This window comes from Cetorhinus maximus, chromosome 20 (genome assembly GCF_964194155.1).
Source record: "Cetorhinus maximus chromosome 20, sCetMax3.hap1.1, whole genome shotgun sequence".
In the NCBI taxonomy this organism is placed as follows: domain Eukaryota; kingdom Metazoa; phylum Chordata; class Chondrichthyes; order Lamniformes; family Cetorhinidae; genus Cetorhinus; species Cetorhinus maximus.
The window spans coordinates 6768055-6840143 of NC_135898.1; the positions used below are offsets into that span (position 1 = coordinate 6768055).

The 72089-nt window shown below is 43.1% G+C and overlaps 1 protein-coding gene and 1 pseudogene across 3 annotated transcripts; both read left to right on the forward strand.

Annotated features, from left to right (window-relative positions):
• Positions 1 to 2947: 2947 nt before the first annotated feature.
• Positions 2948 to 3231, forward strand: LOC144694630 (large ribosomal subunit protein eL37-like; annotated as a pseudogene).
• Positions 3232 to 6509: 3278 nt separating this feature from the next.
• rhobtb2a (Rho related BTB domain containing 2a) lies at positions 6510 to 59877 on the forward strand. 3 transcript variants are annotated; one of them, XM_078565408.1, is made up of 10 exons: positions 6510 to 6649; positions 21577 to 21778; positions 26021 to 26124; positions 27119 to 27304; positions 28957 to 29948; positions 35645 to 35763; positions 41965 to 42115; positions 46748 to 46836; positions 54207 to 54312; positions 58878 to 59877. In XM_078565408.1, exons 2-10 carry the CDS (start codon positions 21587 to 21589, stop codon positions 59069 to 59071), a joined length of 2133 nt encoding a protein of 710 aa, XP_078421534.1. In that variant the 5' UTR covers positions 6510 to 6649; positions 21577 to 21586; the 3' UTR covers positions 59072 to 59877. The 3 variants fall into 3 exon arrangements, with proteins under 3 accessions (XP_078421534.1, XP_078421536.1, XP_078421535.1); XM_078565409.1 differs by lacking the exon at positions 6510 to 6649 and adding an exon at positions 6954 to 7026; XM_078565410.1 differs by lacking the exon at positions 54207 to 54312 and having other exon boundaries at positions 58878 to 59070.
• The last annotated feature ends 12212 nt before the right edge of the window (positions 59878 to 72089 follow it).

Genomic DNA, 72089 nt, shown 5'->3' on the forward strand with positions numbered 1-72089 from the left:
CCAAAGCAACCTCACATCAGCGCAGCAGCTGCCTGTCGTCTCTGCGGACTCCTCTCAGTTTGCTCCGGATGAGGGTGGCAGCTCCTCCGCCCCTCTGCCAATGATCGTTACATCCGGTGAGGCCGCGGCGACTGGGGTGATGCCAGCTGTGCAACTGGCAGATCCCTCCCAGGCGGGGCCAGTCAATTGGACCCTGGACACTGGGGAAGCCAGCAAAGGCTGCGAAGCTTCTGGCTCGCTGTGTCTGGCTTGCCTGGTCCCAATGGAAGTGGATGATGGTCAATGCACTCCTGAATAGAGCGTCTCTAACCCGCTTGACATAAGTGTAGACAGCTGATTGGGAGACACCGCAAAGATCACCCACTGACCCCTGTAAGGAGCCAGAGGCATAGAAGTTGAGGGCAGCTGCGACCTTTAGAGCCGCTGGCACCCACACAGTTTGCGGAGATCTCAGGCCCAATCATCTGACAGATATAGTTGACTATCTCCCTTGAGAGACAGAGCCTCCTTCAGCACTGCGCCTCAGGCATATTGAGGTAGCTGCTTCGCCGCCTGTATACCCTGGCAGCAGGATAGTGGCATCTTCTGTGGCGCCTTCCTTCTTGGACTCCCTGTTGGCCCTGCACCACTTGTACCTCCGCCTTGCCTCCCAAAGGTGGCTCCCCTGGAGGCTGAATGTGCACTCCTGGCCTCTCCCTCTTCTAGCCCTCCCTTCCTCCTCAGAGGAGGTGCCTCCAGTGGAGAGTTCAGCTCCCATTCCCAGGCTAGGGGAAGGCTTCCTGAAACCCGCAGGCCCAAAAAAGATTCCTCACTGCATAATGCTGACCTAAAGGTTGTGAGTCCAGTCCAAGCAGCTGGTCTGCGTTTTGAAGTCTTGCAGATCACACAGGCAAGTATCAGTAACTCTAAAACATCAATATTTGACAGAGCACACTCGCGACCCCACTGAGCCCTCTTATCCCGCCCGCGGATGAGGTTTATACAAATGTGTTCTACCCGCCTGCCCATTGCGCCCGTGCGCCAACCCGAAGATTGCACGGGTGCCAAAAACTCACGGTCAATTGGCACCTCAAGGGCCTTAAGTGGCCTGTTAATTAATGGCGGGCGAGATAATCGCGCGCCCGCCCAATGTCAAATCGTGAAGGTGCGCAGTGACATTGGGACATTCACCCAACATCACCGCGTGTCATTTTACACTGACACGCCCCTGCACACCAATGGGAAAATTCTACCCCAGGTGGTAAGTTGTAAAATTCACCCCAGTGTAGTTTAGGGAATTCATAAATAGCACAAAAATAAGGCCTGTTTGTTTGGTTAGGACACAGACAGACATACCTTCAGCCATTTTAAAAAGGTCATTGTCCAGTTTTTAATTTTTTTAGAAATTAGCCGTGAGTCTATATATATACATATATATTAATATAAATAAAAATGTAGAGTGTGAGGTCTTAGCCCCCTGACAGAATAAACTGTTCATGAGCATGAACATTTAATTGAAGTAGTTCTGAGATGGTCTGCTGTTGTTAGGGAACTTTAAAGGTTTGCTTTGCCTAACAGTAGTGTCAGGAAGATATAATAATTTTCATCATGTTATTTGGAATTTATTGTAAAGTAGAATAATAGTCGGGTCTGTGTCTATATAAATATGTATGTTTATATGTTTGGGACTTAATTGAATTATAGGCAACTGGCCTGACGGCTCTGATGTAAGAAGAGAAGCTGGGTTTGAAATGCTAAATAGGTAAACACGGGTGAATGTGAGGTGTAATGGGAACATTTGCATTTTTAAATAAACCAGAGTAGCTTGAATTCAAAAGAGGGGGTGAAATGTTTCACTTAGCCAGGAGAAGTTAAAAACAGTGTGTATATTTTTCCCAAAGAATACTCGTAAAATTGGTACTATGATAGATTTTTATTATTAGAGGGTAAAGTCCAAAGACACCATGAAACAATGGGAATTTGCATTCAAAGGAGAAAATATGTATAAAGGAGAGAGAAGGCTGTGTGCAAGAGAGAGCATTTTTAAGATGTAACACAAATGTGAAAAGTCTCAAGCTGCTATCTACAAGGAACCAAAGCCGAGGGAAAACTCACATTGAATTTGACTGTCCAGGGTGTTTGCTTTGCCTGGGTCTGTTTAAATCTTTGTGTTTTACTGTTGTCTTAACGGAGGTGTGACGGGGAGTTAGATTAATTAGGGGAGCTAAGAGTTATCATAGTAGTAATTGGCAGACCTGTGTATGTGCTTAAAATTATTTATTTTATTAATGAATGTTTAATTTAGTTTTGTAAAAAACCCTCTAAGCTTCGGTGGCCTTCTTTTTACTGAATTCAAAGCCCGCATCTCAAAATAAATACAGACTATAAATAGTTGTGGCAGCTGCTTTAAGTTTCCTTCTGGGATTTGAGCAGCTTGACATTTACCATCTGCCTGCCATAACAGTAGGCTTCAACAGCTGCAAAGCTGAAACATTGTCATGCTACTCTCTTGGAGTGACCTCACACTATTTTACTAAATTCAATTTGCTTAACTGCACCTAATTCACAGAGTTCCATTCTTGCAAATCCAAGACTGGTTTGTGTCAGTGCAAAATGCGTGACATAACTGAATTATAAAAGTAATGAGGCAATAGGGTGGGTAATTCACACAGGTGGGCCATGATCAGCGAACATTTCATACACACGAGCAATAGCATCATGATTTAGTTGTTCAGCTTCCTTTGGTTTTGCTGATGTGGAACTTTGTTGTTTTATTTTAAGCTTTGTCCAGTTTGATTGGACCATGCTTTGGCTTATTGTTTCCACGATGCCCTTCAGGGGTACTTGTGGTGCTGACCCTGGGTCAATGAAGTGTTGCATTGATTGGCCCAATTAAGATGAGCGCAGGTGGAAGAATTCTGAAAGCAAGCCAACAATGAAGGTGACTATTTTGCTGCACTCAGTGAAAATGACAAAGGGAACATCATCAGTTGGTAAGTGGCGGAACAGGACGCACACTCTTTGCCGGCTAAAGCATTTCACCTGCAGAAATCGACCTGCGGTAAATGTGCCTACCCTGCCAAGAGAAAGAGGAAGCATAACTGGAGTGCTCAGGCCAAAAGGAGAAACACAACTGGTACAGGCCGCATGAGGCACCTGAAGGTGGTGTATCGCCAATTCAGGGATGGATTCCGTGAAGGGACCACCCGAAAGCCCAGGCGTTCCACAATGGCTTCCTCCAGCACTGCATAAACTACTAGTGTATCTATGCAACAAATAAAGCTATGGTTCGGAAAGTTAAAAAAAAGAGAAAATGATTGTTGAAGAGTTAGTTGTATCAGCTGTGGCTCAGTTGATCCTCTCACTTCTATATCAGAAAGTCATGGCTTCAAGTTCCAGTCCAGAGACTTGAGCGCAAAAATCTCAGCTGACATCCGGTGCAGTACTGAGGGAGTGCTGCAGTGTTGGTTTTCCAATCATTCAGATGAAATGTTAAACTGAGGTTGTTTCTTGTGGATGCAAAAGATCCCGTGGGACTATTTTGAAGATGAGCAGGGGAGCTCCCTCCCTGTTGTTCTTGCCAGTATTTATACCTTAATCAGCATTAGTCAAAAAAACAGATTACCTGGTAATTATCACATTGTTTTTTGTGGAAGTTTGCTGTCTGCAAATCGGATGCTGCATTTCCTACATTATAGCAGTGACTACACTGCAAAAAATACTTTTTTTTCTTCATTCATGGGATGTGGGCCTCGCTGGCTAGTCAAGCATTTATTGCCCATCCCTAATTACCATTGAGAAGGTGGTGAGCTGCCTTCCTGAACCGGTGCACCCACAGTGCTATTAGGAAGGGAGTTCCAGGATTTTGACCCAGCGACAGTGAAGGAACGGCTGATATATTTCCAAGTCACGATGGTGTGTGGCTTGGAGGGGAACTTGCAGGTGGTGGTGTTCCCATGTGTCTGCTGCCCTTGTCCATCAAGGGCCAATGGTTTGATTCTCTCTTGTTGGACATAGCCATTGCCTGGCACTTGTGTAGCACAAATGTTACTTGTCGCTTGGCAGCCCAAGCTTGGATCTTGCTGCATTTGGACATGGACTTCATTGGCTGCAAAGCACTTTGGGACAGACATCCTGATGTTGTGAAAGGTGCTAAATAAATGCAAGTCTTTTTTCTAAATTAAAAGGTCATCGAGGAATCTTTGAAACACTCAAATTGAGCTAGATTTATAATATTCTCATTTTTGTTTCCAAAATTTCTGTGCTGTCTCCCCTCCCTCTCTATTATACTCCTTGAGCCCTACAGCCCTCCCTATTTATGTAACCTCCTGCAGCACCTACAACCCTCCCTATCTCTGTAACCTCCTCCAGCCCCTACAACCCTCCCTATCTCTGTAACCTCCTCCAGCCTTTACTACCCTCCCTATCTCTGTAACCTCCTACAGCACCTACTACCCTCCCTATCTCTGTAACCTCCTACAGCCCCTACAACCCTCCCTATCCCTGTAACTTCCTCTGCCCCTACTACCCTCCCTATCTCTGTAACCTCCTACAGCCCCTCCAACCCTCCCTATCCCTATAACTTCCTCCGCCGCTACTACCCTCACTATCTCTGTAACTTCCTCCGCCCCTACTACCCTCACTATCTTTGTAACCTCATCTGGCCCCTACTACCTTCCCTATCTCTGTAACCTCCTACAACACCTACAACCCTCCATATCTCAGTCATCTCCTCCACCCCGAACCCTCTCTGTCTCCGTAATCTCACCTCGCACCCAACAGTGCTCCCGAGATCTCTGCACTCCTGCAATTCTGGCCTCTCGCAGACCACCGATTTCCATCACTCCACCACTGGTGGCCGTGCCTTCAGCGGTCTGGGGCCCTGAGCTCTGAAATTCCCTTGCAATCTCTCCCTGACTCTTTCTCCTGTAAAGCCCTCCTTGAACCCGAGCTCTTTGACCAAGCCTGATACCTGTATTGCTCGGTGTTCCTGTTATACTATGTTGAAGGTACTATGTAAATGCAAGGAATTGTTACAATTCATAACAGTGTGAGATAGTCTCGGACCAGGACCTGACCTCGGAGCTGAATCGTCACTATTTCACTGATGATCTCAGGTTAGCCATGGGGTTACATTCGACACTGTTTCATTTTCGGTTTTATCTTTTGCAATAGAGTTTAGAAATATTATTTTTTTAAAAAATATAGTTAACCTCCACACAAAGGAATTGGAGTGTATGAGACACACAGACAATCGCTTCACCAATCACACAAAACTTGCACATTCATTCTCCTGTGTCCTCGAAATTTGAAATGTACCACGGTGACAGGTCATTTTTAAACATCCAGTGTCTACACAGGATGGTCATCTAAGTTACTCGGGAAGTTTTTGAATAACATCGATTTATATAGCCAGACAAATGAGAGGTTAGAGAAAAAAAAAACTACATCCGACTAGATCGAAACCCCACGGCCTTCAATCGTCAATGGACAGCTCGTCACCTTGCAAGGTGCAAAATTCCAAAGTACGAATTGTGTGACTTGGTGTCACACTTCAGAGATGATTCTTACTGTCTATTTGTACGCGAGTGGTGTCACCGCTGGGTATGATGCCCGGGCTAAACGGGGATGGTGGAAAATGTTATTCGGGTGAAGAAAAAGCAAGAGTTGGATTTGAAGCACCACGGGGAATTTTATTTATTTATTTATTTTTTTTAAAAAACGTTTTCTCCACTCTTGGAAGGTATGACGGAGGCAGGTTTCTCTCTTTTAATTTCACACAGCAGCGATGCAAAATCAACAGTGGGTCCGGCTCATTCGCAAGTGCTCGAAATGTGTCTGCTCCTCATTAAACAGCAACTCAAGTGCCCAAAAGTATTGCAGGCGCCCGGGGTGGGGGAAAGAAGACAGAAGCTATATTTTTATAAATATCCAGAGGCCCTGCTTGCTCCCATTGTCTATTTTTGCGAACAGGGGAGGGGGCGATTGGTCAGAATTGAATGAAACACCCGGAGCATGAGTTTTCACTGTAGGAGTATGTGTTCCAGGACTGTTTGCATCCCCGCACTTGTGCCTTGGGACACTAATTTTTGTGTCAGAGCTGGGGGGGGTTCCTACCCTTCCGGTGCTGGCTGGTGTCGGATGATGGACGTTAACGCGGGCCAATCGGGAGACAGAAAGCCTTTGTGACGAAGCTGTGGGCGGGGTCGCGTCGGAGCCAATGGGCACGGTGAAAGGAGGCGGGGACAGTCCCTTCCAGCGCCTGGCACTCAGTTCGCTGCAGAATCTTTTTATTTTTATGAATGAAGCAATATCTGCAGCGTGAGCCGATTTTAGCGGATGGTTTTAATGGAGGGGGGGATAAAAAAAGGTCTGGTTTAATATATTTAATATATCTCCGCCTGCTTTAATACTTCCATTCACTAGCCATACGCAGGGCGCTGTATTTTCTGCGGAAACATGATTTCTTCAGTGATTTGTTGCGCGATGGTTTTTATGTTTTAGTTTACAGCAGTGAAGCCATTCATTTTGCTACAATGCGGAATGATTTATTTCTAATTGACACACTCTTCAAATGGATACAATGACTGAGATACCTGCGATTGACTGAGGGAGGGAGAGGCGAGGCGAATCTACTTCCTCATTGAAGGAAGATTTACCATTCAAAAGGGTGAGTTGCCAATTTTATTGTTTTTTTTTCTTTCTTTCCCCCACTCACCCACCCCGGATATGTGCGCGTATATATCTGATATATTTGTATTTCTCCGCTTCTATTTTGGGAAAGGTGCATTTTTTTTTCCCCTTTCTGTCAAGGGTCTGTCCTGGCCCATCAGTGGCTAAATTGAGCCGGTTGTCTTGGTAACAGGAAATCTGGCTATGGACTTCTGCTCTGAGTACAGACCAGAGTATTTCTGTGCACAAAGGCTTGAGGGCTTGGCTAACGGGTCTCTCAGTAACTGGGCGATGGATGGAGCCTTGCCCGCACAGCCCCAGAGGGAGACAACATTTCGGTTGCTTCTGTTTTCCTGCCCGAGCCGAACATCTCGTGTGAGTTTTAAGTCTTGTCTTGTCCCCTACATCTGTCCAGCGCTACGGGAAGGAAGGATTAATAATTTTTTTTTTTTTTAATTTAAAAAAAAGAGATTAAAAGATTCACCGTGAATCACTTATTCTTTTCCTGCCCTGGACGAATATTTCTGGTACCAGTCTTAATCTCTTGTGGGTCACTCGCTTTGTACAATTTGTGCGAAGAATTAATGCAACTCTTTAAAAATAGATTCAACCTTTATTTTTTTTTTGCATGTGTGCGAAAGGAATGTACGTACAGATTTGATCATGAATTATGCATTTCAGAGATGCTGTCGAACCATGTGATGGATAAGTACAATCATGTTATCCTAATAGTGACAAGAGCGGACAAAGTTCATCAGGGCGACAATAATTTTTTAAATTCTTTCATGGGGTGTGTGTCACCTGCAAGGCCAGCCATCCCATCCCGAATTGCCCTTGAACTGAGTGGCTCGCTCAATCATGTCAGAGGGTAGTTAAGAGTCAGCCACATTGATGTGACTCTGGAGTCATATATCGGCCAGACCAGGCAAGGATGGCAGATTTCCCTCCCAGATGTTTTTTTTTAAATAAAAATTCATGATGCTTTGATGGCAAAACTTCTGATATTAACTCTCGATTAAATTTAAATTCCACCAGCTGCTCGGGTGGGATGTGAACCCCCCACCACCCTCTGGGGCATTGACTTGGGCTTTTGGATGACGAGTCCAGTGGTGTTCCCACGAGACCACCAGCTCCCCCTATTTGGTTCCATACTTGTCAATGCACTCGTGTCCACTGGTTATTTGCAATTTAATGTATTTTTTTTTACATGCATTTAAACTTTAAAAACTATGCCAAAGTGGGTAAATATTTCCATTGTAAAGCCACGAGAGCCAGACACAAAGCAAAACAGTTGACGTAACTCAGTTTCTTTATTACTGTTTGTAGATTTCAAACATTAGTCAGAACAGTTTTAGTAAATGACTCAACATGTAATTATTCACATGCTAGAACACAAAACATCCATTGTAAAATTTAACAAATCAGTAATCCTCGCAGATTAGGCTTTGTACACAAGTTCTAGTGCACAGTACAGGTTAGGGTGACACCAATTTGACTTCATTTGAGACTTGGGAAGGTAAGGGTTATGGAACCAGAGTCGGTGGATTGAGCTAAAATGCAGGTCAGCCATGATCTGACTGAATGGTGGAACAGGTTGGAGGGCATGATTGGCCTTCTCCTATCCCTGTGTCTCTACAAACTACTGTAGAAGATGCAAGTTTTAATCTTACAGTAAGCTTTTGCTTACCCCCACCTCACTTTTTATTGCCTTGCCCAAGTGGTCTGTGTGTGTGTGTGTCTATGTGTGTGTGTGGGGCGGGGTGGGGGGTGGGGGAGGGGGGGGGGGTGGTGGTTTGATACCTGAGTATTGGGAGGCAACAAATTATCGAGAGTATCATAGATGAGCCTGATCCTGTTATTCCACAGTATCCACACACAGTTTTACTTCACCAGCTTTTAGTTGTTCTTCGAGTGTGGGTGACATTGGTAAGGCAGTATTTAGTACCCATCTGCATAGTGTGGGACTGGAGTGACATGAAAGTAAGGATGGCAGGATTCCATCCCTCAAGGGCATCTTGTGCATGTATTCCGCATAGTAATTTACTGCTGTGATTTTCTTTAGACAAAATTATTGCTAAACAGGCTTTCTTGGGATGGATTGAGGGAAAGTGCCCACTGTTGTCTACTCAGCCATCCTAAGGTTAAGGAAATAAAAGAAGTTGGATTTAAATAGCACCTTTCATGACTAAAGCACTTTACAGCCAATGAAGCACTTTAGAAGCGTAGTTACCTTTGAAATATTGCAAAATTTGGTCATCAATTTGAGCACAGCAAAGCCCCACAAAAAGCAATGGGATACATGATCAGATAACCTGTTTTAGTGATGTTGAGGGACAAAAATGGGCTAGGACACTAGGAAAAAACTGCTCAGGCTGCTGTGATGCTGTTAGTAATATGTGATGGAAACTCAGTATTTACAACAAGAAAGCAAGATAATTCAAATGAGTTTTTAATTATTATAACATGCACAAAGTTTATTTTAACGATTAAGTTAATTTAGTGAATACACAACCCTGCATAGAGTACAGCAGGTGGATGAGGGAGTTTCCAGCTTTGATTAAAGTAAAAGCAAAATACTGTGGATACTGGAGATCTGAAATACAAACAGAAAATGCTGGAAAAACTCAGCAGGTCTGGCAGCATCTGTGGAGAGAGAAACATGGTGAACGTTTCGAGTCTGTATGACTCTTCTTCGAAACATAAACTTCAGCTTTGATCCCTGGTCTGTTTGATTTTTAATTCTCCTTAATAATCTTGGAGGCAAGATTGAATAAGTTTGAAGTTATTTGAGACTTGTATATGTTAGACCTGCTCCTGATAGATCAAAGCCGAAATAAACTATTTTGGAACTGCTACATCGATAGGAATGTGTTATTTTCTATAAGGGAGATGCTACAATTTCATTTGTGTGACTACTGCTGCTAAGTTGCTTCTGCCCACTTGCTCTTATCAAGATTGTGATAGACAGATTTTTAATTAGTAAGGGAATCAAGTGTTATGGGGAAAAGGCAGGGAAGTGGAGTTGAGGATTATCAGCTCAGCCATGATCTCATTGAATGGCAGAGCAGACTCGATGGGCTGAATGGCCTACTTCTGCTCCTATGTCCTTTGGCCCCATAACAGTCAATGAAGATTGCACAATGATTTCAACCTGAGGGCTTTAGTGTCAGGTCAACAATTACCCTCATTTGCTCTCAATGTAGGGGGTCATTTTAACCTCACATTCTACTCCATGTGAGCTGCTGCTGCCCATGTCTTAACTTGCACTAAGTCCCATTCACCTATTGCCCCTGTGCTCACTGACCAACATCAGCTGCCGGTCATGCAACCTCTTGATTTTAAAACTCTCGTCCTTGTTTTCAAATCCCTCTGTGGCCTCGCCCTCTCGCTATCTTTGTAATCTCCTCCAGACCCACAAATCTCTGAGATATCTGCATTCATCCAATTCTGGTCTCTCGAGCATCCCTGCTTTTAATCACTCCACCATAGATGGCTGTGCCTTCAGCTGCCTAAGCCTAACCTCTGGAATTCTCTCCTTAAATCTCTTTGGCTCTATCCCTTGCTTTCCAACTTTAAGACACTCCATAAAACCTAACTCTTTGACCAAGCTTTAGGTCATCTGAGCTAATATGTCCTTAAGAGGCTTGGTGTAATATTTTCTTATGTAGCGGCCCTGTGAAGAGTCTTGAGATGTAATATGATGTTAAAGTTGCTGTTGTTAACTCCCCAATTGAGAAATGTGCGGGATTGGGAGAAACACTACTTTTACACCCTGCCCAATGACTTTACATTTCTGATGGGCAGATTGGCTTAAAACCGCCCCCTGAGTATCTCCGTTACATTGAGGAAATTCTTAAAACAGTTGCCCACACTTTCACAATTCTGGTTTATCAATCATGAAAATATCTTGCAACTGGGAAAAGTAACTAACTTTTGCCTTAAAATGTGTTAACATGCCTCACACGTGCGATCAACAGCTCTCTCGTAATTCACAGTTTATATATAGTGTTTCAATAAGAATATTGGATTGTGGACCAAGAGCACAGGTGAACTATGAGCAGCTCTCTGCAGATGTTCCATGACAGCTTGCAACAAGCCGCTGAGTGAGACTGCCACTAAATGATATGGATACCTGATTTTTTTGTTTTGTGCCCTTTCTGTATCGGCTCAAGTGTCTTTGTCGCCTGTCATGCTACCAAATAATGGGATGGCACAATAGACCAAAAATAGCTTCACAGCCAGTGACAGGTCCCTCATCAGATGTTCTATTATAAATTAGACATGTAATTCAACATTTGAAGTTGAGAACAAATATGCAAAGCAAAATATTGTTTGGGGCAGATGGCCTGATCTGCAAACCGAATGACTTTTGAAGACCGCTCTTTTATAACAGAGTGCCGCACTTGTTACTTTTCAAAATACTGTTGTACACTAATTCACTGTGCTGTTTATTGGAGCTTTATTTAGTGTCACCTAACAACTTATGGAAAGAAATGAGAAAAAGCCTTAGATTTACCTAGCACCTTTCATGACCACCAGACTTGCCAGAGCGCTTTACAGTTTATGAAGTGTAGGAAACACAGTAGCCAATTTGCATAGAGCAAGCTCGCACAAATGGCAATATGATAATGATAATTTTGTGATGGTGATAGAGGACACCAGGCGTAACACCCTTTCTATTGTCAAGGGATCTTTTATTCTCATCTGAGAGGAACTCGGTTTAACCTCTAATCCTAAAGAAAGCACCTCAGACAGTACTCCCGCACGAGAGTATCAGTCTTGATTTTTTTTATATATGCTCTCAAGTCCTGGAGTGGGACTTGAACCTACTGACTGACACATGAGAGTGCTACGCACTGAACCTCAGATTTGTGAAGTTATACATGATCAATACTTGTGTTGATATCTGGGACAGAAATCAAAATTGTGCCCTGCCAATATTTTGTGTACTTTTCAAATCCAATGTGGCTAAAGTCAACCTGCTTGCTCCCACTTTCCGACCAAGCCACAGTTGTCATGGACTTGATGTGTGGGATTCAAGACATTTCGGTAGAAATGCTAAAGAGATGAATTCAGGGACTGACAGCTGGGATTGCTGATTGGCACCACAGGGTGCTAGTTCTACACCCACAGACATGAGGCTGTAATATACTTAGCTTCTGTACACCCATTCTGGAAACGTTGAGTACTGCTCACAAAGCTACCTTAACCTGCTGTATTTTTGGTGCAACTAGGAGAGATATTTATGAACAAACTGCACTACAGCTAGCTACCTCTTTAAACTGCATAGATTTTCCTCTCTCTCACCCATAAAACCCCATTATCCAATAATATGCCACAAAAATGATGCCAATCACAACTTGGAAGCAGAAAAGTCTCTAACCGGCAAAGGACAGGGAGACCCTCTGGTCCTTTCAGCCTCCTCCACCCATCTGAAATACCATGTGCATCAGAATAAATACCCGACACCCCACCCACAAGCCATGTGATTTCCTTGACTGAAATTAGATAGACCACTTTTTCAAGTGTGTGTGGAACGCTACTCCCTATTAGATATACTTTTACATGGTCGACTGACAAAAGCAAAATTTATTCCTGGCCTTTTGGAATTCAAAAAAAATAAACCAGGAATGTTGGCAGAGTGAACAGGAATCAGTGCTAACTATTGCTGCTTAGACTGGCTTCTAAATTAGGAAATAAGTCTTCATGTTCGAAGCACAATATCATCTAACGTTAGTAATAATTATCTGGATCAATTCGAAAGTCTCTCTTTCTGAATATCCATCCTCATTGAATTGTCCTATAAAAGTATATCATCCATTAATCTGGTCAGTGAAAATCAGGAGATTTAAAGAAAAATATGAAGTTTTTTAAAAGTAGAGTATTTAGCAAAGGTCAGCTGATTGAGACATCTTTCAGTGCTCTTTTAACCAAGTTTTGAACAGCAACTTCTGAAATTGCACTGTGTGATTATTCCCAGACAAACACTAAGACATACTCACCTCAGATTCTTTCCTCCAATACTTCAGCTGAGGTGTTAATTTGCCAAAACTCAGCACCTCGATTAAAATATGAAACAGGAGTATTTGAGAGGAACCTGTTCGCCCACAGGATAATTTCAAGGACTTTTGACCCAATAGATCTGTACTGGTGTTTATACTCTGTACAAGCCTCCTTCCACTTCATACAGCTAATTCTGTATCTTAATGATTGTGTTCCACTGTGCCTGTACTTCGTACTATTTCATTCTTAAGAGATTGCATTTATTTCAGCTGCAGAAAGCTTTTCCCAAAGCTGAACTCTCTGAATTTGATTTCCTCGATGTATTTGAATATTGCCTTGCACTCTGTGACGTGCAGCATTGTGCTTCAGAATGCAATTAATATTTACAACATGTTATTCTCACAAAAGCTTTAATCTGTATGCGTTGGTTTCCTTTTCTTACTCATCATCCATGACGGTAAAAAAAAATAGCTGCCATAAGTACAGAAACAAAATACTGCAGATGGTGAAAAATAAGCCAAAAGCAGAAAATGCTAGAAATACACAGGCCATGCAGCATCTGTGGAGAGAGGAAAACAGAGGTAAGAGTTTGGGGTTGGTGATCTTTTGTAAGAAGTGGACCCTGTTAGAAATGTAATAGTACTTAAACAAGTCCAGAGGCAGGGAGAGGGGAGGAAAGAACAAAAGGGGAGGTGGTCAGGTGGAAGGCAGGAGTGATTCATTGAGAAAAGGGATCTGGGTGCAATTTGTTAAAGGGTAGCCGTGAGACAAAAAAAAACATCAAAATGTTGTGTTTCGAGGACCTGTAAATGACAACAGGAGAACCATTACCAGCACCTGCTTTTTGAGAAATGGGAACAGTGCTTATGATCTGACGTTGTTGAACTTGCTTTTGAGTTTGGAAGGCTGTTTGGAAGTGTCTTAATGGAAAGATGAGGTTCTGTACCTCGAGCTTCTTTGCAAAAGTGTTGGAGGCGGAGGACAGAATGGTCTGGGTGGGAGCGGGGCAGAGAATTAAAATGACAAGCTCTGTGTCAAGCTTGTGAACTGAATGGATGTGTTAAGGAAAGCAATTACCCAATCTGAGCTTTGTCTCCCTAATGTAAGGGAGAAGGTTCAACTTGGCACTGTATGACTTTTTGGACTCAATATTGAGTTCAACTGCAAGTCCAAAAGTAATAGATTGGCTGTGAACTAGTTTGGGACATGATCAAGTGCTATATAAATGCAATGATTAAAGCAAAATACTGCGGGTGCTGCAAATCTGAAATAAAAACAGAAAATGCAGGAGAAGCTCAGCAGGTCTGGAGCACCTGTGGAGAGAGAAACATAATTAACGGTTCGAGTCCGTATGACTCTTCTTCAGAGCTAAAAGGCTAAAATGCAACTTCTTTTGGCACAACAGAAAGAACTTGCTTTTGTATAGTGCCTTTCATCACCTCAAGATGTCCCACAGCCCCACACAGCACTTTAGAAGCACAGTCACTGCTGCAAACGAGGACATGCAGCGGCTGATCGGAGCACAGCATTCCACGAACAGCAGTGTGAAAATAACCAGATAATATGCTTTAGTAATGTTGTTTGAGAGACGATTATTGGCCAGGACATAATACCATCCGATTTCACGTGAAAAGTCTTGCAACATTATCCTGCCTGCTTTAAAGATTAAAAAATGCATGGTGTCGAAACTAAAATGAAGTCATTGATAGGATGAATAATGCATAGGAGCACTAAGACACATCAAATATGCAATACTTAAAAACAATACAGATGCAACAATCTTTTCACAGTTACACAAGTATGTAAGCATAGAAAAATGATGACAGCCTCATTTCAACAGGGAGTGGGAATCGAACCGGGGTGGGGGTGGAACAGGAGGCGGGGTGATAAGTGGCTTGCCTCATCCCTGCCCTGAGCTTGGCAGTGTGACCACCTGGCACCTGGGCAGCATTAACTGTTACAATGCTTTCTTGGCCGCCCTCCCATCTAGGAAACTTGAGCTCGTCTAAAACTCTGCTCTCTCGAATCCTCTTCGCCTTTCCATCCATCCCTCCTTCTTTAAGATGTTCGTTAAAAGCTACTTTGACCAAGCTTTTGGTCGCCTGTCCTTTTGTGGCTTGGTGTTGGATAATGCAGCTGTGAAGAACTTTGGGAAGTTCTGCTACGCGAAATGCATTCTATAAATTCAAGCTGTCGCAAGTTTCCAGTCAGCTGCCGATTTTGGTAAGGGAAGGCTTTCACTTTCATTCTCACTATTTTGAATGTACAATGGTGCTCAGACAGTTTCCATGTTTTGCACAACTCTATCGGAATTCATAGAAAACTGAGGCAAAGCCACTGGAAATCCTACTGCGCAGTTCACTGGAAGTGAGGAACTTTGTTAGTTCAGGGTCATACATCAACTGCAAAGATGGACAGTAAAATAAATGACAGCTTTCAGCTCATGAGCAGCAAAGTCCATTAACAGGAAACCCGCAAACCTAATTCCCACGGAAGCAAAATAGTACTTTTTTTTAAAAAAAGCAATGAGCATCTTAAGGGGTAGGAATGAGACATCTGTGCCATCACGATACAAGTAGCATTGCATGGGCCATCTATCGTACTCTCTGCTTAATAGTCAGTCATCCGAAATGCTACAACTGAATATTGGGCGGGAGGTATGCCTGGTGACACATTCAATACTGTCTATCTAGCGCTATGCCTATAAAGGCTATATTTTTTTTGATTAAGTAATGCCTTTCCTGAGTTAGCTGACCTCAGTCCATTTCACAGTAGGGGTGGTACAGTTTTAGTTCCATACTCCTGGTCAAGAGATGGTAAAAATCTGCCAGGCTTTTAACCCTGATTGCTATCCAGTGACTGCTGCTGGTTAGTGTCAATGTTGCTTGAGCAAAGGATCAGGGGAATGGCCCCATAAGTTGTCCAACCATGCTGTATTTGGGCTCCTGCTTGGGATTGCAGACACGCTCAGGTGAGTGTGGAATTGTTGCCATTAAAAGAGGGAAAAAAGAGAATTGATAGGGTGGGGGACTGTGGAGAAATGGACTGCTGCAAATAGTAAGTATAACTTTAATCTGCAAGTGTAAACAGCTGATTGTGTGCATATCAGAGCTTAGGGAAGCGATTTGAAATGCTTTCAAATTGGCAGGTGGTTCCAGATGGTGATAACATATTCAGTCGCCCTTGGTTCTATTTGCAAGACTCGTTTGGCTGACAGTTAGTTGCATTAGATGATGACAGCGATATTATGCCCTGCTGTATTGAATCAAAGACATTAATGTACAGATGGCCCAGCTCTTGCTCATCCTTGATTTCTTTTCAAGTGCGCACTCCTGTCGATAATTAGAGTGACAGATATGATCATATTTAATTGGTTATGCCACTGGACCAGTAACAAATCAAGGGTGAGCAGTAAGGAAAGTCTTACTTTTACTTTCCTCAAAATGAAAAATACTACAACCAGTTTCCGGGGTCTGAAAGATGAATAAAACAAGTTTCATGAGATCGTAGTGAATGGAAACTGTCTCCCGCTACCCAAATAACTTCTCTATGAGGTGATGTTGGCCACTCGGAATTCGTCCAACTCCCTTTTAAATGATAACAGCAAATCTACATTCACAGCACAAGTTGACAACTTGTTCCATCAACATTTTGGGTTGCCACTGACCAGAAACTGAACTGGTACCAGCCATATAAATACTGTGGCTGCAAGAACAGGTCAGAGGCTGGGAATCCTGCGATGAGTAACTCACCTCCTGACTCCCCAAAGCCTGTCCACCATCTACAAGGCACAAGTCAGGAGTGTGATGGAATACTCTCTACTTGCCTGGATGAGTGCAGCTCCCACAACACTCAAGAAGCTCGACACCATCCAGGACAAGGCAACCTGCTTGATTGACACCCCTTCCACCACTTCAAACATTCACTCTTCTCAGCACAGTGGCAGGAGTGTGTACCTTTTACAAGAGGCACCGCAGCAACTTGCCAGGACTCGTTCAACAGCACCTGCTAAACCCATGACCCCAACCACCTAGAAGGACAAGGACAGCAGACACATGCAAACACCAGCTCCTGCAAGTCCCCCTCTGAGTCACTCACCAACCTGACTTGGAACTATGTAGCTGTTTCTTTGCTGGATTAAATACCTGGAACTCCCTCCCTAACCGGGAGGTGTACTAACATCAGAAGGACTGCAGCAGTTTCAGAAGGCGGCTCACCACCATCTTCTCCAGTCCAATTAAAGCTGGGTAACCAATGCCGGCTTTGCCAGAGACGCTGACACCCTGTGAACAATTTTGTTTTTAAAGTCAACCACTCTTCTGGAAAACAAGTCACCCCAACACCTGCCTTAGTTTTGTACTTAAGCAATTGATAGTCATATCCCCTTGTCCTCCCTGACTTATCTAGCAGCATTACAATGGGAGTTCCAGCCCGAGTTATGCACACAAGTCCCCAAGAGTTTGACTCAAACCCATGTTTTTCTACTTCATCAGCCAGAGTGCAATTAACTGAACTAAGGCTAATTCCGAAATCACAGCTCATTGGTGGTGAGGGTGATTCCAATTTTCCTTCCCTTCCTTTGAGGAATGTACAGTATGGCTTCTGCTTGACACTTTGTTAAAGTGAGAAGGATATATTGGCCTTGGAGCAAGAGTAGCATAGGTTTACCAGAATGACACCTGGACTCCATGGAGGAGAGAACACACAAACTCAGGGGTTGTATTCCCTGCAATTTAATAAGTTAATGAATGATTTGATCAAGGGTTTCAAGATATTAAAGGGAACAGACTGGGTAAATGAAGAGAAACTATTTCCATTGGATGGAGAATCGAAGGCCAGAGGGGCTGAACCTAAAAGTTAGAGCCAAATCTTCCTGGAGTGATATTAGGCAGCACCTCTACACACAAAGGGTTATAGAAGTTTGGAACTCAATTACACAAATGGGAATTGATGCTAGATTAATTGTACATTTGAATCTTAGATTGATAGATTTTCCTTATCCTAAAGTCTTAAAGGAATTGGGACAAAAGTGGGTATAGTTCAGATAGATAATGCCTGATCTGTGACTTAATTTTGGAAGAGACATAAGGGGCTAAATGGTCTCCTCCTGTTCTATCTCTCTATGGCCTGAGTTTTTCAGATGGCAGGTCTCCCTTCCCACCAAACGAAGAATTGGCAGGGAAAACATCCCTGCCTACTCTAAGTGCCCCGCAGCCATTTCATGCTTGCTTGAGTGTTAAGTGGCTGCAGGCGAGATTTCTGGCCCTAACTCGGGAGGAAGTCCTGCCTTAGAGAGCTGCTGGTCAATCTGATTGGCCGGCAGCTCTTCAGTCCCTGCAGTGATGAGCTGCAGTGAACTGAAGAGGAAGTGCACCAACATGCCTGAGCCTAAGTCCCGGGGACAGAGGGCAAGGTTGGTTTAAGGGGTCCCTAGTGGGGGGTAGGGAAAGGCCCGGTGGTGGCGGGGGAGGGAGGGAGGCCCAGTGGCCACTGGACCTTAAGGGGCTGTGACTGCAGTCAGAAGGGGGGCTCCTGATGGAGGATCCCCCCTCCCCATCCGAGATCTGGGCCTGTTCTTTGTCGGGCTTCCCCCACGCCAGGTAAATCCTCCCGCCAGCATAAAAATCGAGGCGGGGCAGGAAACAGCCCTTAAGTGGCCAGTAAGTCCTTGCCCACCCCATTGTAAAAGCGCTGTGTAGTGGGGGCAGGAACCTGGAGGGAATCCCACTCCTTCAATTGTATGCTTCCCTGCCCCCGCCCCACCCACCTAAAAACATTCTGACCCACGTTCCCCTTCCAGATAGTGGTCTTGTGGTGCAGTGGGCTGTATTCCTGCCTCTGCACCAGAAGCGCCCGGGTTCTGGACCCATCCCAGGAAATGACGGTCAAGGAAGGTGCATTCAGAACGTGGCCAAACAGGTCGATTATTAACCGGTAAATCCTTCCAACATGCACCAATGGCAGACGGTGAGAGCGGGTGAGATTTCTGGTCAGCCACTGGTCAGTGATGGAATGAAAGTTGGAGGTTCAGCCATCACTATCCATAGCTGCAGGCTACAGCATGTACAAGTGCATGTTGCCACAGCAACGTGGACTCGATTGTCTCTCACAAACACCAATCTGGATAACATTGCACAGTTCAATTGATGTGAAAAACTCCAAGTGCCGAACCACAAACCACTGCAACCTTGTACGCTGCATGCAACACCAGTTTATTGTGCCATGGCAGTGCCCTTCATAATGTCATCTGATACTGGTTAATGTAATAACTAAAAACCTGAGAGCCTCATCTGCCACTAATGCAACTGAAATTAGATCTGATACGAGCGATGTGCTGAACAATTTAAACAGTACTCCAGTTTTCCGAGTCCTCACTGTGTCTATAAATAGATCATAGCCCAGTTTGGACTTCAGCATTTTTGTCTTGCATTCAGTGCATGAAAACTAGATGGCTGATAAAAATCTGCTGATTGTGTCAGGAATCTGAAAAGAGAGAAGCCAGTGCTTCTAATCCACCTTTTAAGCTATTTCGTTCTTTCTGTGGATACCCAATGATACAATCCTTCCCATCCTGGAGGGGTAGCTACGAGAGTGCTATCTCTGGGCCACAGCTAATTCTATGGATGTCACAATGTAATTCCAGATTGTATTCAATAATGCCTGCACCAATCATGAGCCCAGCTACCAAAACTGGCCAATAAGTTCATCATTCATCAATGGTAAATATGATAAGCCAATGGGTAAGGGTTTGCACCATGGCTCAGTGAGTTTATCCAATGACGAACTGAGTCATGTAGACCCTAAGAGGTCCCAGTTTCAATCCTTGCCCAACATTGGGTTAGCTGGCGCTGTTACGAAAGTATAATCATTTTTGATATATTTTAATGATTTGTTGTAGTGGGTGTGAGTGTAGATGGTTCTGTCTGTGTGATTTAATTACATTTGGAGTCAGGCAGACTGCAAGCTTGAAATTATCAAAAGAAGCTAGGTGTAGAAATGTACTTGAAATGCTAATGAGTAAACATGGATGCATGTAAGGTGTGAAGGGAATTTGCATTTTTTAGGTAAGCAAAGAGATTGTTTGGATTTCAAAAGGATGTTAGTATGTTTACAGCTAGCCAGATAAGTAAGACTAAGGAGTGTGTTTATTTTTCCCAAAGGTTACTGACAATATTGGCAATATCAAAGTTTTTAATATTATGGGAAAGTTACAGTTCCAAAGGCATATGGAACAATGGAATTTACATATTAAAGAGAGGGAAATGTATATAAAGGAGAGTGAAAGGCTACGTGGGGGCCATGAAAGATCTAACAGGAGTGTGTGAAACAGCCTTGAAGAAGCCTCCAGGCATTTGTGCATCTGTTGTGTCCAGTAACTGAAGTTGGAGAAAACCATTTGGAATTCCACTGTCAAGTGGGTACTGTGTTAACTTTCTGGTTCTGTTTTAAATCTAAAATCTATTTTGGACTATTGCCTTAAAAGGGGTGTGTAACAGTCAGGTTAATTAGGAATTTTAAATTTGTTATCACAGTCAGTAATTGTAGTCTTATGTATGTACTTTACATCTTTTCTTTTTGTTAATACATTTTTTAATTTAATTTTTAAAATCTCTAAAGGTCTTAGTGGACTCATTGCTTCTGAATTCAGTGCACACATCTTCTCGTAATAAATACAAATTGCAAAACTATTGTGATAGAGTGGCCAAGTTTCCCTTCTGGATTTGGTCTGCCTGGCAGACATCATCTGCCACATCATAATAAATAGATTGGCAGCAGAACATGTAGAATTTGCCCAAACCTGCCTTATCCAGGAGTATGAGAAAAATCATTTCGGCTTCTCCTGCTCCTGATCTTGATCCATCAGCTGGAAGTGTGCATTTGAACATGATTGGGGTTGTCTGTCAACATAATCAAGGCCTGTATTTGATTGATAGAGTATGATGTTCAGTGCACCATATTCTGTGCTGGGTCGTCCCACTTCTGCAATTCACTGTCTACAACCTTTCATCCAATAAATTGAATAGGTGGAAAATTGCAGCTGTGTCTTCAGTCAGACAAAAGGGAGAACTGGTGAGGAAAAAAAAACATTGGATTATGAGAAATATTCACTTATATACACAAAATAGTTGAACTCCTGATGAATGTTTGTGCTATTTATAAATGCCAGCTGGCATCTAAGATTATATTACAGTCTGGAACTCTTAGCTTTCCAAAATTTCATACAGATTGAACAAACAGTGTGGAGTGTAAGTAAGAAGTTAAATTTTCATTGTAGCTTGAATATTGTACCAATGTATCTGCTGTGTGTGCTGATAGTCATGAGAGGGGAAAAACTCCTTGCAACATTACTGCAATATTACCAGAGTGCAATGTGTGTAAGATTACAGGGAAAATCTATATATAGTGTGGTCTAAATAAAAGATCATTCATGCTCTGAGTTTAAAATTTGAGTGGCGACTGAACTGTATTTGAGCTTTGAGAAAGCTTCATCTGCAAGACAATTCAATTCAGTTCCCTTTCTGACATCAAGTTTATTTTATAAACAAAGACTTGCAAATATAGACATATAGCACCCTTCACAACCTGAGGACATCATTGCCTGCAAAGTGCTTTGAGAAGTACTTCAGAAGGCATTCACTGTTGTAATGTAGAAAACATCATGATTCCCTTTTATTATCAGAGCACTAATAGTGTCACAACTTGCTGCAAATTTGTGTACAGCTCAAGAAGCTTATGTGGGGAAAATAGAGGAGTTGGATTAATTTTTTCATTGCTCCAGCAAAGAACTGGCACAGACATGATGTGCTGAATGGCCTTCTATGCTGTAAACTTAGTTCTCTGGTGGGAAGAAACAAAACGTAGTTTTAACTCTTTCAATTTGTGCATCTTTTTTAATTTGATCATTCTCTTTGTCATGTCTAGCCCATGGTTGATGGATACAAATATGGACTACGAAAGACCAAACGTAGAAACCATCAAGTGTGTGGTCGTGGGTGACAACGCAGTAGGAAAGACCAGGCTTATCTGTGCGAGAGCATGCAATGCCACCCTAACACAATACCAGCTACTGGCCACTCATGTACCAACAGTCTGGGCCATTGACCAATACCGTGTGTGCCAAGAGGTAAGTAGAACATGGGGTTTGTGCGTGTGCATGCGTGCGTGTTTGCATCTCTTTAAATTTTTACCAAGAAATTGGGAGGAAGATCCCAACTAATGCAGGCACAGTTTTTTGCATAAAAAAATTTAACTATTGACAGATCCTGAAGGAACACACCACATCTTTCATTTCAGCACTTTATGACATTCCAAGATTAATAGAGTTCAACAATTTCTGTTTCTGCAGAAAGCAGGTGCTGGCAAGAATTCTGCTCTTGCAATTTCCAGCTCCCCTAGACCCATCTTGCATTTTTTTACTTGTCCTTTTACCACCCTCTCTTTTTTTTCTCTTGGACCATCATTCCTTTTAACATTTAATCACTCTTGTCTTCAACTCTTAGCAAAGGCCTTTTGACATTTCCCCCTTTGCCCTACTTTCTCTCCCTCTGAACTTGCTTAAAACCTGGTACATCTGCAGCATTTTTCATGACTGTCAATAGGTCAACGATCTGAAATGTTAACTGTTTCTGCACAGATGCTGCCTGACCTGCAGACTATTTCCAGCATTTTCTGCTCATGGTGCAATAGTCAATGTGTTCTGCTGTATCTGGCACAGGCATGATGGGCTGAATGGCTTCCTTCTGTCCTATATCATTGATTGGACAGGCTGGGCATGTATCCATTGGAGTTTAGAAGAGTGAGAAGTGATCTTATTGAAACATATAAGATCCCAAGGGGACTTGATGAATGCTGAAAGGATGTTTCCCCTTGTGGGACAGGCGAGAACTAGGGGACACAATTTAAAAATAAGAGGTATCCCATTTAAAACAGAGGTGAGGAGAAATCTTTTCTCTAGAAGGGTCTTGAGACTGTGGAACTCTCTCCCCACCCCCCCACAGAGAGCAGCGGAGGCAGGGTCATTGAATGTTTTTAAGGTTGAATTCGATAGATTCTTGATTGACAAGGGAGTCAAAGGGTATTGGGGTTAGGAAGGAAAGTGGAGTTGAGGACACAATCAGATCAGCCACGGTCTTATTGAATGACAGAGTAGGGCTTGAGAGGCTGAATGGCCTATGCCTGCTCTTAATTTGTAGTTTGTATGCATGTTCATACGCTTGCTGATATTTAAGGGAGTTAGATGCTAAATATAGATGCATTATACTCCAGATTGCCAGTTGGTGAAAGAGAGATCCAGAGCCAGACTATACTTCAGGTAGATTTATTACAGAGTGAAATATTACAGGCATATATCTCCTGATTCCACCCAACTCTTGTGTCAGTAAATGTGTTTTTATACGTGCTCAAGTGACCATCCAAGCAATTCCTTCTACCTTTTATGTACAGTTCAAACAATCGACAGGCATGATCCTCCACAAATGCTTATAAGATGGGAAAAAAGGCCAGGATATTTAATTCTAAAATAATTTAGAGTATTATTAAGACCCAAAATGAAATAATAAGTGGGATTTATGCTTACATTTTGCGTAGTTCTGCTATTTTATTTTATTGGTTCTTTGAATGTGGCTTAGGCTTTTCCTAATTGTCCGAAGGCAGTCAGAGTTGACCATGTAGGCAAGGCCAGAGTAGGTAGGACTGGCAGGTTCCTGTTCCATGAAGGATATCGGTGAACCAATTGGGTTGTTACAAAAAATGCAGCTCGGATTCAGTTGTCTTGGCCCCAAGGCCTGGAATTTCCTCCCTGTATCTCTTCGCTTCGCAACCTCGCTTTCCTCCTTTAGGATGCTCCTTAAAAACCTCCTGTTGGATCAAGCTTTCGGTCATCTCACCTTGTGTTTTCTTACATGGCTCAGTGTCTTATTTTGTTTTCTAATGCTCTGTGAAGCACCGTGGGATGTTTATTATCACAAAAATCACAGAATTGTTACAGTGCAGGAGGCCATTCAGCCCATCATGTCTGCACCGGCTCTCCGAATGAGCAACTCACCTAGTGCCATTCTCCTGCCTTCTCCCTGTAACCCTGCACATCCTTCCTTTTCCAATAACAGTCCAATTCCCTATTGAACCCTTCATTTGAACCTGCCTCCACCACGCTCTCAGGCAGTGCATTCCTGACCTTAACCACTCACTGTGTAAAGAAAGGTTTCTCCTCTTATCATTTTTGCTCCTTTTACTAATTAACCACATTTAAAGATGCTATAGAAGTGACTCTTGTGAATCGTTATTTTTAAGGTGCTAATGCATAAGTGAGTGTAAAACGAAAGCAAAAAACTACAGATGCTTGAAATCTAAAATAAAAAATGGAACATGCTGGAAATACTCAGCAGATCAGACAGGCTCTATAGAGAGAGAGAGAGAGAGAGAGTGTGTGTTAGCGTTTCAGGTTGGTGAACCTTCGCCAGATTTGGTCAATTAAGTTTGGCCACGGTGCGATTTGAACTCGGGACCTCTCGGTTGCAAGTCCAGTACCATAATTGCAAAGCTCCTGTGGTGTCAATTTGATTTTGCAAATGGTAAAATAATTCACTTCAACTCATTATCAGTCACATGGGTAGATTTTGTTCAGGCTTTATTTATAACCATAATAACAAAACTGAAAAGCATTGAGCATGAGAAATTACTTTCTCACTCGGACATGAAAGAGAATTTATGTTTTTGACATTAAGGCGAATGGTCTGGAAAATGCAACTGAAGAGAAAATATTAGTTCAAGTATGTGTGTCAGTAGCGCTCTTGCCTGAGTCAGAAGGTAGTACCTTCAAGCTCTACTCCAGAGAACGAAGCACACAATCTAGCCTGACATACAGGTGCTGAGGGACTGCTGCACTGTTGGACATGCCATCTTTCAGGTGAAATGCTGAAACCCCATCTGCCCTCTCTGGTGGACATAAAAGGCCCTGTGGCCCTATTTCACAGAAGAAGAGGGGAGCTTTCCCTTTGTCCTGGCCAATGTTTATTTCTCAGCTGTTGTAGTGTGCCTTTAAGTGGGTATGTCCATAATCTGTATCCAGCATCAGACAGGACATGATGTCATTTGCCGCTTGACACAGTAGTTGGAATCTGTTAGTTGACTAAGCAAGGCGCAGTAGTAAGAACTCTCCGGCAATGTTAATGCACTGCTGTAATCTTTGAATAAAGAACTCCCAGTATAGTTTACCAGTCCAGTCGAGTAATTGGTGAGTTTGTGTTTGAAGAGTAGAAGGAAACACAACATCACAGTTTGTCCAGTCAATGTCGCATTGCTGTGTGTGGGAGCTTGCTGTGCCCAGATTGACTGCTGCTTTTCCTGTGCACTCCACCTAAATGGATTGTTTGCTGTGTGTCCATCATCTCTTGCAGGTGGAAGGATGCCAACTACTACACTTTTAAAGTACATTATTGGCTGTAAAGCCCTTTGTGATGTTCCGAGGTCATTAAAGGTGCTGTTTAAATGCAAGCTTTTTTCATGAACATCTGGTTCAGCCTATTTAAAAATGACACATTGGCCGCCAAGCATGAACACTGGGCGATAGCCAATTGGTTTTAGAAGATGAAGGTTTTAATTCTGATATTAATTTTTGGATATTCAGTATTCTCCTCAGCTGCAAGTTAAAAAGGGTATCATTGGTATCCTTACCTTAACCCCAAGCTTGTCTCTATAAAGGCACAGTGTGTTATTTGTTCAGGGATGTGGACAATATTGACAAACCAGTATTCATTGACTGTCCCTTGTTCTCCCGCGATTGTTAAGAGCCAAACATGTGAAATTTCGTGGCATCAATCCTTAATATACCTTTTTAGCAGTTTGAAGCTCTGTTCCCTTGTTGTACCCTTGCAGTTTAACTTAGTTATGTTCAAGGTGCACCTTTTCCGTTTCCTTAACTGTCTTCCACATGTCTGTAACATAGCTCCTACCCTTACCTGACACCTCAGACCTTTAACATGAGAAATTAACCTTATTGCTCTTCTCTGCACCATTCCTACTGCTCCAATGTGCTCCTTGTGTCTGAGCAACCAGAACTGGATGTAGTATTCAAGGTGCAATTTGATCATTATTCACTTGTAGACACAGTTTTTTTCTCCACTGTACTGGCAATGTAGTTCAATATGAGCGCCACTCAACATTGGTCTAACATGTTGAATGCCAAATCGACGAAAACACCGAGCTCTCTTTAAGCCTTAATGACTGCAACACACTTGATAGATCACATTTGCAGCTTATCTTCTCTTCATTTGCTGTAGTAATTATAGAGCAGGGTTGCGGGATACACTTTTCAGCTAATAGACTTAAGTTGCGTAAAATGACTTCATCAGTTGTTTTTTTTCCATAGGTTCTGGAGCGTTCACGCGATGTAGTCGATGACGTCAGTGTATCTTTGCGGCTCTGGGATACATTCGGTGATCACCACAAGGACAGGCGGTTTGCCTATGGCAGGTATAGCAATGTAAAAGTTGAACAGGTCATTCTTGGGTCTGTTTGAATGGGGAAATCCCCATTCCGCAGATCTCCAGCTGAAGAAACCGAGAGAGGGGAAAAAAAATCGTGTAACAATCAGTGGCATGAGAAATCTGAGGTCTTTGTAGACCTGATATCTTTGCAAAGATATGCCTCATGATATCCTGTGAAGCTTATTTTCAGAGTGAACCATTGTGAAATGAGGCTTAGAAGACTGCACATGCTTTTTAACCAATTCAGTATTTCTTGAACTAAAATGAGAGAGTGTGATTGTTGAAAATGTGGGTAATTGCAGCCCTCAGCTGATGAAGGATATTGTCGGAATAATGCAGCATCTCTAAGTATCATTCAGCTGCACCGCTAACCATTACCTCTGGAAAGGACACTGCTGCATTATTCTGAAAGTGTGGCCAATCTAATTAGCTGAGAGAAAGCTTCCATCAGGGCCAAAGAAGGAGCAGTTTCCCTTTGCAACAATTTTATTCATTGTATTTTATTCCAGGGGTTTTCATTGTACCCAACCTTCAATGATTCCAATGACACGGAAGCTGAGTTGCTGCCATAAGATTTTATCCATGTGCAATCGATATTCAACTCTGTTATATACATAGCTGGATGTTGTAGTAATTAGCTCTTACAGGCCTCAGTGTAAAAAAAAGCACTCAGCAAATCATAGATACTTTTAAGGGGAGGCTGGATAAACACGTAAGGGAGAAAGTAGAGAATATACTGATAGGGTGAGATGAAAGAGGGTGGGGAGGAGACGTGTGTGTGGAGCATAAATACCAGCATGGACCAGTTGGGCTGAATGGCCTGTTTCTGTGCTGCTGTACGTTCTGTGTACCACAATCCAGCTTCTGAAATTTCATATGCATCAATTAAAAAAGAATACAGAAACATTATATCGCTGTGCACAGAAGTCCCAATTTCATTTGAAATTGTAATGGGTTAATTTCTTGTCTCTCTTGCTCAGGTCTGATGTGGTTGTGCTTTGCTTCTCCATTGCTAACCCCAACTCACTGCACCATGTGAAGACCATGTGGTACCAAGAGATTAAACATTTCTGCCCACGGGCACCTGTCATTTTGGTTGGCTGTCAACTGGACTTGCGGTACACTGACTTGGAAGCAGTTAATCGTGCGCGAAGGCCTCTTGCAAGGTACCGTCCTTAATGTCTATGTTCAAGTCACGTGCATCAATGCGTTCTGTGGTTACCATGTAGGAAGAATTCAGGCTAAAAGTGAGAACTTTCCCCCAAGGTTCAACTGAGTTTGTCCAGTGAATTGATGAGCAATCAGAAAGTCTTGCTCAAATGTGAGTCAGCTCATCTCAGTCAGAATGGTCACCCCAGTCGTCCTCAGCTGGGTTAAGTAAGGTAAGTAAACCTAACCCAAGTTGGGTGAAGGCAGAATTGGGTGAGGTTTTGCATGCCCCACCCTATCCTTCTGCCACTAGAATAGCCTGACTGAACTCACTGTACTGGATCACAAGTGAAGAATGCATACTTAGGTGAGGTACCATTGGGTGGTTAACACCAGTACAACAGCAACCCATTGTGAGTCAATGAGGAGTAATCAATGAAGGGAAAAATGGGCAATAAAGCAAAGGTGTGCTGTGAGAGCCTTACTCGTTTATTATTGTTTAGATTTGGATTATGAGAATATAAATCGCAAATCTCCAGCTAGCTTCATTAATAGACATATGCCCCCTGTTCCCCCAGCCCACTGCCACCCTCCTGCAGAAGAGTGATTGTGTACAATTAACTCCCAACGAAATCAACCGATGTACTCTCAATGAACATTTCTTAAAAGCATTGGCTTAATGTTTGTTTAGAAAGTGATTGAGGATTACATGGATAAATACTGATAGCAGTGAGGGAATATTGAATGTTTCTAGCTACTGCCTAAGTCATTTGAGGCTTTTCTCAATGTCAGTACTCATCACCATGCAAAGCTCATCATTTTCCAGCTAAAAAAGCTGACAATGGCTCAATTATAGCTGTGGAAATGGGTCTTGGGCAGTAACTTATCAACCACCTGTCATTTGCCCCAGTGGCTATTCAGCTTCATTGAAGTCAGTGGAATTGAATATCGTTTGCGGAGAGGGGTGTTGGGGATGAGGCGGGGTGTTAATATTGGGTAGCCGATTAAATGCTGCCTGTTTGCACCACTACCCAATCCTTACCCCATAGACTTCTCACTGACCAGCACCAATTCCGTGTTGTGATTACGTCCCCGAATCTCATGTGAATTTTTTTCTCTCCCTTCCATTCAAACTGATTAATACTCTAGCCGCCAATCCAATGAAGAACTGGCTGAGCAAGTTGGACAGACTTTATTGTCTTTCATTTGCGAGTGATATATTCCCATTGCTTGGAACCACAGGTCCACACGGTTCACATTTAAAATTCTACATGACTGAATCTGTGTCCTGGATTTCTTTCAAAACTTTTCCATTTGCTCCTTTCAACGTTGTTAGAGATGTCAGATCTCAAGATGGGTTCTGCCAGAGTACCTATTTCGCTCCATCAAAATATCATGAACTGTAATGCAGATTGGCTGAGGCAATGTGGTGTTTACAATATGAACTTGTACTTTGCAAAATTGAATATATTCTTCCTGTTTGCAAAATCTAGATTCAAACAATCATTTAAGCGCACTAAAATACCCCAAACATCACGGCTTGACGTTTCCAACAAATTGTGTCTTAGCAAGAAAGTAGTTATAGAAAGCACTAAGGCATTAATGCATGATATGTGGCATGTTTTGAGTTACCTTATCCAGCTTACACGGTATTTTTATGCATTCACAGGCCAATAAAACACAATGAGATTTTGCCTCCTGAAAAGGGCCGCGAGGTAGCCAAAGAACTGGGTATCCCCTATTACGAAACCAGTGTGGTGGCCCAATTCGGCATTAAGGATGTCTTCGATAATGCCATCAGAGCTGCCTTGATTTCCAGGCGGCACCTCCAGTTCTGGAAGTCACACCTGAGGAATGTTCAGAAGCCTCTACTCCAGGCCCCATTCCTGCCCCCCAAACCACCTCCCCCCATCATCACTGTTCCAGATCCCCCCAAAACCAATGAAGAGCACCCTGCCCACTTGTTGGCAAATCCCCTTTGTGCAGACGTCATCTTAGTGCTTCAGGACAAAATTAAAATCTATGCTCACAAGATTTATTTGTCTACCTCCTCCTCTAAATTTTATGACTTGTTTCTAATGGACCTCAGTGAGGAACCAGAGTCTGGTGGCGCACGAGCGGTGAGCCACAATGACAAGCAGGGCAGGGAATATTTAATGAGAGCTGCAAGTTTTGACGTCAGTGAAAGCATAGATGAAGTTCCTACCATCCAACCATTATCCAACCTTAGAGCCTCCACAAGTGATGGTATCTTGAAACTTAATGCCTCTGATAGTAGTGCAAGAGCAAAGGCTTGGTTCAAAAGAGGGAAGATTTTGTCATTGTGGAGCAGAGCTTTCATCAGTATCCAGGAAGAGATGGCGGAAGATCCCATCACATTTAACAGTCGGCTGATGACTGTCGTCAGGATGGACTACTCAGTTCATCCTGATGCGTTCAGCGCAGTCATGCGTTACTTGTACACTGGCCAGCTGGATGAGAACGAGAAGGAGCTGATGCAGATAGCCCACATCGCAGAGCTGCTGGAGGTTTTCGACTTGCGTATGATGGTGGCCAATATTTTGAACAACGAGGCCTTCATGAACCAAGAGATTACAAAAGCGTTCCATGTGAGGAGGGCAAATCGTGTAAAAGAATGCCTTGCCAAAGGGACTTTCTCAGGTAAGCATGTGTAGTGTGGTTTCTATATGCATTTACATACCAGTGTTTAGACAGATGGTCTCTGACAATTTAGTCAGATGTCTTGGTGATGCAATGCGTTTATGTATGAACGTACACCACCAGAGGCATATGACGTGGATTTACACTTGTAATACTACATTTCAGTTTCTTATCTCAGCTAAGGAACACTGTTTATTTTGTTTAATAGCTTAGGAATAAAAATTTGAGATATCAAGTCATCTGTTTGCAAGGTGCTTCAGTCAAGGGCCTGGGAAATGTTTAACAGGGGAACCATGCTTGCCATTGAAGACCCTATACATGATTCTCAGCCATTGAGAGTGTTGAAGATAGGTATTGCTTCAGTGCTCCAATTGGGTTATGTTTTTATAGATTTGAGGCCAGTTTAACAGGAGGGGCTTTACTGTAAGGAGGTATGTGTGCTTGGCCAATGCTGGATCTGAGAATAGCGACCTATTCATTCTGGACAATGGTGCCCATTTTGGACAATGGTGGGTTGGGCTTTGGGCAGAGGTGTTACCAGTCAAACCAACCTGACCATGGGGGCCTGAAAAAAGGTTTAAAGCTCATTGCTTGCGTATGCAAAGGTTTGGGTACTGCATGTTGATTTTTTTTTTTAGCCTGTAACAATATGGCGGGCTCATAATGAGCATTTGTTCCTCCCCACAATATTGGAGATTGAAGAGGCTGTTTAGTGCCTCCAAAGCAGAATTTATAGGCCACTGTCTCCTTGAAAAATTGCTTATTCACAAAGTCACCACCTGATTGCAGAGCACACATTCACTAAAAGCCCAGAGTACCCAGTGGTGTGGAATATACCAAAGAAAATGCTTCCTTTTGATTGATTGTAATTCTGCTTCACTGGTGTAAATTTGGCCACTATATCTTCACAAGATTTGCAGTATTGGTTTTGATGAGGAAGGCTGTTCACCTGCTTTGATCGTCACCTTGCATAACACCAAGCTCACCATCTTCTCATTACACCCTTGGGCTGGCTGGCTCTTAGACATGTTCAGTGTTCTCGTGTCAGCTTCATATCTTCTTTTCAACTTGTTGCTGATGCTCAACCTCTGTGTGAGGATATTAGCCTATGGTGTGCTAAAATTGCCCTTCACAGTCCTGACCTGTTCCGTCTTGTCATCTTCTTTTGAGTTCAGTTTCTCCAAACCATGAATATCTTTATCAGTTTCCCCGTGAAATGTTCTCTTCTCTTTAAGGCTGAAGAGACTAAACTGCCAATGCATGTCTCCCTATTAGCCCCAACCTTGCAGTGTTGTAAATTGATCCTTATTAGTAACTGCGACTGGTTTGGTAAGACTCTTAGCACCATGTGCAGGCAGAGTGACTGTAGGATACTCATGTCTCCTCAAACCTTCAAATAAAATTAGTATTTTGTGATCGGAGCTCAAGAACTGATGAGTTAAAATTGGCTGACATTAATAAACTTAGTTGATGCCTTGTGCAGTGCTTCACCACATGTCAATGAGGACTTGCAGTGCCTGACTAAAGCTTGTACCTTTTTGTGAAATGAAAAGGAGGCAGATGAGTTGAGATAAGATCGGCCATGATCTAACTGAATAGCAAAACAGCCTCAAGGGGCTAAATAGCCTCCTCAAGTACCTCGAGGCCAAGAGACTTGGTGCTGTAGTGAGTCACAGCATTGTCTTTCCACTTTTGCACTTAGGATTTGGATCCAATCCAGACTGGTGGGCCTGTTTCACTCAAAGGATACAGGAATATTTGGTGTAGGAAACAGAAGTTAAAAACACTGGCAAAGTATAATTGTTCTTTCACATTTGGGGTAGAAGATAATGTTGGGATGAAAGTTAAGATCCATCTGTGTTCCAGATGGACTGGGACCAGAAATATAATAGAGGCACTCTTGAATCCAATAGAGAATTCAGCAGAAGCGTTTTTACCCAGATAGTAATGAGGATGTGGAACTCAATAACACAGGGAGTGGTTGAAGTGAATAGGATAGGTGCATTAAGGGGAAGCTAGATCAACACATGAGGGAGAAATTAATAGAAAGATGCGTTGACAGGGTGAGCTGAAAAGGAATGAGAGGAGGCTCATGAGGAGCACAAACACCATCATGAACCAGTTGGGCCGAATGGCCTGATCCCATGCTAGGGAATTCCAGATTTTGCTGCTTGGCATGCCCAAAATGTTTTACTCTCCACCACTTGCATCCCTCGCTTGGATGAGCACCAATGTTCACCATCCCTCCTCCTTGCCAGAAATTTATCTGTAAATCTTGGTAAGAAAACCCAAGCGGCCACAAAATGCTGTGACCTCAAGAATAAGAAGCAGCTGAGGAACAGTTGATTGAATTAAAAGGAGAAGCGATGAATAATTCAGTGGCTTCATGGGGGGAATCATTTGTTTCACTTGAACGATTGAGAATTAACCAGGGCGTCCAGACAACCTGTTGATGTTGGATTCTGACACGTTGCACAGGTAACAGATGGCGGGTGTGCAAGTGAATATAATTAAAACCACTAAGATAAAAGCAAAAAACTGCGGATGCTGGAAATCCAAAACAAAAACAAAAATACCTGGAAAAACTCAGCAGGTCTGGCAGCATCTGCGGAGAGGAACACAGTTAACGTTTCGAGTCTGTTGAAGAGTCGAAACGTTAACTGTGTTCCTCTCCGCAGATGCTGCCAGACCTCCTGAGTTTTTCCAGGTATAATTAAAACCACAATGGTCTCCTTTTCATGACATTTCCTTGGCTTGACAGTCCGCTCAATCAACATAGAAGATCACATTTATCAGGTATAAGGAGCTGCAATTTCAGTAAACAGATTCTCAACAGTGCTCAAAAGGTTGCTCCTAATTTTACAGGTGCTATTCTCCACTTTTCTACCCGCTGAAATATGCAAAAGATCAATCCAGAATCTGTTCCTCTTTCCCAGTTTTCGCTCCCTGGAGAATTTGCTCTGCTTAGAAATTGAGCTTGAGGCATTTCTAGGAAATCTATTTGCACTCCTCTGGGAATTTAATTTGCACACATGAAAGGAATTTATTGCAGAGTTGGCTGTGTTTCTTTATACAAGACAGGAGGATTATGTGTAGCTAAAATGGGGGAAAACAAGGATTCCACTTTTGCTGCAATTGGTTCTGAAGTTCACTGAGTTCCAAGATAGCAGTCAAAAGACAGAGTTTGGAAAAAGGTTCCCAAATCGTTCCTTAAAATCATTCAGAAATAAAATATTTGGTTGTTTTTTGCTGACAGCTCACTAGTTGAAATCTCTGTATCTTTTTATCAAGTTCTGTGTTCAGGTGCTAATCAGTTTTGGCACTTGTATTCCTTGCCTGAAGTTGAATCAACTAACAGAAGCTCAAAACTTTGGGTTCCTTAATCCAAAGGTGACGCTTGGTCATGCGATGTAAAGTAGAAAAGTTCAGCAGTCTAGATAAATACTCTGATCCACACCCAGCATTTTCAACAGATGATGGTGCCATTCCTTGTCAAACACAATATTTGTGCCAAGAAAATCAAAGTTTAAAGCAGTGCTACAACTCACATTGATTTTTCCCTCATTAATATTGAGATGTCAAGGGCTTGGAGAGGAGATTTCTGAGAATGTCACCGGGGATGCTGGACTTCAGTTAGGTGGAGAGACTTGAGAAGATGAGATTTTGCTCCTCTTGTTGCAAAGAAGGTTCATGGGAGATTTAACAGTGCTGTTCAAAATTATGAAAGTTTTGACAGAGTAGATTGTTTCCAATGACAGGAGGATCAGTAACCAAAAGATACAGCCTTAAGACATTTGGCGAGGGGCCATTTCTATTTTTACGCAGTGCGTATTGATCTGGGATACACTGCCTTAAGCAAATTGAGTAATAACTTAGAAAAGGGAATTGGGTGTATACTTAAAAAGAAAATATTTGCAGTGTTTTGTAGAAAGAGCAGGGAGTGGGAGAAATTGCTTGCTCTTAACATCTGCTATCAGGTATATTGAAAGGATTTACAGGCTGATAATCAACCTGTTTGTCCATGTCATGAACTCACCTACCATGGCCATCAAGTCCCGGCATGGGACTCGAACCCAGAGCTACTGACCCAGATGTAGGGACATCACCACTGTGCCAAACGCCACCACCACACACTCCCACTGCCCCCACCCCCAGAAGTTTATAACAAGTAAGGTGAAGTAATTCAGGCAAAACATTTCATCGAAAAGGTAATAGAATTGTTGATCAAGTTACCAGGGAATGGCATAGAAATATTTAAGAGACAATGATATGATTTTCTGGAGAAAGGATTGAGGGGTGTAGGGAAGTGATGGATAAGTAGAATTTATCCCACAGCAAGGATGTACTATTTGACCAAATTACCTTTCTTTTTTCCAAAAGGTTCTTCTGAGCTATGTAGCGCGAGGTTGTCACACTCATCCAGATCATTGCCAGCGCACAATTCCTAAACACCTCTTCCTTTAATATCCCTCACATCATTTCCCTCCCAAGCCTATCCATGAGAAAGTGCCTGACCTTTGCCAAGACATTTCTGGTTACTGGGCTACAGAAGATTGTGAAAGCAGATTCATAATTCTTAGCACTCTGCTCCAATTCTTATTGGCCTTTCCAAAGTTGTATATTCAAGTTAACAGGGTGCAAGCAAAAAGATGTCCAGTTCTGGTCAGGAGCTATCAACTTAGGAGATAATTGATATTTTTACTTCATTCCTACGAACCATTTCTTGAGATGTTGATGGCAGGGAGACCAGAACAAGGGGACATAATCTTAAAATTAGAGCTAAGCTGATCAGGGGTAAGAGCACAGAGGAGGCCCAGCTGGGGGATTCAACCAGTGCACTGTCAAGGAACTGTGCAGCAAAGAAGATCAACAAAAGCCAATGGAGTGATCAGGACAAAAGTAACGTGGATGAAATGATTGGGATGCAGACAAAGCTAAGTTGGAGGGAGAACAGGTCCTGAAAGAGTTCCTGGTTGGTGGAATTTTAATGAAAGAATGTGCTGTCAGTTGTAGCAGAGAGAGTGAAATCTGAGAGGAATATCGAGGGCTTTGAACAGAGCTTCGATGGAAGACTATATATAGGGCGGAATCTTGTTGAGCCATGTACAGTGCCCAGCTCTATTCAACAAGATTGTCATTGGGAGAACAGATAAACATTTATACTCAGGTGGTGAGGCTCTTGCAGGGAGGAAAAAGGTTCATTTTTAATGACGGTGTGTTGACTACCAAGCCCAATAGTGTGTCTCCCATTCAGATGCAGTTGATCCCGTGTCTTGAGTAGGAAGTGGCGAATTACTTTTTTGATCTCTGACAGCACTTGCTTTAGTTGGGTCATTTCGTCATTTTAAAGGCTTCTGTTGGTTATTTGGCCAACAAATCCCATAGTGCTGACTTGCCTTACAAACCATCATAGACATCATGCTCAACATCATTCTGAAAGTTGGTGTCTTATTGACTGAGGGATCAGGATACCTGTCAATATTTGCACACTTGTCTGGCTAATGCAGTTCATAATGTTGTCTCCGTGGCAACCGCACAAAGAGGTGCATTGTGGTTCTCCACATATATAATGTTAGCCTTTAAAGCAGTGCAGCTGATCATTCAGGCACTTGATCATGTTTACATGTTCAAGTTTTGAAGCATTCGGGGGCACAAGCTGTGTTGAAATGAACTTCACTGCTCTTGTTTCACAACAGATGTGGTCTTCAAGCTGGATGATGGGACAATCTGCGCGCATAAACCCTTGCTGATCTCCAGCTGTGACTGGATGGCCGCAATGTTCGGAGGTCCATTTGTGGAGAGTTCAACCAAAGAGGTAAGGAAGCAATTGATGGGCGATTTATTATGGGTTGCTGTTGCATGGACAATGCAAAGGACAAAGGAGTTGACCTTGACTTTGTGAAAATTCAATTGAAGTAAAATCTTGCTTGAGCCCCATTTGCACAATTACACAAAGTTACAAGGTCTACCTCAAGAGGTTTCCAGAAGCAAGGTATTTGTTACCTATAGGCTTCCAAACCAAATGAGATCAAACTGTGTTTCAAAGTTTGTCTTCCTCACATATGGCTGTAAGATGCTTATTTGAACTCCAGCTGGCACTGAAGAGCAGCTAATCTGAATCAGACCAGAGGGTAATGACTTCCACCCACATTCAAATGGAACCAACATTCCAAAAGTAAATTCAATTTTCACACGCTGGTGATTGCCTCCCCTTTTCTCTCCATCTATCCCCACCCCTCTGCACACCACAAGACTCAGTGATGATGGGATAAGCCGCTGACCCCATTGGGAAAAGGCATTGAGATGTTCCCATTCGTCGCACTGTTCTGGGCTAGGGAACGGGAGGAGAAAACAGCAGCCAGGCTTCTAGCTCGTCTTGGTCATTCACTGACTCTGCAGGAGAACTGCAGATAGTTTTCATATGCAAACAATCTGAAACACACAGTGGTCACAAAAATTAGCACTGACATAAAGAACCGGAGGGCGGCTACTACCCATTTAGATTGGTGCGCACTGTTACTGTTGATGGCAGCAACTACAAGGGAAGAAAGAGGATATTGGGGTCACAAATGTGCAACGATAAGTAACTGATTATAAGTTGCTCATGTGTTTACAGAATGGTGTTTGCCCATCAGTCCACATCAGGTGACACCTTTCACCTGTCATCATCTGAAGCAGATGTTGTAGAAAATGTATTGCTCTCTTTAACCTCCAGTGCTGCATTGCATCCTGCATTGCAACTGCAGCATCGGATCAGTAATGAGTCTGAAATGCTGAGGTTGCATTAAGACTGCAGCAGTCAGTTGGCCGTGTGAACTAAGCAATAATTGCATTTCTTCACAATTTGGTGTTCACATTAAAGGAACAGGTATTGAAACAAGTACTTTGTTGACCTATAAACCTGTCTATAAACACCAACTATAAAAGAAATATCTCAATTTTTCACATTGATGCCAACTGTGACGAAGTGTCATTTGCTTTACCATGGCTCAAAGAATTGGATTCTGTCCAAGGGCACAAACAATATTTTGGCACTGCAAAGTAATTGATAACCGATTTTATTGCCCTTCTGGTTGAGAATTATCTCTCTAGAAAGTGGAATCAATGACCTTATGTAATACTTGAAGAGGCCCATTTTTGGTGGAAGAAAACATCAGGATCATTGACAACAACAGAAAATGCTGGAAAAACCTAGCAGGTCTAACAGCATCTGTGGAGAGGAAAATAAAACAGTTAACGTTTTGAGTCTATGTGACTCTTCATCAGAGCCCTGAAGAAGAACCATACAGACTTAAAACGTTAACTCTCTTTGTTTTTCTCTCTCCACAGATGCTGTCAGACCTGCTGAGTTTTTCCAGCATTTTCTGTTTTTGTTTCAGATTTCCATCATCCGCAGTATTTTGCTTTTATCAAGATCATTGACCCTTCCTTCACTAGGTCTCCACCTGCCACCACAGCCCTCAGCTCCTGTACTTGTCAATGTACTTCAAAACTGTCCTCTCTTATTTCTCCTAAGCTGTAAATTAGGTTCTTCCTCCACCCTCCAGTTTACCCTCTAGAAATCAAGACCCTGAACAACATTTTTTTAAAAATCAGGGCTTCAAAATTGTACAATTCCTTTCTTCCAACAAATTGTACCGAAGTTTTGAAACCAAAGTTTGGTGGCCGGTAAACGCTGAGTTACCCTCGGCTGTTTCCAAACGTGTTGTCCTGCGCTTTGGCCTTTCCGCCATGCTTCATAATTTATGGACAACTTGGACCCATAAGAGCAGGTTGTCAACAGCTGTAATTCCCGATTAGGCTTTATATTTTAGTCAGTTGGCATTACTGCAGCATTTTGATACCACATCCAGTTGGTGCAGTGTGCGAATTAAGGACCAAGCACATGCAAAGAAAGAAAAGTAGAAGTGAAAAATGCTGCACGGGGGAAAATAAAATGCTCTGGTTGCTATGTGTAGTGATGCTCCAAAATAATGCAAACCTGATCTGGAAGTTTAACTGTCCCCCCCGACTGGTGCAAGAGTGGCTGCGTTTGAATTGGCCTCAGGGCAGTGATGAGCAACAGGAGGATGGGGGAGATCAGTAATATTCGCCCACTTTTCATTCTAGCAACTTCAGTCTTTAAGTTTATCTAGGCTGGAGATGAGAGTGGAGAGAATCAGGCCTTATTCTTCACTGATCTGTTCTGAAAGCTGTTTGCACCTCAGGCTGCACACTTGAGTCTCAGCCACCCCTCCAGTGAAGAATGGGGAGGAGGGAAGTGAACCTAAGCTGCAGAAATCTGTGCAAGTCTAAAGTCTTGGACTAAATCTAGATTTATGAGCAAACTACTCAAACTGGTCCTGGGAATGCACCAGTGAATGGGTATGCCCTGGGTTGAAGTGTCTCTATGGGACTTGTTGGCTATGAAGAAACCCAGCCTTTTGGTGCAGGCAAGCCAGCATGCATTGGTGCCGGTCCCCATGCTGGCTAAAAGGCGAGGGTCAGTGGCAGGATGGGCATCTGGCTGTAAAACCACCCACCAAATCCTAAAAAAATGATTGCTATGAAGAATGATTAATCAACATTGCGACGAGCCTATGTAAGATGGAAAAAACCAAAAGAGGATGGAAGGATAGATTATATATTGTGTTATCTATCTATCTATCTATCTATCTATATATCCATCTCTATATTTACCTATACCACTAGATCTATACAAATGGAATGTTACAAATTAGAGTTCTATACTGTGTAAATGTATCAAAAGAGCACTGTTTACCACCGTGACAAGTGCCAAGGTTGACAAATAAAGACATGTTATGGAATACATCATAAAAATATGTCAGTACCACTCAAAGCACTTCACAGCCAATGAAACAACTTTGAAGTGTCAACACTGTTGTGACATAGGAAATATGCAGTCAATTTATGCAAAGCAAGACCCCTGTAACAACAATGAGGCAAATGATCAGGTTACCTGTTTTTGTCATGTTGGTTGAGGGATAAATGTTGGCCCACGGACATAATTCAAAATTTAAGTTGGGGCCAGGTTGTGTCTTCTTGAAATTTAGATTTAAGATGTGTTGCGTGCTTTTCAGCATGAATGCAAGCTGAAGGTTGCTTACTGCTGAATCTTTGCTGTCTTCATTTCACAGCAGCTCAATGTGTCTGTACTCTGCCCTCTCATACATGTTTTACAACCCCAAGACACCGGTGAAAATGGAAACATTAATCCCGCTTTGTTTTATTAATCAGACAGGAGGCTGTTCAATCACGAAGGGCTTAATGTACAGATGATGTCAGAACTGAAGCTGCCTGAAGGATCAGGAGTGTTTTCCTTTATCTTTGGGCAATAATTATCAGAGATATTCGGAGATGGAGCTCACAGAGTCTGACCTTCCATGTTTTATGAAGTGCTGTGTTGTCTGTCTGAAGGTTACAACGCTATTTATAGGATTGCCGATGAAGCAACATGATTCTCTTTATTACAATTTAAATATAAAGGGATTATGTTGCGTGTGATACAAATCAACATCTCCATCTGAGAGTCAGTATGTTAAACAAGTCCCTCAGAAAGGACAGGGATGTGATTTTGTTTACTCAAAGCTGCAGGGTGTTTTTGAAGTATTTTGAAGTTTTTGCTTTCACCGCACATGTCGAGGGGAGATTCTGACTTCGCGAAATAGCCATTCAAAGAGAGAATAGTTGCTTCCATTTGCTCTACTGTGCACCTTTTCTCGCTCTGCTAGATCCTTCCCATTTGTGAAGGTTCCAGGATGTTCATTGTGTTACTGACCCATTGTTATTTTCCAGTTACTGTTTGGTTAGTGTGGTGTGCCAGTATCAAGCCCTGTGCAGCACAAAACGCACGTACTGTGGTTATGTTGTGCGTCACAGAGGAGCTACTATTAGAGAGTGTGGGGTGTGATTTCAGTGATGCAACAGTTGCATTTGTCTGTGTTTTGACCTTGAAGTGTCAGCTGCGCCCTGTATAAACACATGTTGATAGTATACGCAGTTAAATTATGCAGCAGCCATATGGACAATGCTTGGTACATGCACACCATATTCTGTCTGTCCCCAGATATACATGTACCAGTGTTGGGGATTTTGCTAGATATAACTACAAATGTGTGGTCTGGGTGTTGAATAACAGTCTGGTTGTAAGAGGTCTGGAGGGTTGTGTAGTTGAACATAAACTGTTTATTGTTACCACGCAACTATATACATATCTCCATGGCGTAGCCCTATCTAGGTGCTCTCTTCACGCTGACTTCTTGTAGGCTCTCTCTACACACAGCCTGCTGTCATGTGAATCTACATCACAATGTGGGTGGTACTCTTCTCCAGTCCCACATGAACCCTTGCTATGCTGAAAACACTTATACTAAAAACTCCAACACCACTGCAACATTTCAACACATCAATGTATATTTCAGCAAGTTAGATTCATTCTGATTTTTCCTACATTCACCCATTTTGTCCATTTTGATTTTGTATTCTAACTGTGCTTATTCCTGGTGAGCTACGACATGGAACAGTCGCTCATTAAAATACCCTAAAATGACACAGCTGGTGGTGAATTGACAGTCCAGCCGTGAACTGTGCTGAAGCATATTCCCAGAGGTTTAATCATGTGACCTCTGTCTCCAAATGCCACCCCCCAATCCTCCTGCCATTGGCCACCCAACACACGAACCTAAACCTAGCCTTCCTTCACCTTTTGGAAAGTGATTAGACTGTTGTTACCTGACTGGATGATTCTTGATTGTCATCTGCCAATCAGCCTTTCTCCCACCTCCAACAATTTTTACAATGATGGAACAAAAGTGTTTTCATTGTTCTCACCGAGTTGCTGACGGAAGTGTCCCGGAGATTAATCTTGAATTCCTGGAGAGCCTGGGTAATCCTGGAGTGTTAACAACCCAACATGACATGTTCAGTCATATTTCTCAACTGCTTTGCAACTAATTACAAAGGAACAGCAGTCACGACACGGGTCCCAGTGCTTGTGAACCTGCAACCTATGGCAGAGAGCAGGCGAGCAGGATCAAGTAGAGACCCTTTACCCAAGATCAAGGACAGGTATGAGGGGCCAAATGGCCTCCATCAGTTGGCTCAGTTGCGTTTAGTAGGCTACTGTGGGCTCAATTACCTTTCACAGAATCACAGTGCTGAAGAGGCCCTTCGGCCCATCGAATCTGCACTGACACCTTTGTTGGAAACTTCTGGAATAAATAGTTTTATTCACTGCGTGTGTAACAAGTGATTGTGGGAGTGCAGGATATCAAATTAAGCATTACATTCTTTTTACACCGTTTGTGGCATCCGTTCTCACATCAGCTTCTTCACTGGTATATGCAACATCATTTAAGCCCTCACAGGTTTTTTATTTAATTCACAGACCTGCACCTTGAAGAAAGAAGCAACTTGTATTTCTACAGCATCTTTCACAGTCTCAGTACCTGCCAAAGCACTTCACAGCCAATGAAGTACTTCTTGAAGTGTAGTCACGGTTATAATGCAAAAAACACAGCAATGTGCACACAGCAAGCTCTCACAAACAGCCACATGATGATAGCCAGATAATCTATTTTCATAATGTTGATTCAGGGATTCATTGGCCAGGCCACCAGAGAGAACTCTCCTGTTCCTCTTTGAAATAGTGGCAAGGGACCTTCTGCATTCATCTGAGTGCAGACAAGGCCTCAGTTTGACATCTCATTTCAAAGAAAACATTTCAGACAGTGCACTTCTGCCTCTCTGTACTCTGCTCAAGTGTCAACTTGAATTATGTACTCAAGCCTTTGGTGTGAAACCTATATGCAATGCCTTCTGACTTGATGCACAGCTGACTCTGAGATATAGATTTCTCAATTTCAATGTGCCATAGAGCAAACTGGCTCTCCCATATAAAAGGGTGGAAAAACTGAGTCATAGTCATTTTCATCAGCAGGTCATGGTGAGATATTGGTGTTATCCTTATCGTGCAGTATGCAGAGACATTACCAATTCGGTTTTATGTTTCAAACAGGTGTACTTTCCAAACACATATAAGAGCTGTATGCAAGCCGTGCTGGAATACCTGTACACAGGACAGTTCTGTTCTAGCCCAGACCTGGATTCCATGGAACTCATAGTGCTGGCAAACCGCCTCTGCCTACCCCACCTGGTAGCATTAACAGGTAAGAGCTGTGATCTCACCATTCTTCACCTTGTGTTAGGAGAGTTAAATGTAACGTTCACACTATTAGGACACTAAATTTTGGGGGGAGAAAATTAAATAAGCTTAGTTAAAATGATTGAATGTTAATGTTTTTTTTTACATTGCTCTCACTTGCCTTAACTCAGCAGTCATACTTTGACCTCTTGAGTCAGGAGGTCATAAATTTAAGATAAAAGCAAAATACTGCGGATGCTGGAAATCCAAAACAAAAATAAAAATACCTGGAAAAACTCAGCAGGTCTGACAGCATCTGAGGAGAGGAACACAGTTAACGTTTCGAGTCTGTATGACTCTTCACCAGAACTAAGGAAATATAGAAAAGAGGTGAAATATAAGCTGGTTTAAAGGGGAGTGGGACAGGTAGAGCTGGATAGAGGGCCAGTGATAGATGGAGATTGCCAAAAGATGTCAAAGACAAAAGGACAAAGAGGTCAACCACCATCAACACCTCTTTGTCCTTTTGTCTTTGACATCTTTTGGTTATCTCCACCCTTCACTGGTCCTCTATCCAGCTCTACCTATCCCACCCCACTTTAAACCAGCTTATATTTCACCTCTTTTCCTTAGTTCTGGTGAAGAGTCATATGGACTCGAAACGTTAACTGTGTTCCTCTCCTCAGATGCGGTCAGAAATTTAAGCTATTTTACTGAGCTTGTCACATAATCTCAACTGACTTTTCACAACGGTATTAAACAAGTGATCCACTGTTGGAGGTATCATCTTTCAAGCCTATAAGACAATACAGTTAACAAATGTAATGCTTTTGCTGCTTAAGTTTTTTTTTCTTCATTTTTAATTTTGTTTCTTAACAAAAACAGACAGCCAGTCGTCCTATTCCAACAACATCCTGTGGAGCTGGACCCCCCTGAGATACTTGGAGTCAACAGGCCAAAATGATCCAAGCCCATCTCCCTCACCCCTTTTTTATGCATAGAGTCCAATCACCATTCAACACTGCCATTAAGCACAATTCAGCTCATAGCTGAAGGGAGGGAGACAGAATCCTTCACATAGTCCTCCTGTTGAAGCAAGTATTCTGACTTGGCACTAATGCTGTCAAGGAGGTGACTGAGCCCCAGCCACCGGGCTTCCGGTCCAAGCAGTTAAAATCCCACTGGAAAATGGATTCTTTTGGGGACAGCAAAACTGAGAAGTAGGACCAGCAACAAGAATATAGCAGCTCAGCGCTGAAGACCCATCCTGGGCAAAACATGAGCTACTCGCAAAAGAACTCCTGACAAGAATGTGGACGTAGTCAGCCTACAAGAAACGCACCTTGCGGACCACTGCAGCTGTTGAGCTCACATTCCTGAGTACCAACTCATCGCAAGCACAGATCCAACGAGCTATCTACATCAAGACATGTCTCAAAGACGCAGAAGACCCAAAATCAGACGACCACCTGCTCCATTTCCAAAGTAGCTAAGCTGACCACTACAAATATCTTCAAGCCTCTAAATGACCTGTTGCCCAACATCCCAAGACAGCCTGCAGCACACTCAACTATTTACATACGTGACTTCAACAGCCAACCTCACTTGGGGGGACAGGGTACACCAGCAACACTGTAGGAGAACAACTGTTGGACTGGGCCTCTGTGAACAATCTAAAACTTGTGCACAATGCAAATCAGCCTGGCACAGGCTGACCCCGCTGGGGCAACAGTACTCTTTATCCCTTGATGAAGGATACTTTATAAGATCGCAGGAAACAGCAGAGAACATTGACTACATGCACTCAAACTGAAAAGTGTGGAAACTCTTATGCCGCCTGGGGAATACCGAGCAACAACCACACCACTGGTGCAATCGCTTCACCAGTCTGAACAAACTACAAGATACCGGTCAGCAAGGATGATAAGTGGACAGTAGAAGTAGCCCTGATGCAGCCTCTGAAGGCTGTTCCAGAGCAGACAGACTTCTCAAGCCCTTGACACACAAGGCGAAGTGGACAGCACCCTCATGGCTACTTAGTTAGGCAAAGCAACAGGCATCAATGGGATTTACCTAGAAATGCTCCAGGACATCAGATCACAGGGGAGGCAGTAGCTAGCAAAGCTGTTGACCAACATCCGCATACAGGAACCATTCCAAACTTGCGGTGTCAATCTAAGATAAGATACATTGCTAAGCCAGGGAAGCCAGCTGTCTGTGACTATCCAAGTCAGATCATCGCTCACTGAGCTCCTGCCCTGGGAGTCAACACTTCACATTGCTCCAGTTGAAACCATTGAATGGATTGTTAGCCCTGAAATTGAACTATAACTTATTACCCAGTCATACGAAATATATAACTCACAGCTAGCAGAATTACAGCTCCGTTTAACCCATTTGCTTGTTCTGATAAAGGAAGGTCTTGCATTTCTAGAATTTCACAATTTCAGGATGTCCCAGAACAGTTTACAGCCAAGAAAGTAGTTTTTTTGAAATGTGATGACTGGCGTAATGTAGGAAATGCAGCATCCAATTTTGTACTTTGCAAGATCCTGCAGACATTTATAAAGTAAAGGGCCAGGTAATCTATTTCAGAGATGTTGGTTGAGAGATTATTTTAGCTTGGGCGCTGGACTGCTTTTGTTCAAAATCGTGGCCTTTAACCAATTACATGTACCCAACATCCAAACGCCTCAGTTTAACATCTCATCTGAAAGATGGCAATTCCAACAGTGCAGCACTGTCTTTGTACTGCACCGAAGTGTCGGTCTGGATGTTGTGCCTAAGTCTCTCGAGTGACACCTGAACACACAACCTTCTGACTCAAGAAGCAAGAATGCTACTCAGTGAGTCACAAGTGCTCCGATATACACAAGTGCTTAAATGACCTGTTTAGTGTTACTGTTCCTAATGAAGGGCTTGCTATGCAACTGCTGTTTGTAGGCAAACACATCCTGTCTCAAAGCCCAGCCTTAGTTAAACAAGACGTGACATATGCATCCAAAAGGATCAAAGTTGCAGTGTCTGGCACACAAATGAAATAGAGCAGGGCCAGACTTTAAAGACTATGATATTGTTAGAACAAAACTAATAAAATCTCCAGAAAGAAATATCAGTCTCTGGAAAACACTCTTAAAAACCTCCGAGACTATTAACCTTTACTCCAGCTCTCACTTTCTCAGCAGCAGCATTCTTGGACATGGCCTGAATCCCTAAGATGATATTTTTTTACTGTGGCACACACCCAGACACCTGTTACACAGGAGAGGTTTAAAACAAGCCTCAACAACCTCCTGCTTCCCACTGCTGTTTGGGCTTATTTTCATGAACCACTATCACCAGGAAGAACTGTTGTGGTCCAAAATAAAAGCTCAACATGGCCAGAGAGTCAGTTACCAGAGGACACTGATTGAAGATCACTGACCAAAAAATCCAGGAGTGGTGGGGGATTCGGGACACTTCTTATGCAGCGAGTTATTATCTGGAACAAAAACAAAAATACCTGGAAAAACTCAGCAGGTCTGGCAGCATCTGCGGAGAGGAGCACAGTTAACGTTTCGAGTCCGAATGACCCTTTAACAGTTCTGTTGAAGGGTCATTCGGACTCGAAACGTTAACTGTGCTCCTCTCCGCAGATGCTGCCAAACCTGCTGAGTTTTTCCAGGTATTTTTGTTCTTGTTTTGGATTTCCAGCATCCGCAGTTTTTTGCTTTTATCTTTGAGTTATTATCTGGACTGTGCTGACTGAAAAGGCATTAGAAGCAGATCACCTTTCAGAATGAATTGTATGTAGATTCGAGGAAAAGGATAAATTTGCAGAGCTACAAGGGAAGAACAGGGGAATGGGACTAAATGGATAGCTCTTTCTGAGCCGGCACGGACACGATGGGCTGAATGGCATCCTTCTAAGCATTATGATTCCATCAGCAAAAAGTGTCCCAACAAAACCTTCCCAACTAAATGATAGTTATCTGTGCCTCTAAGACACTACCCTCTACAAGGTCCATCGGTTGCACAGGGTCTCAAGAGCACTACTAGTGTGGGTCAAAGCTTCTGCTGCCTAGGTTCAGGTTCTTCAGGTTCCAATCGTATGCTCAGAAGCCTATAAGGGAATTGTGAAAAGACAGACAGCAGTCACAGTCTTCCTCTAGATCTACAGATGTTGTCTGACCTGCTGAGTATTCCCAGCATTTCCTGTTTTGGACAATAATAGGAGTTGTTATGGGGATTGAGTATGTGTATTCTTGTGTAGCTGAAAGGAGCCCAGTATTATTTATATTCTGATAAGGTACACTGAAATTAGATCTTCTCAAATCGCTGTCCGCTATCAGCAGAATGATATTTCTGTTTTGGGAACTTGATGAAAAGGTTCATTGACTGCAGGTACTCCCTGTCCCTGGAATTCCCTCCCCAAACCATCTGTTTCTTGGCCTCCATCTTCCATCTTAAGGTCATCTTATCAACCAAATTTCTGGTTAACCCTCCCCATCTCCGCTGGTTTATATCATCACATTATTTTTCCTCACACTTGCCTTTAAGTCCTTTAGGTTTTCCTCTCTGTCAAATGCACCAGATAAATCCTAGGTTTTGTGGTGAACCTTTGAGAACTGATAACTCTGAATAATTAAGTGATCGGATTCATTTTGGTTTGTTGCAGAACAGTACACGGTAATGGGGCTGATTGAAGCAACACACCTGGGCGTAGACATAGATGGAGATGTTCTCCTGTTACTGGAGATGGCACAGGTAAGAGAGAGATTTGAAGGATAATGTCAACTGCTTCATGATACCATCAAAATGAAAATGTTAAATCCTTTAGCTGCTCAAAACTTGATTTTGCAAGTTGGCCACAAACATGGAGATAACAGTCATATTCCATGCTGATAGGTGTATGCTGAAGTCTCAGCTATGGGATACTGGAACTCTCTATAATTGGTATAATAAGGAAAGAAATTGCATGCAGTGAAATACCAAACCAAACGGAGAAATTACATTTCAAGAGTTGCTATTAATTTATTCTCAGGCTGTGGGCATTACTGGCAAGGCTGGCACTCATTGTCCGTTCCTGGTTGCTCTTGAGAAGGTGACTGTGGACCTTCATGAACTGCTGTGGTAAAGGTGCTTCCACAATTTTATCCCAGCTACCAAGAAAGAACTGTGCTATTGGTCTAAGTTAGGATGTGGCGTGATTTGACCTGGTGGAAGCCACACAAGTTTGGGAGGTGCTGTGAAAGAAGGCTTGGTGAGTTGCTGCAGTGCATCCTCCAGGTGGTGGTACACACTGTTACCATGGTACTGTGGGTGGTGGAGGTTTAAACTTATGGCTGGGCTGCCGATCAAACAGGTTGCTTTAGTCCTGCATGGCGTTGAGGTTCTCGACTGTTGTGACAGCTGCACTCATCCAGGTGAGAATGAGCATTCTCAAGGTAAGAGAGGATTTGGGGATTTAGGAAATGAGTCACTTGATACAGGATACCTTCTGGCTGTGCAACCTTCTCCCTACCACTGTGCTTTTACACACAATGTCACCAACACCTCGCACAGACCTAAATGTGTATCATCACTGAGTAAAAGCTGTGAGTTGAGCTTCAATGCAACTTTAGACTTCCAGAATACGCAGGTGTGAGATGTTCTATCTTGTTCAGCCTATTTAGAGGTACAGTATGGGGAGTTCTTTAAGGGAGGACCAAATAATTCAGACTTCCACCTTCAATTCTGCAGCAGTGATGGATAGGTTTGAGAACTCACTTTCCCCAACCATCAGATTCCCAGGACATTCAACACGGAACCAAATAGTGCAGGCCGTGTTTGTAGTGGACATCAAGCTGGGAAAGTTGCTCGTGTTGTTTATTGAACACTGTCAAGGTGCAACTGTGTTTAGAATGTGTCTTACCCCAACAGGAAAATAGGGCTCAGAAACTGTTTAGGCATATTACAATGAACAAGAAGAAACAAATGCTGTATGATATATAAAGTGAGGAGGATTTGGACCGCTTCTTAATGTGTAAGTTATCAATGAAGGGAGCAGTGATCAGTGTGGAATTAGACTGTTGTAAAAATAAAAATAATTTTCTCCCACAAGTTACAGGCTCATTCTAGGACAGAGGTGTTCTCTCCAATAAGCCAAATTCATTTGAGTGTTGACAGTGTAAGTCATGGGGATAGTTGACAGTAAGGACACAGTCTTTGTCATAAGGGTGGCTGGATAGAGTAGGAATCCAGGCTAATTTCCCTTCTCTTCCCCCTGCTTCCCTTCTCACCCTGTTCAATAGATCCAAGGCAGATAGTAAAGTATGAGACTGGAGTGATTATATTCTTGGTAGTAGGTTTATTCACAGAATGCAGCATTACATAACTGCCTCCTACCTACCACCGCCCCATGTTCAGCAGTCCCTTTTATATGTGCTCCGGATACTTAAGTGAATACCCTCCACCTGTTTATTCTTAATACAATTAATATAACATGAACAGATTCCTATCTCTTTAAATTAAAACTTAACACAATCTTTTAGAATAAATAAATAGAAAAAAAGCAAAAAAATTTTTTTACCATATTCTTGCACTTTGACGTGATACGTAGGTGTCCCTCTTATAGAATCTCCAATACTTGTTGTGCAAGCATTCCACTTCAAAATAAATATCTGACAGTTGATGACTTGCATCACCCACTTTATTTTGGAGATGTCTTTTCTCCCCAAGCATCTCCTTTACACTGGCAAGGTCAATCCTCAACCTTTTTGTCAAAACTAAATGATCCCACAGGGGATGGTTGTCTACATAGTACTCAATGGTTAAATTTTTTGTCCAAATGTCCCTTATGTAGTATTTCCTTAAAAAGGTTTTGATAAGTAAAACTTATCTTTCACTTCTACCAGAGCCAGCATTTCTGCAGCCAGGGTACTTTGAACCACCCTTGTGATTTTCTTGGCTTCTGAAGCCAAGTCACAGCCCTTTCTATTTTTATCTAGGAAGAACATTATAAACCCAGCTTGTACTGTAATACTCATCCTGAAGATTGACATGGGAAGCTACCACAAAGGACCAATATCTTACCTTTTTGTCACCCGGGGCTGCAAACTTGTGTATTCATTTCTCAGAGTTTAATTTTTTTCGAATGTTTTATTTGCCCTCAAAACCTCTTCAGTTGTAACGTTTCATAGGACAAAATTCCATTCTGTCACAACGGGCATTGGGTCTTGTCCAAGTACATAGCCAGTTCAAACGTCCAGTCAAGTTTCTTGACTATTCTTTCTCCTTGGAATGCAAGATCATCATTGTGATGACCTGGTCTGATTTCTTGTTATACCGTTAAACTTTCTAGCTATCAGGGTTGATTAAAGGTTCCTCATCATTATCTAAGCCTATATGTTTAAAACCTGACTTCCAATCTTAAATTTCCCCCCTTAACTTGTCTATAAGAATTTGCTCAAGTTCTGCAGAACTTTCTCATAGAAAATTGTCAGCATGCATGATAAAGATGCCCATGAACTTCTCTTAGTAATACCAGTAGAGCACTGCTGGATCTGTTTTCAGCTGGGTACAGCCCACTTGGAGCAAGACATAGGCAACCAAGAAACACCATATCCTCACTGCAGCGTTCAGCCCCTAAACACACCCAGTTTAATTTCCACAGCTCCCCTTCTACCTCACTCGCTTTTTAAGCTGGTTCAAAAACAATTACATTTTGACCCTGCAACAATGTGGCTTTTACATTTTAGATAGACATACAGACCCATAAATTTGTGGCTGAGAAAATGTTCAAGATCGGTTTTTGTGCCAGCGGTGAGTGCAATCTAACATCTTGATCTTCGAAACCCTGCGCCACAAGTCTCGTTTTTGCTTCAGAGTAGACAGCATATTCCTTCCAACGATCCAACTCTAGTTTGCAGCTCTTGTTGCTTTGTCTTCTAAATTGTTTGCGGCCACCAAAACTTAAGGGCTTCCACTTCTACTAGTGTTCCTAGATTGTTCTGAAGTACTTGTTCTGTCACATCGCTGAGTCCAACTACAGCCTCTCCTTGCCCTGTCATGGGGCCTCTCCATCCCAAGATCAGGAAAAGTGCCAGAGTCACTGCCAGACCCGCTATGTGGACTTAGACTGTATTTTCCAGCTTTCCACCATTTTCCCTCACTTTGCCAGTCCATGTGGATCCTACCTCTGGTCCATTCTCTTGGACAATGTCTGAATTTGCCAGCGGCTTTCCCTGATCTCCCTATTAAGTTCATAGGCCCCCATTCCCTGATTGACTGACTCTGGTCCAGACGTTACCCTAGTACCAATTTGAGGTGGTTGTCCTTTGGGTAAAATAGCCTGTTCTTGTGCATCAGGGTCACTTTGTAATCATCCAGTCCCTTATCCAGCTTATTCTGTTCCTCGTAACTGTCAAACATGAGCCTTTGTGAGGTACAGGATGCCTCATCACCTAATTGCTGAGATTCTGAAAGTTTGCAATCAATCCAGAGTAATGTGAATGAACATACCCTAATAGTTTGACTAGCATGTTGGAGGATCACTGCCTTCCCATCACTTTACCCAGACACTTCCACTCCGATCCTCTTTTGTAGTTCACAAAATCCCCAGGATTAAAGTTTGTCTCTTACAGTCTTATACAGTGCCGGAAGGCTCGTGAATTTTCCTCAAAGACTTCTGCCTTGATGAATGTCCTTCTTCCTGCAGCTAGGGCATTGAAGTGTGCAGAAAAGGTGGAACTAATTGTAGTCCCATCGAAGACAGGGAGATGATTACACAGCACAGAAGGTATTTTGGGACGTAGGCCAACTGACATGTACGACAGCCGCCAACCATTTGATGCAAATGCTCCATATGGACTGCCCAAGCCAGGACAGATGCTAGCTTGCAGTTTGGTTGGTTGCTTAAGATCTTATAGAGCATTTCAATCACTGCATGATTCCTTTCACAGAGCCCATTACTCCAAGGACCTGAAGCATCACTACAAGATTTATATTTTCACAGGTGTCTCCGAACCCATTTTTAGCAAATTCCGCCCCCTACTCCCTACTCCCCACCCCCACCCCTTCCCTCCAATGCATTGTCAGGCAGGAATTTTCTTAAAAGCAATAAGGCATATGCTCCATTAGCACATTACTTTCCAAGAAGCCAACTCCGATTAAGACCAGGAGCCTATCCATGTGGCACTTCGGCACAGCCCAGCGATTTGAAAGCAAGCACTGAACAAGCAATTTCCAATTTGAACTTCTACAATCTTTTATATAAAGCAGCCAATTAAATTCCATGGTTAGTTATTCTGAAGAAGAATATCCGTTCATTTTTCTAGATTCAGATGCTGGCCATGCCTCAGATGCATTTAATAGATCATCTTTTAACCATAAATTTAACCATGAAACTGAATAGAATACCCAAACTTCAATCAGTGTCCAACTGACAAGCCTCTAGCTCACAAATACTTTGCACATGATCCTGCTTTTGTTAAGAAGCGACAGTGCCAAGGCGATGCATTATTTCCCTTTCACTAAGGATATAACCAAAGTCCACATATCAAATTCATTTTCCCATTGTTCAAAAAGGCTCAGATTCAGAGAACATAGATGGGAAATGATACCCTGACAAGTTACGAGCACACGAATCAGGAGCAGGAGTAGGCCATTCGGCCCTTCGAGCCTGCTTCGCCATTTAGTAAGATCATGGCTGATCTGACTGTAACCTCCCACCTACCCCCGGTAACCTTTCACCTCCTTGTTTATCAAGAAGCTGCCTACCTCTGCCTTGGAAACATCAAAGACTCTGCTCCCATTGCCTTTTGAGGAAGGGAGTCACAAAGACTCATCACCCTCAGAGAGCGAAAATTTCTTCCCATCTCTGTCTTAAATGCGCGATCCCTCATTTTTAAACAGTGACCCCTAGTTCTAGATTCTCCCACAAGAGGAAACATCCTCTCTACGTTGACCCTGTCAAGACCCCGCAGGCTGTTATACGTTTCGATCAAGTCACCTTTTCCTCTTCTAAACTCCAGTGGATACAAGCTGAGCTTGTCCAATCTTTCCTCCATAAGGCAACCTTCCCATTTCTGGTATTAGTTTAGTAAACCTTCTCTGAACTGCTTCCAATGCGTTTACATCCTTCCTAATAACGAGACCAATACTGTACACAGTGCTCCAGATGTGGTCTCACCAATGCCCGGTACAACTGAAGCATAACCTCCTACTTCTGTATTCAATTCTCCTCACAACAAACAACATTCTATTAGCTTTCCTACACTTGAACTTAGTTTCAGTCATTCTTCTAAAAGTAACTCAGATTACAACCTTCAGTCTGGAAAAAAAAAAATTCCTGGTTCTCAATCTTCAGCTTTTAAACATTCATTCTCTGCTCCCACCTTAAATGGATTGTAAAGTATGAAGTTAGATATGGACCCTTGCCTTGTTTGTAGGTTTATTCACAGAATGCAGCCCTCAACCATTTGGAACAAATGCCTTATTCTATTCACCAACACACCAGTGTCCCAGCAGTCCATTTTTTTTAGTCTTTTGAGGAGCAAATAAATAAATTAATTTACTAATTGACAGCCCCTTTATGGGGCACTTGCAACAAAAACACATCTTTAAAGGCATCTTAGCAAATTAAAATTAAAATATAGATTTGGGGGAGGTGATGCACTCAAGCAGTCCCTTTTTAATACTCTTGAGCATACCAACAAAAAACTAATTAACAAATTCACCAATTAACAGCCCCTAAAAGGGGCACTGTAACAAAAAGACCAAGCTTTAAAGGGAAGGTAACAAATTAAGATGTTGTTCCTGGGGCTGATGATGCACCCCAGCCCCTACAGCACCCACGGGTCGCGGAAGGGCCTCAAGCAAATGGACACAACATGCTCCCTCTCCAGGGAGGCCCAGGTGCGAACAAAGCCACAGAAGAGGGGCAAACCAGAGACTTTATACCAGGCCCAAGGACTGAGGACCACATCGGGTATTTATGAAAACCATCTTACAATTAACAGCTGACATGCTTCTAAATACGTCCCTGAATCTGCTGAATCTGTTATATGGAGCTAAATTGGAAGCATGGGGCACTGAGGGCCTTGTCCAGTTAAACAGATTTCACTCCCTCAATCTCTCAATGACTAAGCTTTCAGTCGAAACTTTGTATTAAACACGTGAGGTTCATTCCCATTTAACACTGTGGTCGTGCCACACAACATGATGGAGTGAACTGTGAAAACAGAGTTTCTCTTCACAAGAACTGTATGGTGGTCACTCCTACCTCTACTGTCATAGGTAGATGGCAGTCTGTGGAGATATGGAGCCTAAACAAAAGAGGAATTAAAAAATCATGCCCTTATCCCCTGTCCACCAGTATTGCATAGATAACTGAGCAATGAAATAAAGGAGCAATTATTTTAACTCCGGGCAACACTTCACCACTATACTTCAGACAATAGTCCAGCACAGCAGCCTCAATTTTAACCGGCCACCCGCTGCTGCTGACAGAGGGCAGAGGGATGGGTAAGGATAAAACTTGGAAAATTGCAATCCCTCTCCAATCCACCACATTCCCAGGCATTATACTATCAATGGCAACAATTCCGATCATTAACTTGCTTCCTGGTGAAGGCAGACAGGAAAGGTCTTCGCCCGATGACGTGATTGACACCACAATGTAATTTTTAAGGAACACCGGGGGCATTCCTGTGCTGCCCATTTCCCGTTGGCAGAACCACAGCACAGCTTGCTGGCTGACTGCAGGAGGCCACAGTAACTTGGTCAAACTCCTTGTGGGCATGAGGAGCAGGAGTGTTTTCCCCCACCCCCAAATCCCGCCCCCCCCCAACCACAACTTGAGTACCTGAGCCTTTCCAGCCCTGGCCTCCCTCTGATCACACTCGGACACCTGCACCCGATCACCTCCAGACTCGATGGGCATGGGCTGATCCCACGAGTCCTTGGAGGTGGCTGTTTGCCCGCAAATTTCCACAGCTGTGCAGTGAGCAGCTATGAATCTGGCCAGATGTGGGGTGGGCCTGTGGGAACTTATATTTAAATGAGACCATGTAATTGACAAAAAGGTTCATTGAGCAGTCAATTTAATGGACGGCAACAATAAGCTTACTTGTATCTCTTTCTTGCTTTCTGAGCAGTTCCACTGTGCCCATCAACTATCTGAATGGTGCCTGCATCACATCTGTACAAACTACAACAACGTATGTCGCAAGTTTCCCAGGGAAATGAAGGCAAAGTCTCCTGGTAGGATTCCGATACCCTTTCTCATTCAAAAACACACATGGTCTGCCTTACAATTGCACTTGAATCATTGGAAAGCCCAGCATATGCAGTAGTGTTCACTCAGCATCTTACTGTCCGTGAGACTTCACAAGAGAGTCAGGACACCCATTGACTGCTTTTCTTTACATCGTGCTTAGACTCTCAGGCAGTTACAGCCGTTTGATTCCATGTTTTACAATAGGTGGAGGGGATAGGGGTACAGTATGATGTGAGCTAGGGTTATTGTGAGGATTAAACAGGAAGAAGACAGCATCCAGCAGTCCTGGGCGTCATGCTACCTGTAAACTTTATTCACGAGAGAACTTTTATTGGCAGGAGGTTCAGTAACCAGAGGACACAGGTTTAAAATAATCATCCAGAAAAGCCAGATGGGTGGCAGGGGGGGAATAAGAATTTACTTGATGCAGTGAGTTGTGATCATCTGGAATGCATTACCAGAAGTAGATTGAACAGTAACTTTCAAAAGAGAATTGTATCTTTATTTTAAAAGGGCAATGGGAAAAGGGCAGGCAAGTGGGACTAACTGGAGCTCATTCAGAGAGCTGGCAGGGGCACAATGGGCTGAATGGTAGCCTGCTGTGCTGTATGATTCTATGATTTTATAACTGGTGTTTGTTTTTTCCAATCGTGTAGCTTTGATGACTTTCTCTTTCAAGGTGAAGATTGCCTGATTCTTGTCCTGACATCTAACTTTGCCAGACGGCTTGAATGTAAATTGTTAGCTGGTAATTGCTCGAGAAGGGAAAATAGTATTTGTTTGTACCTGGCTGTGGCGCAAGTGTTTGATTCCAGATTTCCCTTGGCAATGCGCAAACTCTGGAGCTGACCACATTGGTTTTTTAAACATTAAATTAGAAAGAAGCTGATTTCAGTGATTCACTAAAAGACTTGCTTTTTCCATCCTTAGAAATAGTTATTCTGGGATTCTGAGGTTTGTGGAAAAGAAAGAGAAAATTGCATTTATGTGGTGCCTTCCATGACCTCCAGATGTCCCAAAGTGTGTCACAGCCAGTGAAGGACTTCTGAAATATATTCACTGCTTTAATGTAGTAAACACAGTGGTCAATTTATATGTAGCCAAGTTCCACAAAACAGCAACATGACAATGACCAGATCATCTGTTTTTAATGATTTTTGGTCAAGAGATAAAGGTTGATTAGAACACCAGAGGGAATTACCCTGCTGCTCTTCAAATAGTCGATGGGATGTTTAACGTCCATTTGAGAGGGCAGATGAGGCCTCGGTTTAACGCCTCATTCGAAGAGTGTGCTGCACTCCCTCCATCCTGCACTGTGGTATCAGCCTGGATTTTGTGCTCAAGACTCTAGAGTGGGTCTTGAACCCAGAACTTCTGACCTCAGTGGAAGAGTGTAGCCCACTGTGCCACAGCCTGCACCATGACTGTTTCACATTAAAAACTTCAAGTTTGTACCATTTGACTGAGATTAATTCTCTTATTCTTACATCCGAACATTATTCGAGCTCCTGCACTGGTCTCACTCAGTCACTACAGGCTGCTTGACTCTTGCAGCTCAATAAAATATATCATGAAAAGTGTTGATTTTCAGCAAGCTTATACAGAGTTATTCGTGCAGAAAAATGACGCTCAGAACAAAGTGGATGAGAACATTTACCGACTTAACTCCCTTCTATACCAATCAGTTCTATGTGCCAAAAAATTCAAAACATTCTTTTCAGAGTTATTTCCATATTGAGACATGAAAGACATCCTCAGGTTGACATAGGTGACTTTCTGTTGGGAGCTTCATTCAATTTGAAGGGCTTTACTTGAGCTACGTTTCTTTCCAGACACGAGTTCTATTAGCCGTCAGCCAGCTGTCAGATGCAAATCTTTGGAGGTGTTGGAGTGTTTAATCTTAGGGATGAGGACAGTGAGCAATGCTGGTGTCTTCCCGCCAATACAGAGAATTACACTGAACTTTACAGCACAAAAACCATTCAACTGTTCAGTCCAACAGATAGCTGCTGATATTGATGCTCCATATGAGCCTCCTCCCACCTCATTCATCTCACCCTATCAACATATCTTTCTACTCCTTTCTTGCTATGTGTACTTACTTAGCATCCCCTGAAATGCACCTATACTCTTGGCTTCAACCACTCCCTGTGATGGCAAGCTCCACCTTCTAACCATTCTCTGGGTCAGATTTCTCCTGAATTCCCTGGTGGATTTATTAGTCACGATCTTATATTTATAGCCCCTAGTTTTAGACTCCCTGAAAAGGTCCCTTTCAAATTCCTACACCCTACCTCCTGAAGGCAGCAACACAAGTGTAGGTAAAAGCATTTGGGATCTAATAGTGAGAACAGGTGCTCTGTACATTAAAGGCATAGTATGGCCTTTGTTTGGTATTGTTGATAGTGACAGCACATTTGTCCAGGAGAGAATTCCAATATATTTCAGGATTCCCACACTGGAACATCAGCCTGATCCACTATTCAAACATGACTGATCTGGATTTACCTGCTTTAGCTCCATATCCCGTAATACCCTCACCTCACAAAAATCTCAATTGATCTCAGTCTTGAAAGTTCCAGTTGCCCTCCAACATCCACATATTTTGGGGAGAGAGTTCCAGATTGCTCCAAACTCATGCTTGAGAAAATGCATCCCTGATTTCCCTCCTAAATAGCCTCTCTCTCATTTTAAGCTTTGATCCCGTCCACCAACAGAGAAACAAATTTCTCCGCATCTACTTGTGCAATCCTTTTTAATACTTTCAATACTTCAATCTTCTATGCTCAAGGCCAGTCTCTTGCAACCTGTCTTCAAAATTGAACTTTGTGTCCTGAATTCACTCAATGTGAATATGGAATGAATGTCTCGGAATTGCACTTTGGTTAATTATTAATTTTTAATTGCGCTGTTTATGTCTGGCTGAATGACGCTCCACTGCAGGCTAAAGAGAGAAAAGCAAGAAAACTCATTAACAAAGAGAGAGAGAAACACAAGGTGCCTGAGCAAGAGAAATCCAAAAAGAGAGCAATAGCAATAAGTTAGATTTGTATAGCGCCTGTTGCGTAGTCAAAAAAAAAATTCCTGAAGCACTTCCCTGGAGCATTTGTGGACAAAATTTGTCATAAGGAGATAGGACAGGTGAGGAAAAGCTTGGTGGGTAGGTGTATGGAGTGGAGGTACGTTTAGTGAGTGGAGCATCTTAAAGGCAGGGAGAGGGGTAGGAAGAGGTTCAGGGATTTAGGAAGTGGATTCCCGAGTTTAAGACCCAACCCAGCTGAAGACATGGGTCAAAAGTCCGAGCAAAGAAGATCATGGATGCATGGGAGACCAGAACTGGAGGAATGCACAGATCTAATAGAATGCACCATTAGTGTGAGGGTTAAAGAAAGGTTTATTGCAGGGCGCATGGAAGTCAAGGCAAAGAGAGAGGAATACAAGGCAGCAGAAAGAGTGGCATCAAAAAAGAAAATATAGATAATATTTAATCTCCCCAGAATTATTTTGGTGACCAGTCAGTGTAAAGGGTTTTATTTTGGTGCTTTTACTCAGGAACGAACCTGTAGGTAACTAGAGCTTACAGGTAAAGCAGACTAAAAAGAGCATTGAGCCGTTGTGGTACAGGTGAAAGTTGAAATATGTCATGGCACTGCTTTTCGATTGAAACACCAATGGTATGGTTCTACCCATAGAAATATCAAGTAGTGTTCCCTGTAAGATACATGGTCATGCAGTCGTGCAGCATACCAAAAGTTCCCTTGCAGGCCATGCAGAAGTCAGCCCCTTTGAGTTACCATGTGTACACAACTGCACAAAATATTGTAACAGGCCGCACACTTGAATAAATTGCCTCTGCACTCTAAAATAGTTAGAGGCTACGTTCCAAACCAGGTATATTTCTTTTTGCTGAATGAATTGAGGGAAACTCTTACTTGCCCACCAGGGATGCCATTTTTCTGGTGAGTGGAATGGAGTGAAGAATCGCCAAGAGCTGACACAGCCTGACTGACGATCATATCACTTTACACGGACAAAGTTCTTGCCACTGGGACAATAATCATGGGTTCAAATTGCACTCGAGAAAGTTCTGAGCGCAAAAGCTTTGCTGACGCTCTTAATGCAGTGCTGAGGGGTTCCTGCACTGTCAGAGCTGCTGTCTTTCGAATGAGATGCTAAACCAAGTCTGGCCTCTCTGGTGGCATGATTCAGAAACAGGCAGATGTGTTGTCCCCTGTGCTCTGACCAATATTTAGCCCTCAACCAACATCATTAAAACAGAACGTCTTTCTCTTGTTTCTGTGGGATCTTGCTGTGTGCTGATTGGCTGCCGTGTTTCCTTCAATTGTATTTATTGGTGCTGGAAGGCTTTAGAATGTCCTGAGGTCATGAAAGGCACTACAAAAGTCCAAGTTCTTTCTTTAACTGGAGGGAGTTGCGTTGGGAAAGGTAGACTTGTGCGTCCTGCTCATTTCAAAAGACCTTCTAATGTGGTGCGAAACGGGTAAAAACACAACATTTCATTAATGGGTTTATTGATGTGTCCTTTCAGAAAACCAGGACTATTTTGAAAAGCACCGCTGGCCTCCTGTCTGGTTCCTGAAAGAAGATGACCATTACCAGCGAGCCAGGAAAGAACGTGATAAAGAGGACTACTTGTGTCAGAAACGCCAGCTAAAGCGCAAGTGGTTTTTCTGGAATTCGAGCTCACCATCTACAGCCTCGTCCTCCTCAACTGTAGTTTGAAAATGTGGCTTGCATTGAAGGACCCTTTTTTTCAACTAACCGTTAACCCAGTGCACGACAATTTGAAGGCATTAGTCCCAGTTGACTAAATCTATACTGGGTTTTAACAACCAGTGAGTGGGCCAGAGTGGCGTGGAGCGGCTAAACCGTGACAGCCAAAGTGAGTTTTCATTTTCAGGTGGCCAGTGCCAACTTTTCTCTCTCTTTCTCTCTCTCTCTCTCTCTCTCTCTTGCACGCACACAAAAAAAATACAGGCGAGGCATTAATAAGCCTGAGCTGCTGACACCCCCATGACAATTGGCCAGAGCGGATGTGGGTGAGAATGGTGACACTGAACCCTCGGCGAAATCGATCAGATTAGAACTGCAGCAAACTGGTGGGAGATGTTAGGTCGTGATCGGCAACTTGTGTTAATCCTGGTTGCTGACAGGGGGTTGTCCAGTATGGATCAGCAAAGCATGATACTCCTTGCATGGATCCTGCTGAGGCAGTCTGAGTAAAAACTGGGATATTCTAGGACTCATATTTGGGCATGGACTGGATGGCCCATATCGTTCATACCTATAGCTAATACCTATCGTTTAAAAAGAAGAAATCAGGGTTTCATTCAATGGAAATTTAGAAACAAATTATTTATTTTCCTCCCAAATATCAATATGTTATCTGAGTTTGATTAGTTGACTTGAAAAGCAATTCCTGAATTTGGAAGTTATACTTTGCACACTGAACATCAGTACAAAATGTACATATTTTGTATTTAAAAAAAAAAATTGAAGAGAACATGAGCTGGAAGTTTATCGGTCTTGATCAGGAGCACGGTGATTCCTTTTCTACATAACATGGAAGATGCAGTATTGTAAAATAGTACATGAGCAAATAGCGCTTGCACATCAAGAGGAGGTGGTGTGAGTTATAGACGAGCTATAGATGTAGAATTTTTTTCCTCGCAGCACTGAGGAGGTTTTCAATTTTAGCATATGCAACGATTTTTGCAGGTGATTTTTCAAATTGTGATATTTAACTAAAAATACAAATTGTGGGTTTCTGAGTGCTGCATTTCTGACCGAACTGCACTGACAGCAACAGGACAAGACAACCTGGGGAGAGACTGACTCCAGGGTCATTGTCACGACAGTAAAAAAAGGCATCCGCAGATATTTTTCACGCAACTGTTCGTGCAGTCACATGCATTGAACTTTGCTTCATGGACTGTATCAAGGATATTCCCCAGATCCAGGTGATTGGGAATCGAATGGAATCTGGGATAAGTTAATTTTCTCCAGCCTGCGATGGAAAAAATTATTTAACCATAATTACAGGGCTGGGACAGTTTTAAATTGAAGCTTGAGTATGGCATATGTACGAGCTTACAAGCAAAGAAATAGGTGGCTGTAGATAGCTCAGCATGACGTGCCCATGTGCCACTTGATTGTCCCCTGTGCATGCCTGGGGCCTTGTGCTTGCATGGTGGGTAATGCATTGGTGCTGGGAGCCTCTAGGAAGTACGAGACTGTTCCTAAAGGTCTAATGCAACAAAATGGAACTTGTAACAGATCAATCCAAAACAAGGCAAGTGTAAATAAGCATGGTTTGAGTCATTAGTTGTTGAGAAGGCACTTGGGGCAGTTTGTTCACAGTCAGACTTAAGTTAGGTGTCACTTGCATGTGGTGACAGTCAGATGCCAGTTAAAGTGCCTCCAGCATCTCATGAAATAGTTGTGCAAGGCCAGAACTCCCAACAAACCTGGTTGTGATTTGTTGTAACTTTACGAATAACGGGACTTCTGAGACTTGGCACTTTGGAAACTATCAAATTGATGTGGCTGCGCTGTGAATCCTTTAGGTGGAATACTCAGTCCGTTTAACTTACTCGTTGTAGGAATCTGAAGTTGTGCAGTCTTTTTCAGGGGAATTAAATGTTTACCTTAGTTTGTTGCCTTTTGAATTCAACGTGATTTTTTTTTAAAAAGGAAGTAGCGAGTTATATCTTGAGTGGTTGTTTAACAGATATTGATTGAGTTGAAGAGTAAAATGGATGTGAAAATATTTTAAATGTTGTCATTCGATAAAGTTTTCTCTCTTGGATGTAGAGCTCCTTGTGTAAATACACTGGAATTCCTGTGTAAACGTGGATCAGAACTACTCTCAACCTTAAAGAAATAGAATGTGAAATGTGCTGTGGAATGTGCCAATTTGTGGTTTACACTTGCTCTGAGTCTATGCTGTTGGAGTTGTGGAGCATTTGTAGCATGTTGCTACAAGTCAAACTACATCTTGATAACTGTTTGGGCAAAAAAAGAAGCCTATGCCGATTGAGCAGGATTGTGATTGCAATGGGAACTCCACATGAACAATGCAATGGGAAGCACCATCGTGAGGTTACTGTGCAGCTTACACATGTGATTTATTGTTGTGTTCAGTGCGGTGTGTGTGTGTGTGTGTGTGTGTGCAAATCACTGAAATCCAAACGAAAAGGCTGCAGTTCCGTGACGGAGTTGGATCACTGGTCAAATTGTTTGCCTTATTGACAGTGCCCCTTTACAGTGCTGTTCTTCTTTGGGTGGAGTGCGTCTGGGCCTGGGAAATGTCCGTGAAACAGAAAATTCCGGAAACAAAGAGAAACAGGCTGGCTACGGCTTTGCAAGTAGACCCCTTAGTTAGAAATAGTGATAGATCGCTAACCAGAGGACACAGATTTCAGGTCATTTGTAAAGACTCGGAGGGGAGATGAGGAGAAGCTTTTTATGGAACGAGGTGTGATCTGAAAAGCACTGCCTGAAAGGTGAGTGGAAGCAGATTGACTAGTAACTTTCAAATGGGAATTGGGGATAACTATTTGAAAAAGCAACATTTGCAAGGCTATGGGAGGAAGGCAGGGCTGGCACAGACATGATGGTCCAAATGGCCTTTTCCAATGCTGTAAGATTCTTTTAGGCAGGACAACATATTTACAGGCTAAGTAGAGTACAGAGGAGATAGGTGTCAAGGCAGCTCATGGCGTTCACAGCCTGCAGTATGTTTTCAGAAGCTGGAGGGAGATAAAACTGTTTGAGAGACTTGTGAAGGCCAGGCTGCAAAGAAAAAGGCATCGAAAGAGATAAGGCAAGTAAAAACAGCGCCGCAATGGAATGTTAATTGGAAGACGAGAGGAGAGACCGAGTAAGTCTGAAGAGTGATTGTGGTGGACAGGGAAAACTGATGACCTTGGACAGAATGAGAAAGGATGCATGAACTGGTACTTGAGGTGCAAAACTGCGGCTTGCAGATACCCAGGATTTGTCAGCATGGGCAATCTGAAGAATTCTTTCTGAGCCAGAGATCAGTATTGCAAGTGGTCCAAGGTCCAATAGACATTCAGACTATGCGTGCTTTCTGTAGAATAGTTTGCTTTCACCAGCTCGTCAGGGCCCTATCTGATCCTGTGAACCTCTAGCTTTACCCCTTCAATGCATAAGTCCCAACTTGCAGCCTTATATAGAAAATGGAATGCAGAAACATTTAGCTCAGCACATTCATGATGGCATTTCAACGAACACCTCCTGTCAGAGTAAAAGCAATGCGATTTATGAATTGTTATAGCGGTGGAACGTTTTAGAGTTCTGAATTCTTGGAGCAGATTTCAAAACCTGCTGTAAGGTCCTTTCATATATCACAAATTGCAATACACCACACGCAAGAGCTAACACATATCAGCTTGATATCTCGCGATGTCGAAACGGGGTACAATTTTAATCTCTCCCGCCCAGAGATTGACAGGATCAGGTGCACCGCTGGTTTATTTCACTCCACATTGAAGACAGTGAGGAGTGATCCTGGGTTTTGATCTGAATCCCATGGGTTTCCTCCACGGACGTTTAGTTAAAATTACCTCCCACAAACCTTTTTCCATTTTGGTCACGTAACAACTGGAGCAGTTGCTTACCATGTTGTCACCTACCCATGCAAAAATAACAACCCACCCTGAATATTGCTCACATATCTCACCACAACATTGTGCATGGTGATAAATCACACCTTTTAGGAACCCTCAGCGACTGGTCCATTATTCAGATGGCTGAACCGCATCTGAACTCCATCTATCTATTTTGCTTCCATCACCCTCAATATCATTGCCTCACAAAAAAACTGTCAGTCTCAATTTTGACACTTCCAGTTTCCAATTGACTCCCTCCCCCAGCGCCAACAGCATTTGATGGGAGAGAGAGATTCATCTTTTCACTGTCATTGGTCTGATGGGAATTGCTTCCTGATGCCGCCTCTTGCAATGAATCCCTCACTATCAAAGAACCACTTTCTCTTTTGCGGGCCAGCATACCCTGAACTCCATGAACTTCAGCCCCAGGTTGAGGCCGTGCCTTTCACTAAAAGTACAGCTCACACTGTAACACACACAACAGGGCAGATTTTTTACCTCGCTGGGCGGGTTGTGACAGGCAGGCCCGGGAGCGGCTACAAAATTGACCACCCGCCCGCGCCCGGGGCCCCAACCGCGACTTCACGCCGGCTGGCCGACCAGCCAGTGTGAATCGTGCACGGCAAGGCTCAGTGCTGCCTGGATGGCGGAGGGGGAGGGAGGGTGAGCACGGAGGTCGGCGCAGGCGCGCTCACAGAAAGCTCCCTGAAGGCACAGAGCTGCCTTGTGGAGCTGAAGATTTTTAACATTAAAAATAAACAGTTGAAAAATAAGAAAAACCCATGTCCCCTCATGTGACTCCGTCACTTAAGCAGGGACATGTTAAAAATGAGTTTTGAAAGATTTTTTTTTTAAATCACTGGATGGGGTTTTGCAACAAATACGAACGCTGCTTGGCCAATTTACCCGCCCGCTGACTGAACAGCTGGACAGGCAGTGAACAATTCCATTTCGTTATTTGATTAAGAGCTGCACTAGGCCTCTTAATTGTCGGCGGGTGTGCTGCCACCGCTCGCGCGCACCCACCGAGCAAAAGATTGCGAGAGTGCGTGATGAGGTTGGGACGCTCCCCCCCCCCCCGACATCACCGCACACTATTTCTCTCCTGTTTGGGTCGGGCCCGCACCCGCCCGACAAGGGGACAATTCTGCCCACGGTGTCTGGCTCCCCCAACGCTGCTGCTGTCCAGCGGGACTCCTGCCTGTTACTGAGTAATGACAGAGGGCTTTTCATTTTAAGGTTGCACACAATCGCAAAGACCTTGTGCTTTCCAGATGGTGACACTGTTGTAATAAGATTTTTACAATGGATCTAATCTTCTCCACCATGATATTAAAGGGCTCCAACTATCTTTCAGCCGAGTGAAAACGTGCACAGAACCACAAAATGTTGTTTTTGTTTTCAGTATTTTCCGATTTGGTGGCAGATTTCTGCTGTAGTTAAGGTGGACTAAACAAGCAACACAAACACCTCAACACTAAGTGCACACTTTGGGAAAGGGCAGTGAAGTTGATCACACAAGTTGTGCTGTCAGTGATTGACATTCCAACAGGATACAAGGAGAATGACAAACGATGTGTAGCACAGAAACAGGTCATTATTGCCAACTGGTCCAACTGCTGAACAGGACATCAACATAAAGAAAAACTAGAGGCAGGAGGGATGAAAGAAAGCAAGTTAATGATCTGGAATGTGATGCCTGAAGAGGTTGTGGAAGCAGATTCGATCGTCACTTTCAAAAGGGGAATTAGCCACGTAGTTGGAAAGGTTAAAATCCATGAGGAAAGTGCAGGGGAGTGAAACTTAAGTACGTAACTCTTTCAAAGGGCCACCACAGGCACGATGGGCAGAATGGCCTCCTTCTATGCTGTACAATTGTAAGCCTGAGTAACAACTTTCTTTGTCTGGCTGAGAGGGGGTTTTGGCCGGGCCCATTCCGGTGTTACGGACACCCGAGCGGACAGAATTCAATGCCCTGCAATGTTTCAAACATTGCTGCTGTAATGATGTTCCTCCACTGGGTGTCACTCATGAATTCCAGCAACTGTTCCAGCCAGGATTTCCTTTCTTTGTCCTGGGTGGGGGGGGTGGGGGGGGAAGATAATAATTGCCCCTGACCGTTACAGCTTGAGAGCTGTGCCCTCAAAACCCTGTCTGCTTCTGAACATGTAATTGTCGTTTACCATTATAGGGGCATTGAGACAATGTTAAAGGATCGACCACGCAGGAAGCTTAGTATTTTAGCTGGCTAACCTGCCACGATCATTGCACCAGTCGGAACTGAGCAGAGGAAGCAAGTACATTAGTCCCCGAGCCAGAGAATACCTGGCCTTGGGGTACCAGCCCTCAAGAAGGCCTTTGTGTTTGTCAGTCAGCCTCTGACTGAGTGCAGAGCTGGTTCACCATATCTCCATCCTCTGAACTCGAGGCTCTGCAAGATGTTGGTAAGACCTAAGAAGTAGGCATTTCAGCTCCTGGAGCCTGCTCTGCCATTCACCAAGATCATGACTGAAACTCCATTGCACCTTCCGGCACTATCCCCATATCCTATCAATCCTTCAGTATTCCTGACGAGAGTTATCTTGAATGTTCATTGTGATACGAAACAGCTGAGCATCCACAGGTCTGTGAGGAGAGAGAATTTCCAAGGATTCGCAACCCTCCAAGTGAAGAAATTTCTCCTCACCGTCGTCTTAAATAGCTGTCCCCTTATCCTGAGATTGTGATCCTATGTTCGACACTCCCAACCAGGGCATGAATCTTCCCAATATCTACCCAGTCAGAATCTTATGTTTTAATGGGGTCAGCTGCAATTTTTCTGGTCTCTAGAGATGATGTCCTGGAAATGCACTCGCTTGTACGGACTTGCATAATTACGTAAAATTCACAGCATTGATCCAGACCATTCGGCCCTGCCACTCCCTGCTGGTGCCAACGCTTCACATGAGCCTCCCCCAAACACTCTCTATTTCATCGCGCGCTAGCAACATTTTCTGCAAACTAATAAGGTAAGGTAAATAGCCACAGTCCACAAGGGACCATTGGCATTTCTCTCTGTTGGATTGAGACAAGTAGTTATGCAGCTTGAGATGCAACTCTCCACATCAAGCACGGGACAGGGCAAGGAGACAGCTCTACAGGAACTACCTCAGCCAGAATGGGGATTGAACCCAGACTGTTGGCATCATTCTGAAGTACACTGTAGCCAACTGAGCTAATCGCCAAGCCCCCCACCCCTCCCCATGTATCACGTTCTCCTACCCTTAATATTTAATATTTTGGGCTCAATTTCCCAATTATTAGGAAGTATTTGGTTGGTAAGTGTAACATGAGTGCTCGTGTAACAAACAAAAGAAAAAATAAGAAGCAGGAGCAGGGGCATGTCATTTGAACTCTGAAGTCTGCTCAGCCACGCTCTAAGAACATGGCTGATCTTAGCCCCGACTCCATTTTTGGTGTGTTACATCACTGCCTGGTGTGATCCCAAAGCAGGCAGGCCAAGAAAGTTTTAAATTCAGCCTCTGTTCCGTGCATTGAGTTGGCAAATCTCGGCTGGTACAGCAGTTGATGGGAGTCAAAATTAGCCTCGGTGCCTCTGGTGACGCCACCCATCCAGAGAGGTTGACATGTTCTGTGTGGTAGGGGAGGGGTTATCTGATGAGGACAGACCTGAGTACAGCACTGATGGCCTCGATAGGTAAATAGTCTGCACTTGCAGTCAAGGTTCGCAAAGCTACAAATGAGAGGCTGTTGAGTTGTAACCCCACTGTCAGCAAGTGCCTTGAAGGGATAACATTTTCAAGTATATATTCTTAGAACCTGCCCCCAGGGGGCAGAACATCATTATAACTGCCGCTAATTGGAGTTCCCAAAATTAAGCAACAGGTCCTGAATAGACATTTAGTTTCGGGATCAGAGATTTGACAGGAACAGCCCCTGAGTGAGAGTATGAAAATTCTGAATCGGAGAGGTAATTTTTAACACAGCTCTCCGCGTGGGAAACTTCCAGGATCGGGTGGATCGCTGGTTTTACACCCAGTCCAATATTCCTCTCCCTTGACTTCAATGGAGAGTAAGTTCGGGCAGCAACTTGCATTTATATAGTGCCTACAACTTGGAAAAGATGCTTGGCAGGAGCAGTACCAAAGAGAATTTGACACGGAGCCACAAGAGATATTAGGACAGGTGACAAAACCTTGGTTAATGAGGTAGTCTTTAAGAGGCGTCTCAAAGGAGAGAGGGGTTTCGGGACAAAATTCCAAAGCTCTGGGCCTTGGCAGTGGAAGGCACGGCTGCCAAGGTTAAATTGGGGAATGCGAAAAGGCCCAGAATTAGAGGAGAGTAGACGCGGTGCAAAACAAACACTCGTTTCCTGACGGGTGGGTTACGTTCAGAAGTGCCCCCTTAAGTTGTTGTTGGTTCTTAGTCCACCTTCAGGTCTTTAAAGAATTATAAAGTGCTGGATACTTGTATTCCATGAGTGCTGCTCAGCTCTGGCTGTGCAATACGTCAATTTATACCTTATTATGATATATTTTAATGTTAGATAAGTGCTAGATGTAGTATCGAGATGAATTCATGTATTGTCCTTTCTTATCTTAAATTGACAATTGCTGTTAGATATTTTCAATGCGAAGAAAATATTTTTGTACCTGTTTGTTGGTGTTGCTGATGTGTTGATGAAGAAAGAAATAGGAAGTGGAGTATGTGGCACGTGCAATGTTCATGTATTAAAAAAGGAATTGAAATTAGCCCTTGCTTCTTGTTAATCATTTTTTAAACCAAATAAACAATGTTTAATATTTATTGGCATGCACTAAGGACTGACGAAGGTGAGGGGACACATTCATCGCTGAGCATCATCACTGAGTGCTGCTGGCAGCTATGGAGAACAAGTCTCTCTACCTTTCCTGAAAAAATAGTGCTTTTCACAACCTCAGAGCGTCAGTCCAAGTCTCAAATTCCTTCACAGCAAATGAAGTACTTCTGAAGAGTAGCCACTGTTGGAGCGTAACAGCCAAATCATGTGATAAAATGATCAGAATCCTTATGTTGTTCACAATAGGTTTATGAATTTGCTGCACAAGGTATGCAGACAGACTCTTCACCCCGTGCCTTCGGGAGCATAATCCTGAGAGTAGTGGTGATTCTTCTACTGCCTAGCCCTGCAATCCTATTTGATTTAGATGTGCACAAACTTGGCAATGCCCACTCTGAGCTTGATTGAAATCACTCTGCACATAACCCTTACTGCCAACAGGCAGGGGAGGCCTTCCCACCTGGCCTGGGTTCAGGCCAGCATTCTAGAGATTAAAAAACAAAAAAACAAACAAAAAAAGGGTCATGAGGACTCAAAACGTCAACTCTTCTCCGCCGATGCTGCCAGACCTGCTGAGTTTTTCCAGGTAATTCTGTTTTTGTTCTAGAGATTAAAGCTTGATGTCTGACCCATTGGACCACCCTGTCATAGAAACAGGAGGAGACCATTCAGCCCCTCAAATTGGTTCAATAAGATCATGGCTCATCTTCACTGCAACTCGGTTTACCCGGCTGCGTTCCATATCATAACAAAAATCTAGTGATTGTAATGTTGGAGATGTCAATTGACCCAGCACCCACAGCCTTTCAGGAGAGAGAGAGACTTCCAGGTTTCCACAATCTTATATGTGAAAATATTCTTCTTCATTTCATTCCTAAATGGCCAAACTCTTATATGAAGATTATTTCCTTTCTTCCAGGTTGCTCCACTATTTACTCTGTTTGAACCTTCTCCAATCCTTTTAGGATTTTACACACCAATATTAAATGGTTCCTCAGCCTTCTGGACCTCAAGAGAATGCTAGCTTAGTCTGTGTAACCTGTCGCCATAATTTAAACATTTAAGCTGTGGTATGTCATTAAGGTGAATCTGTACTGTGCTCATAAAGTCACTATGTTCCTCCTAAGGTGTGGTGCCCGCAGCTGAACACAATATGCCAAAAGCACTCTGTTCATCTGAAGCATCACCTTTTATATTCCAGTTTCCTTGAGAAAACAAGTCAATGTTCTATTAGCCATTTTTGGTTGTGTTCTGAATTTATGCATTTTCTTGTTATTTCTATTGCGGCATGGGCATCACTGGCTGGGCCAGCATTTATTGCCCATCCTTAATTGCCCTTGAGAAGATGATGGTGAGCTACTTTCTTGAACCACTGCAGTCCATGTGGTGTAGATACACCCACTGTGCTGTTTAGGAAGGGAGTTTCAGGATTTTGACCCAGCGACAGTGAAGGTATGGCGATTTAGTTCTAAATAAGGACGGTGAGGGAACTTGGATTAAAATGACTTGATGCAATAACAGTTTTCTTGTTTGTGGATAATCAAGCGGGCTGCTTTGTCCTGGATGGTGTGGAACTTGTTCAGGGTTGTTGGAGCTGCTCTCATCTGGGCAAGGGGAGAGTATTCCATCACACTACTGAGCAATGACAAAAATAGAGGTGGAGTTTTATTCTTGTTTGAAAACTGCACACGTTAAGCAGGCAGAACCTCCAACAGTTTGAAAGGAACGCACATTGAATCCAGCAATGATTCCACTAAACATGCAAAACTCTAGTTGCATAATGCAGTAGAATCACCACATTTGAGGGCTTGAAGAGGATTAGGAATATGTGAAGGACGCAGACTTCAGAAGGCAGAACAACTTCGGTGCAAGAAACCAGAAAAACACTAAAAAAAAAAATCCATTAAGCAGTTGGCAAGCATCAATCTGAACATTGTGTTCTTCAAGTAAAAAGTTGCTCATTAATTAGTTTAGGCACAAAATCATGAACATGGGGATTAATGAGCACTCATACTCAAAATCAGTTGAAGTGTAGAAATGTTCATTATGGCTCCAGCATTTAGCCCAAACTATGGGATGTTTGGGAAGTGGATTTGAAGCACTTTTTTTTTTCACTATTCGGAAGGAAAAGGGGGACTTGCTGCTTTTGGGTAATAGGGAAACGATGAAATGTCATAAAATAAGATTTGTTTTAATCCAGGTGCCAACTGCTTTTCCAGGCCTTGGCGAGGTGGAAAGGCTTCGGGGAGTCAGGAGGTGAGTTACTCGTCGCAGGATTCCCAGCCCCTGAGCTGCTCATGTAACCACAGTATTTATATTGCTCGTCCAGTTCAGTTTCTGGTCACTGGTAACCCTGAGGATATTAGTAGTGGGGGGTTTCAGCGATGGTATTGCCATGTCAAGGGGAGTTAGTTAGATTCTCTCTTGATGCAGATGGCCAGTGCCTGGCACTTGTGTGGCGCAAATGTTACTTGCCACTTTTCAGCCCAAGCCTGAATGTTGTCCAGGTCTTGCTGCATGGACATGGACTGCTTCAGTATCTGAGGAGTTGCAAATGGTGCTGAACATTGTGCAATCATCAACGAATATCCCCACTTCTGACCTTATGATGGGAGGAAGGTCATTGATGAAGCAGCTGAAGATGGTTGGGCCTTGGACACTACCCTGAACTCCTACGGCAATGTTCCGGGACTGAAATGACTGACCTCCAACAACCTCAAACACCTTCCTTTGTGCTAGGTATGACTCTAACCAGCAAAGAGTTTTCCCCCTGATTCCCATTGACTCCAGTTTTGCTAGGGCTCCTTGATGCCACGCTCAGTCAAATGCTGCCTTAATGTCAAGGGCACCTTGACATTACCTCACCTATGGAGTTCAGCTCTTTTGTCCATGTTTGGACTAAGGTTGTAATGAGATCAAGAGCTGAATATCCCTGGCAGAACCCAAACTGAGAGTCAATGACCAAGTTATTGCTGTGTACGTGCCACTTGATAGCACTGTCGATGACACCTTCCATCACTTTACTGATGATTGAGAGGAGGCTGATGGGGCAGTAATTGACGGGGTTGGATTTGTCCGGTTTTTCGTGTACAGGACATACCTGGGCAATTTTCCACATAGCCGGGTAGATGCCAGTGTTGTAGCTGTACTGGAACAGCTTGGCTAGGGGTGTGGATAGTTCTGGAGCACAAGTCTTCAGTACTATTGCCAGAATATTGTCAGGTGCAGTATCCAGGTGCCTTCAGCCGTTTCTTGATATCACGTGGAGTGAATCGAATCGATTGAAGTCTGGCATCTGTGATGCTGGGGACCTCAGGAGGAGATGGAAACGAGCTCTTTTTATTCCTCCTTATTTCCCTGTGTTTCACCATTAAGAAAGTGTATTTTTGGTATCCTAAATGGATATTTCCCCACCCTCCATCGTAGTTTCTCACATTCACTTCGTCTATGTTGCTACCATCCATACAACTGTCTGTGTCTCTGAACATCATGTCATTGAAAACTTGGATATTGAATTTTTGTTTCTTTAATCCATGTAATTAACATGGATGATTTTTTTTTAAAAACCGAGGGGCTAACCAGTTCACCTCAACATTGCAAACAGTAATTTCAAGGTTAATTTCATGCTTTACTTATGGCAGTGGATATTCTTTCTTGCAGGTTCTGACAGATTTAGCTTTTGTGTTTTAAATTCTCCCACAGAAAGCCTTTAAGGTGTGAGAATCAATCTGTTGATGTTGGCTGACCTGCTGAGTGTTTTGAGCATTTTCTGTTGACACTTCAAATTTCCAGCATCTGCAATTTTTTCATCTTATTTTATTGTTCAATTCACTGCCACTTCTCTCTTCCAGGAGTGACCACCTTCAAGATATTCTGCTCTTTTATTGCCCCCCATGATATTTCAGTCCATGATTTCACTCCCTCCAAACTTGACTTCTAATTAAATAGCATTTTTAACAAAGTCAAATGTTCCAAAGCACTTCCAAAGAGTGTTGTCAGACAAAATTTGACACTGAGTCACATGAAAAGAGATTAGGATAGGTGACCAAAACCTTGACCAAATGGGTAGGTTTTAGGGAATATATTAAATGGAAGAGCAAGGCCAAGAGGTTTAAAGGGCTAATTCCAGAGCTCAGGGCCAAGACAGCTGTCAATGGTGGAACAACGGAAATCAGGGATGCACAGGACCCTAAAACTGGAGAAATTTTGAGATCAGGGAGGGTACAAAGGCTGGAGGAGACTTTAGAGATATGATTATAGAGACATGGCTGCAGGGTGACCAAGG

What these genes read in the sequence shown, in the direction of transcription:
- rhobtb2a (XM_078565408.1), top strand. Translation starts at nt 21,587, where the DNA reads ATGGATACAAATATGGACTACGAAAGACCAAACGTAGAAACCATCAAG. An exon ending in AGGCGGTTTGCCTATGGCAG is followed by an intron (nt 26,125 to 27,118) that starts GTATAGCAATGT and finishes TCTCTTGCTCAG; the next exon opens with GTCTGATGTGGTTGTGCTTT. An exon ending in GCGCGAAGGCCTCTTGCAAG is followed by an intron (nt 27,305 to 28,956) that starts GTACCGTCCTTA and finishes ATGCATTCACAG; the next exon opens with GCCAATAAAACACAATGAGA.